The sequence below is a fragment of the Rattus norvegicus genome, chromosome 7 (assembly GCF_036323735.1).
Source record: "Rattus norvegicus strain BN/NHsdMcwi chromosome 7, GRCr8, whole genome shotgun sequence".
NCBI lineage: Eukaryota > Metazoa > Chordata > Mammalia > Rodentia > Muridae > Rattus > Rattus norvegicus.
The window spans coordinates 111,783,716-111,844,402 of record NC_086025.1 but is presented as its reverse complement, the minus strand read 5'-3'; the positions used below and the strand labels follow the sequence as shown (position 1 = coordinate 111,844,402).

Below are 60,687 nucleotides of genomic sequence, written 5' to 3'. Positions count from 1 at the left end.
TCGGAGAACAGATTTGAGTGAAAGCTCCCAGAGTTTGAGGCCAGATTTTCTTCCCAGGCCACTAGATTCAGCCCTTCCTCAGAAGACTCTGGCAAGGTTGGAACAGCCTTCTAAGCAGTGGACCCAACTTTCTCTGAAAGCATCTGTGTTGTCCATCTGCATATAGAAGGCCCCCTGTGGCTAACTTCGCCTGATATCATCCAGAGGCAGGGCTGTGGAGACAGCGCAATCAGTACAGGGTTTGCAGGAATTGCGTTCAGTCCTCAGAACCCACACGAACCCATGGGAAACATGCCGGGGGAGGTGCCGTGTGCTCTGTCTTAGGAAGATGGAGGCAAACCCCTGGGGATCCCTGGCCAAGCCAGACAAGCCTACTTGGTGAGTTCCTGACCAAGGAGAGGCCCTGTCTCTAAAACAAGGTGGATTGTGTTTGAGGAACAACAGCAGGGGTTGTCCTCTGATCTCAACATGCATGCCAATCCATACACATAAATCACGTGCGTGCGTATACACACAAATACAAAGAGCCCAGAAACCAGATGTAAACTCCAGGGTTATAGGCAGGTGACAGTTTGCCATGGTCCCTGGGGACAGGGTCTCTGAGGCCCCAGCATCACTTGAAGGCAACGATGTTTCTCCCAGGCTGGGAGACCTCCCTGGCCCCAAGCAACCCCTCCCTGTTCTTTCATTCATTTGTTGTTGTGCAGGAATCCCTGGCCCTTCATCACACAGAGACATTCTCACAACCACAAAGGTTTTGTGCTTGATGTTTTATTTCCCAACAGTGAAACAAGCTAGGTGGGCCCCAGCTTAGCACCATGTAAGCTGTTCTACTGTCTGGCCTCCCTCCCTCCCCTGGGTACCCTCTTACTGTCTGCCACCTCTCGGCTACCTCCACTGAGTGCCCAGGAGTCACTGAAACTCCTGGTCTCTGGGATATCACCTTAAACACCACCTGAGTTGTCTGAGGAAGGACTCTTGGCAAAGCAGGGTCAGAGTGACCAGGCTGGCACTAGGATGGTTCGGTGTCACCCAAGCTGCACTGTGTCCTTCACAGGGTCTTCCCCCGGCCCTGAGAGATGACGTGCTCCGGTTGGGCACGCATGTACCACTCCACCCAGGAGCCATCGTAGACAGGCACATCGGGTTTGCCACAGAGGAAGGCCCCCAGGACCACGTGGCAGGCTGTGACACCGGAGCCGCATGTGGCTACCAAGGGCTTGGACAGGTCCACCTTCTTCTCCTGGAACAGGCGTTGGATCTCCTCTGGGCTCTTCTCCAGACCTTCACTGGTCAGGAATTCAGTGAATGGGATGTTTACTGAGCCAGGGATGTGTCCAGGTTCGATGCCTGCACAGGGGGGAACACATGGAAGGGTAGCAGGAGCAGTGTTTAGTGTTGCTGGAGTTTGTGGTATCAAGTCTCCCACCACAGCAGAATGCCAAGTGTGCGTCCAATGTCTTATCTTAAAGCCACCAGAGCTAGGCACCACACCCACACAGATGGCCAGCCTAGGGCTAAGGAACACCCAAAGTCACTGTGCCCAGTTAATTGCTGGCTAGAGTTTGAACCCAAGAACTAGACTCTACCAGCTACACAACACCCTGGGCTTCCTGACTATGATCCTTGAGGGGCAGCAAAGTGATACATGTGACCTCTGTTCAATTAGGACTCAGGACACTTGGGGGCCTAGAGATGGCAGACGGGCACTAACCAGATAATTGCCAGTGTGACAAAAATACCCTAGGGCTACAGTGTGAAAATAGAAAGAGCTGACATGGCTGTAACACTTGCTTTGTGCAGGACAGTGCCTAGACCCTCTCAGCAGTGTTTTCTCCTTTAATACCACCCGAAATCTATGGGAAGGAAATGTCTGTCACCTTCACCCCAGGGAAATAAGGCACAAAGACTAGCATGCTCGAGCTAGCAGTGGGTGGGGAGAGATGTAGCCACCCCAGAGCCTGTGTTGCCAAGGAGCAGGCCTTAGTGCCTGTGGAGGGGCGGGGGGTCTTCTCCCAGGCTGAAGCCAGCCAATCAGAGGTCCTGACAGTGTGACTGAGAGCATCACAGACAGGAAGAACCCAGGAGCCTTGGAATGATGCACAAAGCGTCATGGTCACCAAGGTTCAGAAAATGGTGAGGCAGAGGGGCAGAAAAACCTCAATGTACCTGGAAGGAGGTTTTGAACTTCTGGTCATAGGGGACATTAGACTTTATTCTTAAAAGAATTTAGTCTCGATCTGAGGATATGGCTCAGCTAGTAGAGTGCTTGCCTAATATGCACGAAGCCTTGGGTTTCACCCTCAGTGCTTCAAAAAAAAATTTTTTTTTCCCTGGTGATGTCTGCCTTTCAGCCCAGCACTTGGTAGGTGAAGGCAAGTGGAGGAGCAGAAGTTTAAAGTCATCCTGAGTGGCATAGTGACATAGTGTGTTTGAAGCCAACTGGGGCTACACGAGACTCTGTCCAAAAAACCAAAAGAACCACCAAACCCAGACAGTATTGCTGATGCCAAGAAGTGCATGCTGACAGGAGCCTGATATAGCTGTCTCCTGAGAGGCTTTGCCAGAGCAAGACAAATACAGAGGCGAATGCTAGCAGCAAACCATTGAACTGAGAACCAGGTCCCCCAGTGGAGGAGTTAGAGAAAGGATTGAAGGAGGTGAAGGGGTTTGCAACCCCATAAATACAACAATACCAACCAATCAGAGCTCCCAGGGACTAAACCACTACCCCTTCCAACCTCCCCGCCCTGACATTCCTCTACACTGGGACATCGAGCCTTGGTAGGCTCCCATTGATGCCCAATAAGGCCATCCTCTGCTACCATGGACAGACCCATGGTTCCAGCTGCATATGTAGAGGAATGTCAGGGCGGGGAGGTTGGAAGGGGTGGGTGGGAGGGTAGGGGAACACCCTCATAGAAGCAGGGGGAGGGGGATGGGGTGGGAGGTTATGGATGGGAAAACAGGAAAGGGGATAACATTGGAAATATAAATAAGAATACCCAATAAAAAGGGGGGAGACCTAGCAAGGCCAGAAATGTGTGGATAAGGGGACTGTCACTTTACCCATTGCTTGGAAGCCCCAAGGGCTCCAATGTACATTTTGTTTCTAGCTTTCTTCCAGCCAGAGGTTACTAAAGCCCCATTTTCACAGGAGGGCTAAGACTCACATCAGAATGAAACCACACAGCTGTCAGTCAAATCTGGGCTGTCTAGATCCCAAAATGAGTGTGTGAGAGCCCTCTGCCTTGGTTTCCCTGTCTTTGTGGGAGTTGCTGGTCTCTCTCCTCAGAGGATGGCAGGAGACAGAGCTCCTGAGCTCCGAGAGGATCCAGTGTGTTAGTCATCCCCAATGAAGTGGATCTCCTAAAAGTCACCCCATGCAGCCCTTCTCAAAGCAGGGAGAAGAGCGAGCTATTGATCCAGGGTCCTCAAAGCAAAACACGAACCCTGATCTGCTGGACTGAAGGAGCAATTTACAGGTGTACTTGGCCAAGTCAGGGACTGTGGAGGAGAAATGGTGAAGCTTTAAACTAGCATGGCTTCCAGCCTGGCAGCCTGGAGCACGTTAACTCTTACCCCTGCTTTCATCCCACACAGGCCGGGGTCACCATCCAGAGGAGTGAGCTGACCTGCCAGGCACTACACAATGCAAAACAGAGATAGGGCTCTGAGCAGAAGCCTGTACCAGTAGAGAGGGCATGACAGAGCTTCCAGGGCCATGGCTGGTTCCTGTACCCTGGCAGGCTGTAGAGAAATGGTTGCTCACTGTGGTTAAGTATGCAGGGAGTCTGAATGCAGAGAGGTCCCTTCCTGAGGTCTCTGGCAAGGCAGCCATTCCAGGACTATTCTCCTCACCTACACAATGGCAGCGCAGGCATTGCTCCATATTTTCAGGAGAATTGGTGCCTGGACCCTCCACGATACCAAATCACATGAAATGGTGTCCCGTCATGTAATCTACACACACCCTCCTGACATTGAACATGTCGTTGGATCTGCCCCAACTCCTTTCTCTCCCTTTTGCATTTTGAGACAGGATCTCACTCTCTAGTTCAGGCTACCTGGGAATTACTACATATAGCCCAGGCTGGCCTCGAACTGGTGATCTACCTGTCTCGGCCTCCAAATGCTGGGATTACAGCCACACCCATCTCTAGATCTCTTTCGATGCTCACTATAGCTGTAAATGCTATGTAGTTACACTGTGTCATTCAGGAGTAATGGCAGGGAAAGGAAGGGCAAACCCTCAGTACAGAAAAAAAAGAAAACTTTTCTGAGGTTGTTTAAACACTGGAATGTGGTATCTGTGGGTGCTGAAGGCTGGTTGCACCTAGCTCCTGAGAGGTTCGGCTCACCCCACCATGGCCATAGCTCTGCCTGCTTTGTGAGATTCCTTCCCGCATTACACAAGACTTTGCCCGGAGAAGCCCGGGCCATAGCAGCCGGCTTGGCTCTCACCTGGGGCACCAACCATGTTGAGCCACCCATCCTAACACCCTCTCAGAATCTCTTAAATATTACTCAGGCGGCAGTTGCAAGCGTCGGGCACCCTATCAACTCAGGATCTGCAGGCTAGACCAGATGGACCAAGCTTGGGTCCTTCCTAAACTTGGTGGGGGCTGCCTTCTGCTATTTTGGGGTGGCTGTACAGAAGCTCGGTATTACAGTTAGTGGATTGTCGAGCTCTGGGTGCCCTGGAGATACTTAGGCAACCTCAGCTCAGAATTCTAAAACGGCGAGGTAGTATTGCGGCCTCCATTACAAGAAGGAAGCGGAGGCTTAGAGTAAAGTAGCCAGCAACTAGCCCTTCTCCCTTGCTCTGCATGGGTGAAATGCTAGCACAAGGCTAGGCAGTGTCCGGAGCACACACCAGCCTGTCCCCACATCCCCATCTGCCTGTTTCCCCAGCGCGTTACCATCTCGGGGTTCTGGCTGTGTGCCTTGGAAACGGCCAGCTGCGCGGGCGTCCACTACCTGGAAGCGCCGGGCATCCAAGTTCTCCAGGATATCCTCGTGGGTCTTGATGAAGGAGGGATCGAGCTGCGCGCAGAACTCCGCAGGTTCCGAGGGGCTTTTGCCAGAGCTAATTGGCAGGTTCTGGCTCAGCCAATAGCGGAAGCCGCCGTCCAGCAACGACACAGAGTGGTGGCCGAAGGCACGGAACATCCACCAGACCCTCGGAGCGGAATAGAGGCCCTGGTCGCTGCCGTCGTAGATCACGACGTGTGTAGCGGCACTCACGCCCAAGCTGCCCGCGTAGTCGGCGAAATGCGTGGCACTAGGCAGCATGTGGTCGTAGGGCGATGTGTGGTCGCTGCAACGATCGATGTCAAAGAAGGCGGCGCCCGGGATGTGGCGCTCCTCAAACTCGCGTCGCGCATCGCGGCCCAGCTTGGGTAGGTACCAGGACGCATCCAGTAACTTCAGCGGCTGAGAGGCGCGAGGGGATTTCAGAGCCTCCGCCACCCACTGAGCAGATACCAGAGCTCGGAAAAGCTGTGGGGCAGCCATGGCCTAGGGGACGCTCGGATTGCAGGGCTGCAAGACAGGAAAGATACCAGAATGAGAGACTAGCCTGTCTCAGGGATTGCGGTTAGGGCATGTGTGCTAACCGGCGTAGGTGGAGCCTGCGCACTGGTAGAGCAGAGTCCAGGAATACAAACAGGGCCTGGGGTGAAGCCAGGTCCTGCCTTTATCACCTAGGAAGCCCCCCTGCCAGGCTTTGAACAATGAGCAGCTTCACTTGACATTATGGCCATGAGAGAGAGGGTGGTGCAAGTCCCTCACTCTAGTCCTTACCCAGCAAAGTAGGGTAGGGCCAGGGCCAGGCTCAATTAGCCCTTAGGTAAAGCAAATAAGACCAAAGTTTCAGCCCTTCTCTAAGATGCAGTCCAGCTTCATAGCCAATCAGATCCACTCATTCATGGAGCCGGTCTAGGAGTCCAATGGGAACAATAACCAGAATTCACCCTTCGCCCAGTGCCATTTAATCCTCGTGTATTACAACAGCTGACAAAGCAGCCTCTCCCCAGCCTGCTGAAGGAACACCCTTAAGGTTTGGTGCCGTCACCTTTTTCTCAAAGCCACTGAGGCCCCTTGATACACTTGCAATTACCTGAGTTGGGAGCTGTACCTCCTATAATACCAGTACTCAAGAGACTGAGGTAGGAGGAACAGAGGTCAGGGCCAGCCTACTCTACATAGGAAGTTCCAGCCCAGCCCAGACTACTCAGCAAAAGGAGATAAAATCAATCAGTCAATCAATCAATCAATCAATCAATCAATCAATCAAACAAACAAACAAAAAACTCAGAACAACAAAAGACCTAAACAAACAACAGAAACCAAGGTACTAAGTGGGGGTAGGCTAGGATCACTGGCCTAGGCCCTGTGTGGGGTGGGTTTGGGGAGGTGGTACACATTGAGAACCCTTGACTGTGGTTGGCCCCCAGAGCAGCTCAAGCAACAATCAAGTGAGGAATTCTGGAGTTTAGTTTGAACACCATGGCTTCTACCTCAGCTTGCACAGGAGAGAGAAGGCAGAAGGACTTTGTGAGGGAAGCAGAAGCACACTTCTGCAACCTAGGGATAAGAAAAAGGGTAAGCCAGGCACTGGTGGTACACACCTTTTATCCCAGCTCTAGAGCCCTGTGAGTTCGAGGCTAGCCTGGTTTCTTTTCCTGCTCAGCTTCCAGGGGGTGAGGTGGTGGTAAGTTACAAGTATATACCACATGCCTAACTCCAAAACCTACCTCTTAATGAGATTAAAAATATGAATATAGAAGGGCCACCATCTACCCTATAACAGCTTCTTTGAATGATCTTTTAGGGAAGTTGAGTGCAAACCCGTTATTTCTTCCTTTACTCTCCAAATGGCTCTTGAATCTACAGCTGGCCTATCTTAGACTTCTAGGGGGTGGGATTTCAGAGGTCTGAGGTCACTACCTCCCAGCTTGATTGACAGTTATCAAGAAAAAGCCCTAGACAGCGGAAAGAGGGTCAGAGAGGCTAGGCTATGGGTATCCACAAGGGGCAGAAACGAAAAAGACAAGGCTTCTTTGTGCTTGGAGGGCTAGGATCCCAGGGAGAGTGGCTCCCTGGAGGTTCATCAGGACACATAGGATGGGACGAGGCCATCCTAAGCTAGTGTGAGCCTATATGCCCCACTCATGCAGGGGGTGGGCAGGCACCGAAGAGCATCTCCTCACTGGGACCCTCCTGGTTCATTCTTTTCCCTACTGTTAATCTCAAAGTTCAGTGTACGCTGGGAAAATGCTAAGCAGTGTTTGAATGTTTGCAACACATCATGACAGTTTTTCAGGGCAGAATTGATGTTCAAAAAACGGGGAGGGGAGGGGTGTCCAGGAGAAAAGCATTCCAGGGGACCAGAGTAGACTAGAGAGGTGGTGTACCGCTGGTTTGCAAGAGCCACGCTCTATTTCCAGATATTTTGCTTATTGGCATTTATATAAATTTACAATGAAGTGGCAAAAATTGAAGCCCAAGACTATCCATCACCATCACCATCACCACCACCACCACCACCACCACCACCATCATCATCAGGCTTCAAGGACCAACAGCTCCCACCACTTTGGGCTTCAGGTGAGAAATTAGTCCCTTCTCCACTACGTGCCCTGGCACCTCCTGGCTCTACTTGTTTCTCCTGTTGGGAGAAGTTTCAGCTCAATCCCGCAGGGTCGTTTAAGGCACTCGGCAAGGAGAGCCTGATAAAGGTTAGTTTCATTTCATTCCAGTGCGTTCTGCTACTTTCTCCTCTTGGGGCACGCTGGGTCTTCTCACCACAGCCCCTCTAAATTGCTTTGTTTATTCTCTCGGGCCCTGCTACTTTCTCAGGAGGTCATTCCAAACTTCTTCCGGCCACTACTATCCACCTGTCTCTTATCCCACCCCAACCCATAGGCGGTCACAAGTAGCCATGGACAGCCCCCCGTAAGGCAAATTAGGGGCGCCCTGGAAACTCTTCTCTCATAGACTGCATCCCCTCCTCCACTCCCTCCACTCCCGCGTGGTGCCTCGCTACGCACCCTCTCTCATAGAAAAGCAAATAGGACGCATTGGGCAGTAGGTACCAGGGTTTCGCGCTCCCCACTCCCCAGCTCCGCCATGTCACCCCCTCCCCGCGCCCTCAGAGGTCCCCTCCTTCCGCCACCAACCTGCGGCCAGCCGAAGGGAGGAGACTTGGGCACAGCCCACTGCCTGGGCCACTCCGAGCCCTTGCACCTTCCATTCCCCGGACTGCGGGGGAGGGCACGCGCCATGAAGCCGGGTTGTACTCTGCCTCAGTGTCACCTCGAGCCTCCAATAGCACCTGTTGGGTATGAGAAATATTATACCAGGAGGGGCAAACAGGATTCACGTGCGAAGCCGCAGAAGCTGTTTGGAGTCCCGACTGTCTTTGAGAGAGGTGTCTCTCCTCATCCCTATGGGAGGCGGTACAATGGTGCAGTCCACTTGGGAACACTCCCAGCTGCTGGTTTGAACCCACCAGCTTCTCCAGAGCGCAAGGGCAAGTGCCAGCGCCGCTTTTGGGGCGATTGAGTGCAGCGAACCTCCCAGGATGGGTCCTCTGGCTGGGTTCTGGTGGCGAAAGCAGGGCAGGGTGCCTGGAGTTCTTTCACCGGAATAGGGCATTCTAGAAGCCAGAGAACTAAGGCTGCAGGAAACGAAAGCAGAAGGGATGGAGAGTGGTCAGTGCTCCCGGGACAGGCGACTCGAAGCCCAAGGGCCATCTTCTCATTCTAGGGCTTGTGTTTGTTTTTCCCATTCTTGCAGACAGTGTCCTGAGCCAGCCCCTCCCACCAGTGGCTGCTATAGGAATGCTCCTAAACTCTTGGCCACGCCCACCTGCCCTCTTAGGCACCAGAAAGGGAGGGCGCCAAGGCAGTGGGAGGGGGTGGGGCAGGCTTTCCCTAGGGAATGTGCCAACCTCTCCCACTGTGAGACTGGCTCTGAATGTAGTTACCATTGCACGCTGGGAAACTGTAGTGGGGACAACAGCCCCGCCTCCCGGTCTCCACCCACCGCACTCAGTCCTCACAGGCCTGTTCTCTTTCCCGGTTCCCACCCGCGCCAGGTGACACGCAGAGCTGACACTATGGTTCATCAGGTGCTCTATCGAGCGCTGGTCTCCACCAAGTGGCTGGCGGAATCCATTCGGTCCGGCAAGGTGGGGCCAAGCCTTCGGGTGCTGGACGCGTCATGGTACTCACCAGGGACCCGCCAGGCACGCAAAGAGTACCAGGAGCGACACGTGCCTGGCGCGTCCTTCTTTGATATAGAGGAGTGCCGGGACACGACTTCGCCTTACGAGATGATGCTGCCCAGTGAGGCCCACTTTGGGGACTACGTGGGCAACCTGGGCATAAGCAACGACACACACGTCGTGGTATACGATGGAGACGACCTGGGCAGCTTCTATGCACCCAGAGTATGGTGGATGTTTCGTGTGTTTGGCCACCGCACAGTATCAGTGCTCAATGGTGGTTTCCGGAACTGGCTGAAGGAGGGCCACCCGGTGACATCTGAACCCTCGCGGCCAGAGCCAGCCGTTTTCAAAGCCACACTGAACCGCTCCCTGCTCAAGACCTATGAGCAGGTCCTGGAGAACCTCCAGTCTAAAAGGTTCCAGCTGGTGGATTCTCGGGCCCAGGGACGGTACCTGGGCACACAACCGGAGCCCGATGCAGTAGGTAGGTGTTTCTGTTCCCCCTGGGAGAACTGTACAACAGAAAGATGGGGAATTAAAACAGCTGGGACCCTCAGTCCCTCCAGGTAGACTTGCCTTTCCATCTGTAAAATGGGTGTGGACAGCTAACTTTAAAGGCTTTTGTAGCACACACCAGGGCCCTGTGTGCCATAGGTGGGTGCTAAGAAGCTGCCCCCATTAGGTGACTGCTGGCCTGTCTACGGTCCACTTCCAGTCACCAGCTCTCCCACGTGCTGTTGATGTACGTGGGAGATGTTGATGTACCAAAAGATGTTCTACCGACAAGCGGTCATTTGAATGGCTGTATAGAGGTCTACAAATATCTTCACACCCTTTAGGGCCGGGAAACCCTTTCAAACACCAACAAGGTTCTTCCCTGAGCTCTTTTGTGACCCTGACTAGTGTCTGTGAAAGGCAGCTCAGTTCCTAACCTCAACAAGTTGTTGCAGCCTGTCTATGGAGCCCTTACAGCAGCTGTCAGCTTGTGCCAGGGATATTGATGGGGGGAAATACCTAACTTAGATGAAACACCAGAAGATTGTTACTTGGTCAGTTAAGTGACAGAATCTGGATTTGATCCCAGTACCATTTTGTTTTAAACCAGGGTTCTCAATCCAGATACAAACCCATTCAGCCCCACCACCACTTCCTAGGCTTCAGGGGAGCCTCCTGTGCCAGGCATTCCCAGAAAGATGGCCCTTGGGTCCCCTTTTGTATGTGTGGGGAAGCCTGAAGGAGTCTGTACAGCTTAGGAGTGAGGAAAAAAAAATCTCAGGACACGAAATGCTGCCTTCTAGAGGCACCTGACTAGAGGCAACCCCACGTTTTGCTTTTCCAGAGTACAGGGCTGGTGGTGGCTCACCTCACACCTTTCTCTATCTTTTTAATCAGTAAGTGCTCCTTCCCTACACGATTTAACTCCAGGATAACATTTTACCTAACTTGTTGCAAAATGTCTCTTCCTTTCTGCCAGCTGATGTGCGCAACCCTGTTTTCACAGTCTTAATACTAAATTGTTATCCCACTGGACAGAGGGGGGCCTAGGCAGAGGCAGGAGCAGATCAAGGCCACACATAGAGTTAGCAGAGGTTGGCACCGCTCCAGTCTCACTCTCTCCAGGCCTTTGATTTCCCCCGCCTGCTTGGCTCTGGGAAGGTCAGGAGAGAAAGATGCACACTCATTAGGCGCTTTCCAGAGACTCTGGACATGGGATACCTGCAGCCCCTCCTGCTCTTGGCTCAAAGCCCTTTTGCTTCTTGGAACGAAAACTGGGGGGAAGGGAGAGCAAAGCTGGCCATTGAGCTTTGTCAGCAGGCTGAAAAGCAAACCAAGAAATGAGTGACAACGGGGCCCAGACATAGCCTCCCAGCACTTTACAAATGAGGAAAACTGAGGCTTGGAGAGGGGACACAGGCTGCCTGCGTTCTAAAGTCCTTCTCTTTTCTACAACTCTTCCTACCTCTTCTGATTGCCCGGGAGTGTCAGAGAGCCTGGGTTTTCATTCCAGCTCAGCCACTTGTTCGTGGTGGGTTCAGCCCAACCGCTTGACTTTGCGTTTCCTGGTTGTTCATAAACAAGCAGAGATCCCCAGCCCTGTCACAGCACATGGCTTTTGTTCCAGGGGCTCTTTGGAGGGGAAGGCACTGAGCAAAGTCCAGGGCCATCTAGACAGGCAGGGGATGGGCTACGTGCCCCATTCTGTAAGAGGATTTGCTGGACACAAATGCACACCACCAAGGTCAAGGTCTGTTCTGTGGGATGGATTCGGGGAGGTTCCTCTGGGTTCAGCAGAACAGATATACGGCATGGGGGATGGGGAGGCCTTGACTGAGTGTTCCTGAAGGTACTGAATATGGCAGAAATGAAAAACAGATCCTCAGAGACCCCATGGCTACTTCTTGCCTTCTGGGGGCAATTGCCTGCCCATCAGGCCTTTGTGTGCCTTCCAGAGTCCTGAGTAAGCATGCAAATAAAAGAATATTCAGGTGCAGCTGTGTGTAACCACCGGAAGGAACACTAGAAAGACAGTGGTAACCTATATTCGTCAGGCCTGAGTCTGGGCACCTAGAGCAAGTAGGAAGAATCATAGAGAGGAACCTTAGAGTTCAGGGGTCTCTAAGGGCTTTGCCAGTAATAGGCTGGTTGCCTTCTCCAAGCCTCAGTTTTCTCATCTATAAAGTGGGAATTCTGTATTTGGGCCTGGTGGCACTCAATTCTCAGTTGTTGAACCTGGATACCTGTGACCAGGTTATTTCACCTAGGGGTGGGTGAGGATGAGAACGGAGGAGATTGCTGGTCTGTGCTGAGTACTTTGACTTGTAGACCCCTGGATGTAGTTGCTTCTGGAATCTTCAGTGGTCTTGTGGAGGGACTGGCCTTACTGTACTCAGGGCTGCAGGCCCTGAAGTGAGGCTTGCCTAAAGCTGCTGTGGAGGGTGGAGTAAGGCAGAACAAACATGAGTACTAGGGGAGGAGAGGTCACCACTCCACATTGTTGCTATGTGAGAGCAAGGAATACTTCTGCCTATGGCCCTGCCTCTTGGGCCACAGCCAAGGTGACTTCTGGATTGGATTCCCTATCTTTGGGATGAAAGCCAGAATGGTCCAAACAGATTTTCTTGGCCTCCAACAACCATGCCCTTCTGTGGCCTAAGGGATCTTAACATGCTGTCTTAGTCAGGGTTCTCTAGACTAAGTAAGGGTAGTCTCTATATAGTAAGGGAATTGGTTGATGACTTACCTGTAGTCAACTCCCCAACAATGATCAGCAGCAGCTGTGAATGAAAGTCCAAGGACCTAGCAGTGACTCAGTACCACAAAGCAGGCAGGCAGGCAAAGGAGAGAATCTTCCTTCTTCCAATGTCCTTATGTAGGTCTCCAGCAGAAGGTGTGGCCCAGATTAAAGGTGTGCACCACCACACCTGGATCTGGGACTTGTTTTGTCCCAGATGACCATGAACTCAGAGATCTCCTTGCCTTAGTCTTGGGGGTTCATAGCCACTTTGCTTCAAGATCTCCACACCAAGATCCAGGTCAGAAACTTGCATCTCCCAGCCTCAAGATCAGGATCGCAGGTGAGCCTTCCAGTTCTGGATTGTAGTTCATTCCAGATAGAGTCAAGTTGACAACCAGGAATAGCCACTCCACATGCCTACTGACTTGAATGAACCTCCTCACAGACCTGGAACACAAACTCCTAGACTTGCAGGTCACTGAGGAACACAAGAAGTCATTTCAGTAATACCTTGCCTCAGCCTTATTTTCCAGGGGAGCTCAGAGTGACTAAAAAACACAGGCTTTGGAGTCGGACTTGATTTTCAATGCCTCTGCTATGTGTCCCTAGGGAAGTTATTAAATCTCTCTTAGCCTGGGATCCCCATTAGAGCTGGGAGGAAAGTCTCTTAGTTTTGTGAGGAATGAGAGAGATATAGTTATCTAGAGAACCCACTTTTGGGGTGCTGGCTGCAGAGGGGAGGAATGTGGTAGGAAGTTTGCTTCTAGCTGCAAGTACTTCCTCTGGTTGGCAGTGTTCCAGAGTTCTCTGGCCTGGGCCCATGGGTTCCCTGGCTCTCCCTCTGCACAAAGGCTGTGGCTTCTGTTCCTGTAAAGTCCCCAGGCAGAGGCTGGGGAGGTTGCTCAGTGAGAAAACTGCTTGCCTTGTGACCATGAGGACCTGAGTTAGATTCTCCAAACCAATTTACTAACTCATGCCAGGACCCCAGCACTGGGGAGGCAGACACAGACAGACCTCTGGGTCTCACTGCAGCCAGCCTTATTAAAACAGCAAGTTCTTGGTGCATGAGCCAGTGAGGAGTATGAGTCTAGATGGTCCTCTGACCTCCATGTCCACATCTATACAGATGTGCTCCTCACCCACCCACCCACCCACCCACCCACAAACAAACAGATGGGCCCTGAGCCTTTCTAGCAGAGTGGCCATTGCTACCTCCTCGGGCTGGCGTCAAGGCTTCCAGCATCTCTAGCTTCATCCTTACTCAGACAAGGTCCCCTTTGATAGACTCCAGACAACAGTATAGTTGGTATGTCACCGACAAGAAGAAAGCAGCAGTCAGAGGTCCGGTGCAAATGATCTCTCCCCACAGTGCCTGCAGGAAGCTGCTGTATCCTGACAGTTAATCTCCACAGGTCAAGTGCTCCCCACTGGCACGGTAACACAAAGCTGGTTTCAGGCCACAGCAGGAAGACGTGTCTAGATGTCACTGTCTTTTGCAAGCAGGGACATGTGTTTAGTCAGAGGACTCTGCTTGTGCTAATGATTCTAGAATCTTCTTTGGGATGAGGGGGTTCCCATGTTGCAGCATTGACCCAAAGAGTATCCCCTGTAAGCCTGTTCCTCCCCTTCTCACCATGCCAACCATGCTGTTTCTGTCTTTCCCTGTGGCCCAAGTTTAATGGGTTGGTGGGGATTTGGGGAACCTGAAGAGCCAGAGGCAGTTCTGTCATGGGCCTCACTCTTAGTGCGGTCTGTGGAGGGGTGCAGGTGCCCAAGGAAGAGAGAAATGGCTAAGCATGCAGGGACTGACAAAGCATGAGTCCTTTGCATGCCACCAGGCAGCCATGGCCCATCTGTGTTGTTTCCTCCTCTATTGGTTTGAGGTTTTTCAAATGAGGTCTCTCTCAATAGCCCAGAGTGACCGTAGCTCACTGCATAGACTAGGTTGGCCCCAAACTACGGATCCTCCTGCCTCAGCCTGCAGCACGCAGGGACTGCAACTGTGAGTTACCACCCACACTGATTTCTCCAGTCTCACTGGGTATGTTCGAGAAAGGACCCTGGCCTGCCTCACCTCTGCTGTGCTCACACTTAAGCTTCAGAGGGTGTGGAGGGAGCAGCACAACCCCTGTTACTAGAAGGACCACAGCACAGGAGCAGACACCATTTGGACTCAATATTATCAATGTTGTTTGTCCTCACCCAGGGGCATTCACTCCCCATGGGGAAACTGAGGGGCAGAGGTGGCTAAAAAAATCAGAGTAGTAAATGGCTGAGGTGGGATTTGAACACGTATCTGATATGAGATCCCCCATCTGTTTTTACAACTATGTGCCATTCTAGAAACATCTAGAATGGGTGTGGTCCTGGGTCAGGCTCTCCTTTGTGTCCTCGGTTGAGCCATTTCATGTCAGCACACCTCTGCATTTTCACTTGGAAAATGAATTTACAGAACTCACAAAGCTAGCCAGCTTCAATACTCATGCAAATGGCTGCCCAGGGAGGCCCTCAAAGTTTCTCTCCACCATGCCCTTGGCAGCAGCGAATTGAATAGCTTCTATGTGAATTCATCCTATCTGCTCTCCCCAGTGATCCCGGGCAGGACACCGGTGTGTACCACTGAGCCCACTTCACAGGTGAGAAAACCTGTGGTGTTGAGGACAGAGGTGATAACCAGAGGTCAAGGAACAAACTCGGAGGGTGCGGTGCACACAGACGTCCTCTTAAGAAGTGACTTAGAACATCCCTCCATCAAGACAGATCTTGGGACAGGGCCTGCAGGCTTGAGTCTTACAGTTTGAGTTGCCAAGAGAGCAAAGACATTACTTTTATTGGTGGTGGTCCCCAGGTCCCCAGGTTCTGACCTCCATGCCTCCTCTCATCTATATTTTCTATTACTGCCCAGGACTGGACTCAGGCCACATCCGTGGCTCTGTCAACGTGCCCTTCATGAACTTCCTGACAGAAGATGGCTTCGAGAAGAGCCCAGAGGAGCTGCGTGCCATATTCCAGGACAAGAAGGTGGACCTCTCCCAGCCCCTTATCGCCACATGCCGCAAAGGGGTCACTGCTTGCCACATTGCCCTGGCTGCCTACCTTTGTGGCAAGCCCGATGTGGCTGTTTACGATGGCTCCTGGTCAGAGTGGTTTCGCAGGGCCCCCCCGGAGACCCGTGTGTCCCAGGGGAAGAGTGGGAAGGCCTGAGTGTGTGCAGCCTCCTCTTCCGCCCACCAGATCCAGCCAGTTCCCTTCAGTCAGGCTTGTATGACCTGCTGAAGGTTCGCCTCTTACGCAATGGAGATTGACAGGATTTTAGAATTCCTCTTGGTGCCTTCCCCCCTCCCTCTACACTGGAATAAAGTGCCTTTTCTCAGTAGTGTGTCTGCCTCCTTGCCCTGGCCCACTCATTACCTTTAGCCACGAAGGCCCCCAGAGGACATCATTGCCATACTCAGTCTTAGCCAAGGCACCTGGCTGCCCTCTCCTGTGTTTCGTGACAGACTTTTCCTAAGACCACACACACAAACACACACACACACACACACACACACACACACACACACACACACACACACTCTCCACTCACCTCAGAAGGGGAACTTATGATAGATCAAAGCAATGGTTACCAGACAGAATTGAAACTATGTTTCAGAATTGAAACATTTCCTCCAGACATAGTTTTTGTTTGTTTGTTTTTTGAGGGGTGGGATGTCTCAACTCAACATCCAACTTGTTGAACCAAGAAGTTTTTATTGTAGTTACTTACTCACGGGGTGGGGGAGGGGTGGGGGTGGGGGATGGGGCCCAGGGCATGGGTGAGGGGTCACTTAAAAGGAATAACTCAGAAGCAGGTGCATCACTCCAGCTCACCCCAACATGCGTGACAATTTACAGGAGCTGCATCCCTAGAGCTCCGTACAGCTTCCAGACAACTCCACAGGCTAAGACAGTCTGTAGCTCCCCTGGTCCCAGGTTCCTCCTCTGGCACTTTTGATTCCTTGTTAGACTGCTGTGGAGGGGGCTCAGGAATCTTTCAAATTTTTGTTCTTTCAGATTTGTGATCTCTATTTACCTCTTGAGACACCTCCCCCCCCCCCCCGCCCTGTGACACTCCTAGAGGAAATGTTTAAAGTCTGTCACGTAACTAGTCAGGGATGCTCTGCCATAGAGGAAGCTGAGATGAACCTGAGAGGACATAGGAAGAAAGATGAGAAAGGCAGAGAGAGAAGTGGAGACTAGCCCAGTCCTGAGCCTTCGACTGGCTGGCTGCCCCATGCCCAGTGAGTCTCAAGGAAGAGCGAAAGTGGCCACCCAAAGAAGCATCATATGCCCTCACACCTGCTCAGAAATGGGCAAAGGGGAGGTGCCTTGGCCTTGACTCCCTTGCTGCCTCTGAATAGACCCTCTGGGGATGGTGGAAGGTGGGGCAGCTCCATGGAGGGGGTCTGCAAGCAAGGCAGCAGCAACAGGAAGCCACCAAAGGTAAAGACTCCATGAAGCAGCAGATGGGTCATTGCTTGACGTGTTTTGAGTTTTCCGAAAACAAGTTTTGAGGCTGTGGGGTGAAATCCAGTCCCGTTTTCTAGAGATTCTGGGTCTCTCTTGTCCAGCCTTCCAGAGTGAAAGGGGGATCTGGAGGGATAAGATTGTTAGGGAGGAAGCCCAACTAAGTGCTGGGGCATAAGGGGTTCATGAGCTGCTGAGGAGGAGCTCTGAGGCTGCAGGCCAGGCCTCATCTCTGTTGCCTTTCCCCTCCTCACACCTGCTTCCCCCATCTTAGAACCTGGATGGACCCAGGCATCCTTGGGGCTGAAGGGCAGGTAGCCTTCTCCTGCTGTTCCCACCTCTATTGTTCCCTCAGCACAATCTCAAAGCACCTGTCCTGAGTCTGGGAGGTGAACAGAAAGAAGTCCTGAAGTAGGTTCTGAAGGCGTCTGGGGAAAGGAGGCTGCTCAGAAGGGAAGACAGTGCAAAGGCCCTGAGGCCACAGTGCACATCTGGAGCCGTGAGCACTTTAGCAGAATGCGAGGACTCCTGGCAGAGGAAAGGAAGCATGTTAGGAAGGGCTTTGCAGGTCTAGAGGGCAACTTTGGCTTTTACTCTGGTTACGATGGAATGGTACGATGGGAAACTCTGAACATGGAGGTGACGTCATCTGGCACAGGTTTGGCAGGGACCCATGGCTATGGTCCCTATGGGGGTGAAAGAAATCTTCATGGAGATTTGACTCATAGGGTCCCATGTGGCCTTCTATGGTATGTGCCTTCCCGTTCCCTTAGGAGGAGGACGGGATGTGTGACTTGTTAATAGCAAACAAAACAGGGCAAAGAGGATGGGAAATCACTCCCAGGACCACACATAACCAGACTGATGAAGTGTGTGGGGACTCACACAGTGAGGGGCTGAGAAGCTAGTGAGACCCTAAAGCCCTTATAATCCAGTAGAACACAAAGAGGTGTCCCATTAACAGCCGTGTGTACCTGCAGGCATATTTGTCCCCAAGGGAGTCTTAAGATAAGCCCCATTGGTCGTAGTTGGCACCTCCTTCGTCACCTTCTGAGATGCTGGGTAGCTCTGAGATGCCTGCTCCCACAACTGTGGGTTAGCAGTAATACAGAATACACTGAGAAGTTTGTGGGTGGGGCCAGTTCTATCCCACCGTAAGATCCCCTGAAGAGTGTGGTACAAGCTGCTCACCTGTTGAGGTGACACACGACGCTCGTCCCAGCACACTGGAGGCTGAGGCAAGACTGTCATGACTTTAAGGCCAGCCCGGGCCTCCTAACTAAAAGAAAATGTTTATCTAACAAATATCAGGCCCCACGGATCCAGATTTAGCCGAGCCTCTCTCTCTTCTGAGAAGCTGGGAGATGCCCACCTGTGCCCGCTGGGCAGCAAAGCTAGTACTGTTCACACCCATGGTTCCGTCTCCACACCACCATGTAGAAATGGCAACTTTATTGAGCTCATCTGCAGCCAGCCCTGTAGTTTAAGGTGGAGAGGACCCTCCGTCACACCCATGATTTTACTTTATTCCCTGATTTCCAACTGAGGATTCATTACCCTGAACTACAATTGTGCTCTTAAAAACCAGTGAGCTCCTATGCATACGTCAGGATCTGGCTCAAGTGGCCCTTCTGGGAGCTCTGCCCCATTTCCCTAGACAGTTACTCAGGTTGTTTACTATTGCCTTGTACTTTCCAGAGCGTCCATTATGTTTGATCTGAGCCCTGTGAACCAGCCTCATGCATAGCCTGACCTCTGGCTGCTCAACGGTTATTTCTGAGAGGTTATATCAGAGAGTAGCACATGAAAATCTCTCCTGTCCCCTTTTCGGTGTCTCCTGTCTTGCCCCCTCACCCTGGTGGGATGAGCCTATCAGCCTCTGAGGTAACAAAAGCCAGTACATAGTGTCACCATGGCAACCCCAATGAGCAGTTGGAAGACGGCTCACCAGTGACCCACTGGTCCTCTTGGGTAGCAGTGCTACTCTGTCTGACCCTCCAGAGTGGTTCACCTGGGGAGGTGAGGCAGAGAGACCTGTGAGGAGGGTGGGGCTCCATCACCACCTGAGGGTTCATTTTACTTCTCCCCACTCAGAGCTGCTTGTGAGTGGCCGGTGCCCAGGCTGAAGCTGCGTACACCTCTCAGGATTTTGCTCTCCAGGTCAGTGATGGTCTGTGAGTCCACCTTCTGTGTGAGTCAGCGAAGGTTGCTCTAACTGGCTGTACCTCTGGGGAAAAGGGCATCTCTAGGGGCAGAGTGGTTTGCGACTGGCCATGGGGGACAGGTAGGATTAGAAAGCTAATTTGAAAGCACTGATGCGCCCTGTCTTTGAGTTATTCCTTCTAAGTAACTCCCCCCACGCCATGAGTAACTCCAATAAAAACTTTTTTTTCTTTTTTTTGGAGCTGGGGACCGAACCCAGGGCCTTGTGCTTGCTAGGCAAGTGCTCTACCACTGAGCTAAATCCCCAACCCCCAATAAAAACTTCTTGGGGCTACCACATGCTAGACATTCACTTTTCTATTTAGTCCCACTCCTAATCCTACTTCTTTGACCCCCATCTTCTCCATCACGACAGAGGGGAAGTTCATGGGGACCTCGAACATCTCTGTAGGTCCTTGTGAAGACACACTAATCTGTTGGTTTAAAGGAGTTGTGTCTTACTTAATGTTCTATTGCTGTAAGGAGACACCAAGACCATGGCAACTTTTTTTTTTCTTTTTTTTTTTCGGAGCTGGGGACCGAACCAAGGACTTTCGCTTGCTAGTCAAGCGCTCTACCACTGAGCTAAATCCCCAACCCCGACCATGGCAACCCTTATAAAGGAAAGCATTTAATTGGGGCTGGCTTACAGTCCAGAGGTTGAGCCATTATCATCGTGGTAGAAAGCATGGTGGTGTGCGAGCAGACAGGGTGTGGGAGAGTAGCTGAGTGTTCTACATTTGGATCAGCAGGCAGCAGGAGGAAAGAGATTGAACCTGCCTTGGGCTTCTGAGGCCGCAAAACCCACCTCCATGACACATTTCCTCCCATACGGCCTCACTTCCTAATCCCTGTCAAGTAGCACCACTTCCTAATGAACAAGAATTCAAATACATGAGCCTATGGGGGCCATTCCTATTCAACCCATCATCACCAAGTGCTAATGTGAGTTGTAGAAGTCAGCTCTTGCTGGGTAACAAGTCACCCCAGATTTTAGCAGGTGACAATGTTGGTGTCTATGGCCTTACAGTGGGTTAGGAATATAGCCACAGTTGTGGTGGGTCCTGTTTCAGCGTCTCATGGTGTGAGTTAGGACTCAAGGATTTCCCCACAAGGCTTCTTAATAGAAGAATGAGCTCCTCAGAAGCTGCTGGACAGAAGCTACCTCTTTAAGGTGCCTCTGTATGTGGCCACTGGCCTCCATCAGAGCCAGGGAGGCTAGAAGAGTCTGAGAGAGCATGAGAACAAAGACAGAGCCTGTTCTTTACAACATGGAGATGGCATTCTTGAGTCCCACCATAAACTGCTGATTTGAACAAACTACTAGGCCTTCCTGCCTCAAGGGGAGTAGATTACTCTGTGACATAGAGATTCCCTGGGAGCCTTTCAGCTGGTCCCAGAAACACATGTCCCTCTCCCATGGATCACACATGCACCCACTGGAGGTCTCTGTCATCTAACCCGATGAGGGGTGATGGTAAGGGAGAACTGGGGGATCGTTGAATTAGGTCTAGGCATGGGTGAGGCTCTGGTGTGGCTTCTTACTACCAGCGACCTTCCTGAAGCCACCAGCTGCCAGGAAGTATCAGGCCTTCCTAATGCTGCGATCCTTTACTACAGCTCCTCATGTTGTGGTGAACCTCAGCCATAAGATTATTTTTGTTGCTACTTCATAACTAATTTTGCTACTATAATATGTTATATTATATTAGATATATTCATTATATATATTCATGTGTGCGATATATGAGTGTAAAATATGTTAACTTCTGATATACAGGATGGTCTTAGGTGACTCCCCCCCCCCCATGAAAGTGTCAGTCAACCAGCAAAGGGGTCACAACCTACAGGTTGAAAACCACTGCCTTAAAGAGTCAGTCTTTCATGTGGCTAAACATAATGTTCTGGTCTCCTTTTTTTCCCATGATGTTAACAAGTTGTATGCCTTACTGTTGACCTTTGCCTGAAAGTTCTATGAGCCTTTTCTTGTGTGTGTGTGTGTGTGTGTGTGTGTGTGTGTGTGTGTGTGCATTTGCATGTGTGTATGTGCATTTGCATGTGTGTCTGTGTGCATTTTCATGTATATGTATGTGTGTGTGCATTTGCACGTGTGTATGTGCATTTGCATGTGTGTCTGTGTGCATTTTCATGTATATGCATGTGTGTATGCATATGTGTGCACCTAGTGTGGATGCCAGAGATCAACCTCCAGGTGTCTCTCCTCAGGTGCCATCCACCCTGCTTTTTCCTCACTGGGTGGTAGCACACCAATGAGGCTAGCTGGCCAGGGAGCCTCAAGGGTCTTCCTAGCTCCACCTCTCAACTCTGGGATTACAATTGTGCACCACCACTCCTGGCATTTTACATGGGTGCTGAGTGCTCTTACACAGCAAGCACGTTATTAACTGAGCTGTCCCCCTAGCCCCCAGAACCACCTCCTAGTTGTGCAGCTTTTGGCATATGAAAAGGTTAAGAACATTTTTATTTAAAAGATATTTTATTGTATTTTATTTGTTGTGTGCACATACATATAGACACATGTGCATATATGTGTGCACTAAGATACACATGTGGAAGAGAAAAAAAAACTTGTGGGAGCCAGTTCACTTCTTCTGCAACGTGGGATTGAACTCAGGTCATCAAGTTTTTTGGCAAGCACCTTTACCTGCTGAGCCATCTTGCTGGCCCAAGTATGAGAATTTTCAAAGCCTTGAAACCTGGCTCCTTTACGTGTAATGATCCTCCCCAAAAGCAGCCAGAAGGACACAGCTCGCACAGAGCCCAGGTGTGGCTGGCTTCTCAATCACACTGCTCAGATTGCAGTTTACCGTCTTCCTTCCACGTCACTGCAGGCAATAGCACTTCTGCATTTTTACCACGGAATGCCAAGGGATGCCTGCCTTTAAATCCTTCTGACGGTGCCCCGCTGCCCAATGTGCCCTTGACAGCAGCAGCCATTTCTTGATTCCTGCTCATCTGGGTCTCAAGATGAACAGGGGCCTTTTCCTTCCAAGCATCCCAATCTCTACCTAGGGGTACCCACCTCTTGTCCAGAACCTCTCCCTAATCTCATTTATTTGACCTGGCAATAGCTCATTCTTGGTACCAAAATGTATCTGGTGTGATATTGCCATGCGACACATGGTCAGAAAGCAGTTTTCAAAGGTTCCAAGTTGGTTTTTTTTAAAAAAGTGTTTTCAGAGGTTCCAAGCTAGGGTCTCAGTTTCTGTGGCTTATAGAGACTCTAGTTCAGAAGGTCCCGTGTGGAAGAATTTGTGCTCAAAAGATATGTTGAGGAGAAAATGTGGTTTTATTGAGTGGTGGGCATAGCCTGCTACATGGTGAGTCAGGTCCCATGGATGTAGTGTTACATGGGTCCTAAGCTGGAGGATCCACTTTCAAGTTCTTCCAGGCACTGAGCTCACTTGGTTCTTTGAGGACACTGTGACCTGGGGCCTGTGCTCCTCACGAACTGCCAGCTAAGAGGCTGCCCTGCTTCCTTCTACATGACATCTGTGTGGGACAGCTTCACGCATGGCAGCAGGTCAGAGTAAGCCCACTGAAGAGAGCCAGGGAGAACACCAGTCAGACAAATGCTGTGAATCTAATCCCAGAAGTGATAGAACCACTTTCATTACATCATTTTAATCAAGAAACAAGTCACTGGGTCCAGTCCACACTTGAGCATTGATCAGCCTGTGAACATTTGTGGGTGGGTCCATCGGGAGTCATATCAGAAAAGGCGCAGTGGTCAAATGATAATTTCTACTTAGTGGCGCTGAGGATTGACCCAGGGCCTCATGCATTCTAGGCACGTGTTCTCCAACTGAGCCTTGGCCCCAGGTAATTAGTCAAAATTAATAGGGCATTTGGACTAATAATGTTTCAAGGGAATAAAATTGGTCTGGTTCCTACCTGATTTGAGCTTATCAGCAATTCAACTTGCTGGGTGACCTTAGACACAGCCTCCCCCCACCACTTGGCCTCAGTCCTCAGAGACCCCTTTGATGGTTACTTTTGTCAACTTGACACAATCTCACTGACAGATTTTTTAGTTCAGGTTGGCCTTTGGATGTGTCTGTGGGAGATTGTCTTGATTATGTTAATTGAGGTGGAAGACCCAGCCCACTGTGGGCGGCAACATTCCCTGGGCTTAGGTTCTGGACTGTACAACAGTAGAGAAAGTGAGCCAAGGAGTAAGCACAAGTCCATTTACTTTTCCCTGCTCTTAACTGTGGGTGGGGGTGTGAGTAGCTTTTAAGTTCTGGCCATCTTCATCTTCCCTGCTTGGATGGACTGTAATGTGGAATTGTGAGCCAAAAGAAACCCTCTCTCCTAATTGCTTTTGACAGGGTGTTTTGTCACAGCAACAAAAATGAAATTAGGACATTCTTCTGGCTCAGACTTGCTGCTTCTTTCTGTCCCTCCCTTATTTCAAGGATGCTTATATGTCAGAACAGGCTTTATTGCAGGGACATCACTACATTTGTAGAAACTGGGGGAAAATGTCACATGTGCTTTAAATAAGGGAATATAAATGAGGAAAAGATTCCTTAGGAGAAAGGGACACAGCTACAAAAGCTGCAGGGGCATTGGAGGATGCAGAACAGATGCTCTTGGGTCCTGGGTCCCTTTCCAGGCTCTCCTTCCTTCTTCAATGAACAACCCATGGGTAAAATGGGCTTGGGGTGAGGCTCAACCAGTCTTTCATGAAGCCCTAGGTTTCATGCTCTCCTGGTCCCATGCTGCTATGTTCTAGCTGTCCTATGCAGGGACCATGTGGAAGGAACCAAGGCAGCTTAGGAGCACAGACCCTCCATCCAAGCATCCGTGAAGAGCCTCATTGGGATGTTAACATATCAGCTGATGCTTCTGATGACAACTTTCTATTTGAAGAAATAAAGCCAGGGCCTCCTGGGGCTGCTGGGAGAGAGGAGGAAGAGATGGGAGGAGATTAGGAAGAAAATCGAGAATCTCAGTGACATGGCGATGTGAGAAAGGTCACGGAAGCCCAGATTGTGCCCTGGGCTAGCCAGAAGCATCTGGTGAAGTGGTGCTGGGGTCTGGGGTGTACTAGATGATAAGTTAACAGTGCAGCTGCAGCACAGGAAGCCTGGCCAGGGCTGGCTGGATCTCCAGGGCCTCCCTGATCAGTTCTAAGATGTCATGCTTTATGGAAACTGTCACCTGAGACCACTCAGAATGTGCTGCTTTGTCTGCAGGGTCAAGCTCAGACATTACGGGTCCCAGAGCCAGAGTCAATGGAGCTGAGCCGCCGAGAAGGTAGGACAAGGATGTGTACACTACCTGAACAGACTGGCTTCTTGGAGTGGGGGTTAGGGTGCTCACCTCATCTTTCCCTCAGTCTTGCCGAGGTCTCTAGATGGCATGGGCTGACCTGCCCAGGTTACTCTGAGCACAGAAGTGGAGGGAGCTGCTGAGCCTTTCGTCTGCCAGATCTGGAAGCTCTAACTTAATGCAGTCCTGGTCTCTGGTTAAGCTTGAGTTGTTGGAGAGACCTCTGTGCACCTAAAGTGCAGGGCTATGGGAATATAGGGCAGGGTTGGTTCATTAGGGCTGATGGAGCCCCATCTGGATTGGCCTATGGGTTGGGGTTGGTGTCAGAGCGGGTGTGCATCTGTGCTCTGGGTACTGGGTACAAGAGATGGCAGACCTGGAAGGGGAAAGGAGTCTTAGGTGTGACTGAGTCAGGTCAGCTCTGGGAATGTTCCCCAGGGCAAATGAGGATGGCAAGTACAGTAGGGAGCATCAGGGTATCCTGCTACAAGCTTCCCAGTGACCGGAGTCACCCCAAGAGCTATTTTAAGCCCTCGGTTTCTAAGCCTGTCCTGGGAATTCTGACTCAAGAATCTGTTTTAGTGAGTGTGAGGGGCATTTTGATAAAAAAGGCCAAAGCCAGAAAACAAGGTTCATGGTCCTTCCATGTTCACATTAGTAAACAAAGTGGGGCTTACTTAATTTGCTCACTTGGCTGGGAAATGGATGATCAGAGATACAATGAGATTTTAGAAGGCCAGATGAATCCATCCATCCACCCATCCTCCCATCCATCATCCCATCCATCCACCCACCCATCCACCCACCCACCCAGCCATCTATCCATCATCCCATCCATCTATCCACCTATCCACCCAACCAACAGCTCATCTATCCACCCAACCACCCATCCATCCATCCATCCATCCATCCATCCTCCATCCACCCACCCATCCATCCATCATCCCATCCATCTATCCACCTATCCACCCAACCAACAGCTCATCCATCCATCCACCCACCCACTCATCCACCCACTCATCCACCCACTCATCCATCCATCCATCCATCCACGCACCCACCCACCCACCCATCCACCCACCCATCTATCCACCCATTCCATCCATCTATCCATCCACCCACCTACCCAACCATCCATCTCATCCCATCCCATCCACACAATATCAGACCCCAAGGAATAACACCACCACCCTCAACATTTCTGGGTGCCCAAAGGACAAAGGTAATGATCTTTGCTCTATGAGCCCAAGAACCCAGGACATACCCAGGCCAGAGGTGCTACCAACCCTGAAGGCTGGCAGAAGACTAGGGTGCTATTGTTACTTCATAATAGCTCAACAGATGAGGCAGCCAGGAGGGCAGGCTGGGGACATGGCATCACTAAACCTTGGGTCAGGAAGGAGTGTGAGTTTGCTCCTGCACAGACATTGTCTTCCTAGGGGGAGGTGACACTTCCACTGACCAGGCAGGTGCTGTGTATTCTGTTCTTCCTACCTTGGCTTATATTCTAGAAGCCCTACTTGGCTCCGGAAGCCCCACTGCTTGACTGTCTGCTGCTTTGGGCAGAACTTAGGAGAGGAGGGCCATCTGGTTCCAGGAGACAATCTCTCCCTTTGGATTTGTGGATGGAAGCAGATGGGGACAAAGAGTGGGGTTAGAGAGGCAGGCAGAAGTGGGGAGAAATGGAAAGAGATCCCACTTTTCTCTGCACCCTCTCCCTGGTGAAGCACCCACACCACTTCCAGTGGAGCCGGGGGTTCTGGCACTACCCCTCATGATCCCTGAGGCAGGGGCTTTCAACAGGGCAAGAAAGTCACAGCTGTGAAGCCCGATGCTTGCACCAGCCTGTTTTAAAACCTGACTGGTGGCCACCAAGCAGTGGGGCAGCAGCCGGCGTCTGTGAAGTAGGAAGGGACATTCCCTCCATACCAATGGTGTGGGTTGGACTCTGAGGTGCAAGGGTGTATTTTAAGCAAGTTAGAATGCAGCATGAAGTTGGATTTCATTTACACCCAAAAGCAAAACACGCTGTTGTAGACTGGAAGAGTCTTCTGGAATATTTAGGGGCAAGCTGATCAAACTGGCTCCTGGGGCTGAGAATGGGGTTAGACTGTGAGGACCACGAGGGACTCTCATGCACAGCACATGTACTGGAATACACACCGCCATATTGCTTAGAGAAAACACTCTTGGTTAGCCAAATCCAGGGTCATCAGTGCAGCCTACAGTCAGCAGAGAGAAGGCTGATGTCTTGGCTTGCATGAGGTGTTGTTACTCTTTGGGGTCTGATATTGTGCAGCCATCTGTCTTCTCCTTTACTGAGGGACTCAAAAGTTCTGGGGATTGTGGGGTGTGGCAGAAGGCTGGAAACTGGCCTCCTTCATGGACCTCACCTGTGCGATCCTCTTCCCTTATCTACTGGGCGGAAGGAGGCATTGTGGAGCTTACGGCTGAGGTAGAAAGGGGACATCCAGGGCTGTGAAAATGGACTGTGTATAGTGTTGAGCAGAGAACTGGCCTAGCCAGATGGGGTTGGTGACAGGAGGTGTGCGTGTGCGTGTGTAAGAAATCTGATTTGACTTTCAAAACAGAAGGGTGGTGGATGGTGGAAAGAGGACTCTCCTGTCAAGAGCCATAGTTGTTCTTCCAGAAGACCCACCAGGTTCGATTCCCAGTAACCTCATGGTGGCTCACAACTGTCTGTGACTCCAGTCTCTGGGAATCCAACGCTCTCTTCTGACCTCTGTGGGCACTTGGTGCCTGGACTTAGGTGCAGGGAGACCACCCTTATACATAAAAATAAAAATAAAGTTTAAAAAATATAAAAATTTATAAAAAGAAAGGGATAGCCTCAACAGGTAGTAGACCAGCTTGGGTGACCCTGAGAGGTGAAGTGCCTCAGGGTGATCAGGGACTGAGGCATCCGTCCCTTATCTGAACCAGGGATGACAGGAGTGGAGGGACATAAGCTGAGGGCAGAGTTTTGGGGTGATACAAATGGGAATGGGAAAGGAAGCCCCGAGATCCAGGAAGGTGGCTGGAAGGGAAGGCAGAAGACATGGGAATGGGGAGCAAAGAGCCCATTCTGGCACTTTGCCAATCTGAAATCTGGCCAAGCCAAGAGCCACCCCTGCCACCCCTATGCCTGCTGGATTCATCTTAGGGTTTGTTGCGGCTCAAAGTGAGCAAGGAAGCTGATCCAAGTGTGCTAGGGGACATTAAAGCTCAGAGAGGCTGGATCACTTGCTCAAGGCCATGCAGTTGGCCTAATGAAGGCTGAACAAGCCTGGGTCACAGCCCCTTTGGTCACAGCCTTATGGGGACAACAACTGAGCTGTGGAGGTCTGCCCACTGACATCCCTTTGTCCCCCCTGCTTTCTTGCCTTGCCTTGGGGTCTTGTGACTTCTGTACTGACCTGTTGTCTGGCTCTGGTTCTCTGGTTTTTGTCTACTTCCCTCCCATCGGTCCAGCTGTCACCTCCCCTCATCTGCTCCTCACCCCCATCTTGAACCTCCCACCTCTCACCATCCATCTTACCCCCCTGCCCAGGTACAACCACTTTGACAAGGACCCACCCGAACAACATGGAGGGCCAGCAGGACATGGACTCCTGCAGAGCTGCCCGTAGCTCCTTGGACAGCTCCAAATTTAAGGACCATCCAAGACTCTCCCAGAGCCCTTTAGGCGGCCCTCTGGGCCAGAGCCACCTGGAGACCCCACCTCTGCCACCAACTCCTATCTGCAGGACTTCTCTGGCTATGAACTCACATCCTGAGGACCTGAAGAAGGGAGCATCCAGATCCAGCTCCAGAGATGCCAGGGAGACCTTCCGAGAGGCATGTCTTGGGCCGGAAGGCCAGGACTCCAGGTCCTCAGAGCAGAGGACACTGCCTCTGGGCAAGAAGGACACCGCCATTCCTGAAAACATCCGCCACAAATTTGGGAGCAAGATGGTGGACCAACTGATCTCTGAGGATCAGGTGACAAAGCTAGGGACTCGGGAGACTACACGTGAAGGAAGGTTGTCTTAGAAACGTTTAATTAGGACTCAAAACCCATTCGTACAAAGGGCCTTATACTGTTAGAAAGTGGTGTCTGTTGAGACCTGTTAGTTTCAAGGCTCTTGGGTCTGCCTTCTACCCATGTTTTACAACTAGGAAAACAGGAGCCTAGAGGTTTCCAAGCCCTGCCCAAGTCAAGAGCAGCTCTATGGTCAGAACTGATCTCATACTCAGGTTTCCTGCCCCACAGGCCCAGACTTGACCTTGTGGGTCTCAGTTTCCTTCTTGGTATGAGAAAGAAGTTGGTCTCAGTGTAAACTAAAAAGTTTGCTTTGTGGGATACCTTAGTATTAGGGCAGCAAGTTGGGGCTCTGGGGTTCATCAACCATATTAAACTGGGGAAGTCTGGCCTCTTGAAGTTCCGTTTCCTTATTTCTACAATGGTGGGGACAGGCTCGGTTTACAAAGAGCCTCTTTCTGATGTGTACACAGTAAGAGCTCAACGTGTATAGGATCATTGCTGTCTCTCTTTTGCCTACCGGGAGGAGAGACTGGATGGGGGAGGTGTAGAACTTGCCCTTCGGGGGGGGGTGGTGGTGGTGGTGGTGGTGGTGCAGCCTGCGGAGAGGAAGGCAGGGTAGGAGGAGAAGTCACTCATTTACCTTGCTGGTCTCTTGTCTCTTCCTTGCCTCCAGGCTCTGCAGGCCATTGGTGAAATCTTTGAGGGCCAGAAGAGGTCAAGCTCATGGCCTAGCAGGACCGAGAGCCCTATGCAAGTCTCCTCCATTTTCTCAGACTACTATGACCTGGGCTACAACATGCGGTCCAACTTGTTTCAAGGTCAGATTAAAAGGCAAGGCTGGGGCTGTAAGCCTGCTTGGTCCCTAGGACATTGGGGATCAGAGGTCTTTGGGGTGTTTGGATCTTAAGGCCCAAAGGCACAGCCCTACAGACATCCACAATATAAGCACCCAAGGTACCCTCCATGCTGCAGTGTCCTTTGAGAATACCAGGATCTAGTCCCTGGCACCTGATTTTGCTATGCAGGTGACAGTGAGGCCCTCCCACACTGGACACCTATGGTTTTCTAGTCTGCAAGCGGGAGGCCCAGGGACTCCAGACCTGACACCTTTGCTGACAGTGACAATAGCAGGTTTCTTGGGTTCAAAGGTCAGCTTGGTCACTCATTAGTGGCTGGGGACGACTATGAACAGGAGCCCTCACGTTCCTGGACCTCTGTCTCTTACTTGTCCACGAGCAGGGCTCCAGGACAGGAGGGTGACAGGCCATTTGTTTCTTTCTTCCCTAGAGCCTGATGGTGACATCGCCTGGGGAGAAGGTGGGATAGAGGGGTGCCCATTTCTAGAAGGATAACTTGGCCTTGTCCAGTCCTGTTTGGCTCATGGGTGCCATGTGCTTCGTGTCACAGCTGGGCTTGCAGGCAAGAGCTTAAGACCTCTCAGTCATGTGATGAGAAGCAGGGCTCACAATGGCGGTCCCTAGTGGGTAACAGGATTCCCAGGTCTTTTCTGCATGACAGGGGTTGAGGTACACATCGAGTGTGCAGGGGCTCCTCTCTGCACCCTCTTCAGCTCAGCCTCCCTGACCAGAGTCCACTTTAACTGGCCCTCCTCCCTCTAGCTGTCTTCAGTGCTCCCAGGGTCTGTCTGGCAAGACCTCTTTTCCCTGGCTTGGGTCCCTGTCACCTAAGGAACCAGACGCACAGTGGAAGCCTTTCTGGGTCTTTCTTTGAGCCTAAAGAAGAGGTGTCACTGGCTTGGGGCAGGGGCAGGGGGAGCTAGATCAAACTCTCCTTTGCAGCCTGGGATTCACCTTCCTCTGTTCCACATTGGTCACCGAAGAGTTCTTAGCTACAACACTATAAAATCTGTGTATGGTTATAAAATAATACTGCTCTTAGGAAGCCATAGCCCCTCACCCAGCCTCGGCAGTGGAAGTGTGCCAAGGGAGAGCAGGAACCAGTCTCTGCCAACTCCCAAGGCTCACAAGGGTTCATTGTTGGATTTTCCTGAACTGACTGGCTTGTAAATGGTATCTTAAAACTAGGCAGGAGTAGCCTGTACTGGGAGACTGGCACCAGAACGAGGGCTTTGGCCTGCAGCATGTGACTGTCAGTGTCCCTGTCAAGGTCCACCTCCTGGGATTCACCTTGGCACTCGCTGATGGGAGTAGGGGAGGTGTGGCTGCGTCTAGGCAGGGGAGAGAAGTCAGACAAGAAGAGCAATCTGGGTCATCGATCCTAGAAAGTCTTTTTCCGGGGTAGAGTAGGAGACTAAGGTAGTGTGGGAGATGGGGGAGTAGATTTCTTCAATCTGCATGAAGGATTGTTCCAATCCAGTATGGAGAAGGACACGGGGGATGGAAGACCGGGTAGGGTAGACACAGGGACAGCAGTTAAGGAAAGTGTTTGTTAGCCTTCTGTTATTGCCAGAGAAATGCCCAAGCTAATCAACTTATAAGAAGGCTAACTAGATGCGGAGGTACATGTCTACAATCCCAGCACTCAGGCAGCAGAGGCAGGAGGATTACTGTGATCTTGAGGACAGCCTGGGCTACCTAGTGAGTTCCAGGTTAGCCTTGGTGATAAGAATAAAGTCCTTTTTCGGACAAACCAAATCAAAACCCTAAATAGAGGGAAGTGTTACTGGGGCCTGTGGTTTTGAAGGTAACCTAGGTGACTATCAATTGGCCTCTTGTCCTTCTGGGGTTTTAGTGAGGCAGAATGTCAGAGCAGGGAGTGTGTGATGGAGGGAGGCCATTCATCTCATGACTCAGAAGCAAAACAGAGAAAGAAGGCAACGTCTTATTATCTCCTCCTCTGCACCCTGTGACCTGAAATCTCTCGGTTGACCCTACTTGGTTTCAACCATCTTCCAACAGTACCATGGGAGGACTAAGCATTTGACATGGGGCCTTTGGGAGACCTTTCAGGCCCACCCTAGAGCATTTGATCTAAGGTGTTGAGCTGGTGCACTGCACACCTGGATGGCACCGTGTACCATGTGTCAGGCAGCTCAGGAGGGCTGGGACCCCACGGCCTTAGGCACAGTTGTCCAGGCATTTGTGTGAGGTGGAGTAGTTGACCAGACAGGGCAAGCTGAAGAATTGACTTAGGTGTGAGAGCAGGATTAGGGCTGATTTCAAAGCAGTGCACCAGAGTAGCCTGCAGAACAGGTTCCTGGTTGTGGATCCAGAACCTTCCAGAAGGAGCGAAGTGGAGTGCAGGCTATGCTGAGTCATGGGTGTAATCCTGTCTGCTTTCCCAGGCTTGCTTTAAGCCCTTAATCCAATTCAAGTCTACTTCCGTCTGCAACGAGACGGATTCTTCTCTAATTCCTTTGTGTGGAATATTTCTCTGTCCAAGAGCCCCATCTTCCCCAGGGGCCCGCAGGTGTCCATCCTCAGGTGTCCGTCCTCAGGTGTCCACGTACAAGAGGTGCTCAGGTGACTCCTTTCATCCATATCATATTCCACTGTGGCCACTGAGCTATTGTAAGGTGTTTGGGAACATACGCCATTCTGCCCCCCAAACCACCACTAAGGTTCATGACATCTTGCCAAGGTGGTCCTTTGGCCTCCGAGTATAAACAGACACAGGTACAAACCTGCCCCCCATGCATACTGACACACACACAAACACACGTAGACAGACAGACAGACAGACAGACAGACAGACAGACAGACAGACACTGAACTGGAAATCATGCAGCTACCACAGATGGAGAATCCAGAGCAAGGGAAAGTACCTGAGTCTGGGTCTGACTTTGACTTGAACTGGCAGGAGCTTCGGCCCCTAGGGCCAGCATTCCTAAGGTGAGGTGAGGGGTGTGTGTGTGCGCGCGCGCGCGCGTGTGTGCTGCCCTAAAGCACTGCAGTCACTGCTGCAGTGGGCTGAAGTGTGGCAGGGGTTGGAAACCAAGCACTGTGGTATGTCCTGCTGTCAACCTGATGCCCTCATCCTTGTTGGTGTTTGGGGATGTTTTTGGTGCTTCTTCAGTTGGTTCCTGTCTCCCCTACCCTCTGAAAGCCTGGGGGTAAGGCTCACCGGTGCCTTGGGGTTGCACCTCTCTCTACTGCCTGTGGTTGGTTTATAGAAACGTAGGGGTCCCTGCACAAGGGGTACACTTGTCCCATGTGTGCTGTGATACATCAGCCCAGGCGGAAGCCTTTTGTCCTGTTGTGGTTTCCACCAGACTCTGAGGCAGTGCAAAAGCTCCTGAAGGAAACTCCAATCCCATCTAATTAGATTTATTCTGAGAGGCGAGAGGCAAGAGGCGAGAGGTGGGCAAGTCTCTGCCTTGGGGAATCCAAACAGCTAAAGTAATCCTTTTAAAGGATGCTGGCCATCACCACCCAAGCCCCAACTCTGACCATTTTATAGCCTTACCTAGGGCACGCTTTCAAGTTCTGTCCAGAGCCTTGTGCTGCAGCTGGCTTTGATCCTTGGCTGTCATCACGGCTGAGGGCTTCAGACCAAAACACTAATTCATCCTGTTCCATAAACCCTATAAACTACAGACACCAAACTCGCAAATTTGCCCTTCTGAGCAATTTCTAGTTTGGTGGCATCATCCTCAGAGAATGCAGCCTGCTGAACTGCAGGTCCTGGGATGTTGGTGGGACCTGTTTCACATCCCAGCTCATGGCTGCTCTGGCAGATGTCCTCGTGAGCTTGCAAATCCTCTTTCAGCTCAAGACTCTGCGTTTGCTTAATAGGAGAGGCCTGTTAATGGCTTCTGCACAAACCCTGCCAGTCTTCATTAACACTCTTTGCTTGATCTATTAATTAGTGAATGATAAACCGCTAAATCCTTCCCACAGTAGCAGGCTCATCAATTACTCTCTTGATCTTGGTGTATCTATTCAGATGCTTGCAATGAAGCAAGCTTAGAACCATTCTCTCTCTCTCTCTCTCTCTCTCTCTCTCTCTCTCTCTCTCTCTCTCTCTCTGATTTTTTTCTTTTCTTTTTTTCGGAGCTGGGGACCGAACCCAGGGCCTTGCGCTTGCTAGGCAAGCGCTCTACCACTGAGCTAAATCCCCAACCCCTCTCTCTGATTTTAAGTGTGTATGAGGGTATGTGTGGGGACAGCATGCCTGTGAAGGTCAGAAGATAATTTGCAAGAGCCGGATCTGTGCTTCATTAGATAGGTCCCGGGTATTGAACTTAGGGCACAGACTTGGCAGCAAGCACTTTACCTGCTGAGCCATAGTGGCTGCCCCCATTATTTTTATTTTCCCTACTGCTGTTGACTTACAGGCTATTTTGTTTGCTATAATTGCATCCAGCTGGCATTTGGCTGATGTGTCTTTTTCTATCTTCATGTTCATCCTCTCCTTGTGTCTTTTTTTTAAAGTATGCTTTAAATAATACAGGTCTGGAAATTATTTACTCCGACAATCTGTTCTCTGTAACCAGGGAGTGAAGTCAGTTTTTATTTCTGTTGCTGATGTATTTGGGCCGATCCATTCTTTCTTTGTGTTTTCCATTTGCTTTTTAAAAACTTAAATGAGCTTTTACTTATTTTCCCCAGATTTTTTTTTGTCCCTTTCCACAGTTACTCTGCATTTTCTAGTTATTTTTGACACTTTAAAGCACATCGCAGACAAACCCTCAATGGAGGACATAAGGTTCCCTCTGAGCAGTCTCAGGAAAACTAGAAGGCTATCTTCAATCTCTCTCTTCCCTCCCTGGTGTGATGTCCCCCCCAGGACACCCTGTTGTAGTCAAAAGATGTTGCTTCCCTGACCGAGCTCTTCAGCCCCGTGGGTTTACACTCCCTCGGCCTGTGCTCCAACAGTGAAACGGGCACAATAGTCACATCTGCTTCCCAGGAGGTCTGATTGAATGAGCAAGCTTGGGGGAGGTGGGGGGAGCATCTGGAAACATTCTTAGGTCCTGGTAAATCTTCACACACACGGCGGGTGGTGGGGTCAGTGTAGAGCCTAGTGTGGCAGTTGTCTTTGACACGTTGATTGGCCCTGAGGTCCAGAAGATTAGTAAACAGGCCTCTGGGTATGTCTGGGAGGAAGTTCTCAGAGACATCAACTAAGCGTGTGTCTGGGATGGGCATGGGGGTGGGGGTCTACCCTGGATGTGGGTGGCACCTTCCATGTGTCCAGGTTGCCATAGTGAGCTCCTCTCCTCCCACACCCTTGGACACCTTGAACCTAAAGCTCTGGAACCGTGAGCCAAAACCATTCTTTGCTCCCTTTCGTTGTCTGACTCTGGTGTTTTGTCACAGCAACCAGAAATGGATCGACGCAGTGGCTGCTGCCTGAGATCTGAACACCTTGCTGTGACTAAAACTGAGTTTTCGGGAGGAATTTGGGGGAAGTTTGGGGTTTCGAACCAGAGAAATCCCAGAGAACTACAGGCTCACTTAAAGGGGAGCTGAGGGGTCCACACCACCAATGAAAATGTGCACAGTGTGGACGGTTCTAGTCTGCTTAGATGAGAACAAGGGTTCTCTTGGAAATGGGGGCTAAAGGCCACTCATTCTACAGCCTGACAAAGAACGTGTCTTTACTCTGTCCCTGTCCTGAGACTTTGTGGGAAGCCAAGTTTGAAGATGGGCTTCTTCTTCCCAAGGTTGAAAACAGACCTTATCCCCGGTTGTATGTTCAGATTCTGAAGCTAGGAGAGGTTAAACATTGAGGCCACGCTGAACCCTCCCACTCCCCTTGTCATCCACAACTACCCACAGAGCAGACTGATATCAAGATAAAGCATAAGGTGCCTACCTTTTGTGACTTGGGGATTTCTTCATGGTGTCTGACAGGCCCACCCCAAGAGACAAAGAGCCTCATGAAGGCTTCCTACACGCCGGAGGTGATAGAGAAGTCGGTGAGGGATGTGGAACACTGGCACGGGAGGAAGACGGATGACCTGGGTAGGTAGAAACCTGGGGTCAGGGGGGAAACTCTCCTCCACAGGCGGGGTAAGGGGTGCCTGCAAGGTGCAGAGCAGGAGTTGGGGGTCCTCGGGGTGAATCTGAAAAGGCACAGGTCACAGCCACTGGAATCTGTATCCTGGGAAGCTGCTGTCCTCTGTAATGATCCCTCTCTGGTTCCCTGCAGGCCGGTGGCACCGGAAAAATGCTATGAACATGAACTTGCAGAAAGCACTGGAAGAGAAATATGGAGAAAGGAGCAGGTCCAAGGGCAAGTAGTTGAAAGGACATTGGAAGGGACGCTCGAGAATGTTGCCAATAAAGAAATAAAGGCTCCGGTCTGAGCCCTGCCCCTGTGTGATGCTTCTCACCATGCCGGGATTGGGACTCATGCATGAGGCTGGAGGAAGAGCTGAGGAAGAGAGAAGCTCGGAGCAGCCAAAATACTCAGACTGACTCTTCATGCCTTCCTTCACGTCCTCGGGAAGAGTTGGGGGAGCTAATCCAGTGTGTTCTGGTGGCAGGTCCTCTACTGGACACTGCTAGGTTGCACCCAGAATATGGGCCCACAGCAGTTTTAACTGTTTTCTAGATGTCTGTTCCTCCCACATGAACCCACAGACACCAGAGGGTCTATTTCACCCATCTCTCCCAGTCTAGGGGCAGATCTGATGGGTCCCTCCTAGGCACAAAGTGATTGGTTCAGAGTGGCCATGGGGCTCAGGTTGGGCCAGTGAGGTAGATGACAAGAGGTAGATGCTGCCTGAGAAACATCCAAGCTGGGCACAGAGCAGAGCATTCACTGTTCCTAAGATACTGAAGGGGAAGTCAGGAAGCCGCACCGGTCGCCTGGGCAGACATTCTAGAACCAGAGGAACTGTGGGCAGTTCAGCACAGCCTTAGTCTCCCTGGACCAGAAGCCACCACAGCAGGGATGAGTCCCATTGCTGGGTTGATTGTCATAGCTTGACGTGCACCACACCTAGAATGGAACCATAGTTGGGAAGATGGATATTGCAGCTGGGGTAGGTGCCATATCTGGAATGGTTCCACAGTTGGGAAGGAGGACCACAGTTGAGATGAGTGTCGTAGCTGGGATGAGCACTGTAGCTGGAATGGGTACCACCGTTGGGAAGGCTATTGTAATTTGGATGAATGCATCAGCCAGAACAGTTGAGATGATCACCACAGCTTGGATGAGTACCAGTGTGTGCTGAGTACCACGGGTAGGATAGGTACCACGGGTGGGACAATATGACTGGGACCAGCGTCAAAGCTGAAATGGGCGGTCTAGAACCAAGTGGGATGGGTGCCACAGAAGCTCTGTCATCTGTCCATAGGGTCTCTTCATATTTGGACTTCTCCATGGTATAGCGACTGGCACCTAGGAAAGATCCAAGGGAGGCAGACTGAGTGGGCAGTGGTTTAGCAAGTGTTACACTGGGTGGTTATTGTCCCCATGGCCTTGGTCCATGAGCACGTGGTCAAGGCCAGACTGTGAAAGGAGATTCCGCAGACAGTACTGCACGTCAAGGGGCATCTTGAAGACTGCCAAAGTGGAAGCCTGCTGTGGCGATCACTCCACTTTGGATAAACCAAAGCAAAAGGAAGCATCACGGTCACTGGCAGAAGGAGGCGTACTGTGGACCTCCTCTTTCCCAGCCCCGCCTTCCTCCATATGAGGGAAATGTAGAGTCTGCCTAGGAAGGGATGCAGCTCGGGAAAAACAGCCCACCTCACCAAGTTTATCGAGCTGAGGGTGTTCAAGGTGCAAGGCTTGGCTCAGCCTCTTCCTGGCTACCTACTTTCTGCAAGGTCTGTCTGGTGCTGGGAAATCTCGCCCCCATCTCTGTGTAGGAGCTGCTGTGCACTCTTGATACAAGGCACCCGAGAAACTCATTTGGGGTTGCACGAAAGCAGGCCCTGCATCTCTGCAACACAGAGGCAGTTGGGACTGAATGCTTTCTACGCACAGCCTTAGACGCTTCTGATGCCTGTCTTCAGCTGCTATCTCTTCAAGAAAGAGAGGAAACATGTAGAAAGGAAATTGCACAAGGCTGAACTGATAATGCCTGGGACCAAAACCCAGTAAACAACTCCTCCCCTTCCTTCCTCCTCCTTCCCTTCCTCCTCTTCCTCTTCCTCCACCTCCTTCACCTCCTCCTCCTCTCCTTCTCTCTCTCTCTCTCTCTCTTTCTCTCCTCCTTCTCTTCCCATTCTAGCTCCCAAATGATTGACACAAAGCTCTACTAAGTTGATTAACAAGCTCTAAACAGACATCAATCTATTAACAAGCTATTAACAAGCAATTGTGCAGACATTCATCTATTCCAACCCTCTATCTACTTTCCAGCCACAGGCCCCAGTGCAGTTTGAGTCTCTCCCTGGCTTAATCTGTGTGTCCTTAGGGCAAATCCCTCGGCACTCTGCTCATTACGACTCCTCCTGGACCTGCTCTCTCATGGCCACCTCTTCCTCTTCTGCTTTGGGATCCTCTCCCTGGGATCACAAGTCATTCCTTCTCTGCCTGGTCATAGTCCTTTCAGTTCTTTATTAACCTATCAGCGATAAGTGGGGAGCATCCTTTGCACAATATTGATATTTGAGGTAGTTCAACAATCAGGATAATAATAGCGTCTGGACTGTAACCAGATCTCTCTACACAGAAATCAGCAACTTAATATATGGTCCAGTCATTTGAGGCAAGCGCTCTACCAAATGAACTATATCCTCCTTCCCAGAGCTACTGTATCTCCACCAGAGACTCCTACTGCAGCCTCATCAAATGTGTCAAGCACCACAGACACAGCCGTGTTAGGGGCCATAATGGACACCATCGGGCAATGTAGTCCTTGTCCTCAGGGCATCATAGTCTGCAGAGAGTTGCTGGAGAAGCTGATTCTGACTAATGAGCTGTGCACACATGGATGGATAAGCCATGGCACCTGTCTTACGGGCCGAGAGATGCATCTATAAGTGAATACAGTGAGACCCATGTGGGGCCATGGGGGACGTGGGTGCAGCAGGAATGGGGTCAGGTGGGAAGCTTCATACCGGAGGCTATCTCAGAACAACTTTGGGTCACTGAGATGGACCAGAAGGAGCTCCATAGAGGAGAGATAGGGACCGAAGACAGCTTGCACTTGAGGGGCTAGCTTCCCAAAGCACCATACCTGCGACACCCAGTGCTGCCTTCTAGGAGCTTATAATGTGGCTGAAACCTACAGGTCCTCAATAACAGTAAACAACAGGAAAGAAAACGGAAGGTTTGCTCATTATTCTCCTGAGTCATCAGAGGCAGATTAAAACAACCAGTTCACCAGACTGACATAAATTAGAAAGCAAAATAGAAGAGAACACGATGTCTCGTTGCTGAGACTGAAGACCCGACAAAAGTTAAGGGTTTATGTGGCTCACGGTTCCATGCGGGGGGAGGCAGGGGAGGAGGAAGCGAGGCCTGCTGGTCAGCCAATCAGGAAGCAGGAGTTATGACTGTTGGTGCTTAACTCCACTTCTCCCTTTGCTTCAGTCTGGGACCCTAGGCCACAGGATGCTGCCTACGTTAGGCTGTGTCTTCCTGGTTCAGTTAACCTAATCCAGGTACACTCTCACACAGACATGCCCAGAGATCTGTTTCTATGGTGAGGTTTTCCAAACCCTATCCAGTTGACAGGATTAGCCTTCACAGATGAGCAAGAACTAGGGCATGGGTAACAGAATTGAAATTTTATCTTGTCAGCCTCAAAATGCCTTTTCTGTATCGTCAAGATGCCAAGGGAACCCGTCCCTGAATACTCAGCTGCAGTACTGATCCACAAGACCACAGCCCAAATGTCCATCAGCTGGAGAGAGGGGAAGTGGGCAGTGGGAAGGAACGAACCTCCCCTACACACATCACAGAGCCAGGTCACCATGGGCCATGACACCAAATGACAATCTGCAGAATGTGTCCCACAAGAGCAGTGGCTCTGTCTTAAGGGCTGGGACTCTATAATGCAGTTCCTCATGTTGCAGTGACCTCCAACCCTAAAATTATTTCATTGCTACTTTGTAACTAGTTTTGCTACTGTTAAGAACTGCAATGTAATATCTGACAAGCAGGATATGATTTCCCCAAAGAGATCAAGACCCACACAAGTTGAGACCAGCTGTGTAAGAGGGACCACACCAATCATGTGACCTCCAAAGGCTGACCAGGGCTCCTGGGGTGCTTGTAGGAGTAAAGAGGAAGGATTGAGAGCATCCCATGGACCCACCTTCATGCTGCATTTAACTCAGCCCTTTCAGAGCCAATCTTGGGAAAGAGCAGCTGGCAGAGCACCTTCTGATGGGAGGAAGGTGGCTGTTAGCAGTGTCCATGAGCTGATGTAACCTGGGCAAATGATTTCCACTTTGGCCTAAGCGAACAAATGTGACACATTCTATAACTCTATCTCAGTTAAAGACTCCATCTTGCTGTGAAGAAGAGCTTGGCTTAATTAGACATTTTCTCTAGAGAGCCGAGCTGCCATGCCGGCAAACTAAATAAAACATTTACAGCTTTTTTTAACCTAGAGAAGGCTTTGATTTCCCAGAGCTGCTTTTGACAGCACTGTTGGCTGTCTGTGGTAGAATTCAGTGCTTGGTAAGTTCCACGTGCCGGGACCAGGCGTCACGTGGTGTTGATTAGCACAGGGAATCATCTTCATAATTTGTGTCATGGCCATCTACCACAGAAAGAAACCCCTAAGGATGTCCTGAGATAGGAAGGACACTGTTGTCATCATTACTAACCCAGGCCACTTTGTCCCATATTGGTGGGACAGCTTCTCCACCTTCCACCTTCTTGGGGATGGTATGATTGTCTTGTGATCTCTGCTAGATAGACATCACAGGAAGCCACTGTTTGGGGGAAGTCTCTTGTACTAGTCCCAGAAGAGTCACTGGTGCTAAAGTTTCAACCACTAAGCTGGCAGCCATTTGTCTGATGATCTGAGGAGCTAAGAGACCATAAGAGGCGAGAGTCAAATTTCCCACGTAGACATATCCATGAAGTTCCCTCTTGTGGGTTTCCCAGCTCTTGTGGAATGTCAGCCCATACAGTCCATGAGTGCAATGGGAGCAGAGATGTCGAACAGGGGTTTTGGAAGCTCTGTGAGTACACACCGGAGTCCTGCAGTCAGGAGGCAGATCATCTTAGGGTGACTGAAGGCTTATGAAGTTTTGGGGGACTTAGGGTTGGGACATCCAGGATGGGGGGCTAAGGTCATTGGCTGGGGGCTTAGAGTACCTGGACCGCCTCATTAGCATGGAGAAGCCTTTCCGGAATCTCAGTGTGCTGGCTGAACAGGTTCTCTCAGGAGAGAGGAAATTGGTCTTATAAACTAATTGAGGTAGAGATGAGTGTGGGGGCTTAGAACTCCCAGACAAGGTCAGAGAAGGAGAAACTCCGCTAACCAAGGGAGTCTCCATTATGCCCCGAGCCCCAGAAGGCTATCTGGCCTATGGTAGACTTCAACCTTAACTAGCAGAGTTTTCCCACACCCTCTGCCTCAGTCTACTACAGAGGCAATCAGGAATATCTTGATATTAAGTAGATATTTCTTTGCCTCTCACCCTCCCAATTCCCCTTTACAGAAAGGTTTCTTAGGAGGAACACCCTGCTGTTGGCTCTGTTTCTTCTCCCTTCCCACTAAGCTGTTCTGAGTCTTCTGAAGCCAACAGAATACTTTCTCTACTTGATGGAATGAACTGTCATTACAGAATTGACGATAAACCTCTTAAACCTGGATATGGCGGCATCGGTCTATAATCCAAGCACTTGGGGGCAGGAGGATCAGAAGTTCAAAGGCAACCTGAGCTCATCAGACTCTGTCATAAAAAAAAGCAAAACAAAATAAACAAAAAAGAGAAAGAAAATAAATATAAAGGTTTTAAAATTGAATGGGTATAATTTTATCCCTTGACACACAATATATGCTGGAGCTGGGATTCAAGCCAGATGGCTTAACCTGAAACCCATGCCTTGCCCATCAAGCTAGCTCACCCCATTGAGTGCAAACTGTGTTTTTTCTCAGGAATTCAGGCAGGGACAGGGCTTCTAGAATGTGTGTCTAGCCAGAGGGCAGAGGAGGAAGTTCACATGGAGATTTTCTTGTTTGTAGTGAGTTCTTAAATTCTTCCAGATAAGGAAGTGCCAGAGATCTTTCCAAGGTGACGGAGGAGGAGGAGGAAGGGGAGGAGGAGGGAGAGGAAGAGGAGGAGAAAGAGGAGGAGGGGAAAAGGAACAAGAGGAGGAAGAGGAGGAAGAGGAAGGGAGGCAGAGGAAAAGGAAGAGGAGGAAGAAGAGACGGAAGTGGAGGAAGAGGACGGAGAGGAAGGGCATTGTAGATGAATTTGTGAGATTTGGTCAGAACCAGGCAAGGCCACAAGGAAAATTACCCAGAGTAACAATCTCTAGGTCTAGGAGTACAAGTCCTCACAGACTATGGTGAAGTCATTAAGGGAAAAAAAGGATATAGAATAGAAATCTTAAGAAATACTCTAAAAACATATGGGGAATCTGAGGTACACATGCAGAGAGAAATGGATGGCTGAGGTCCAGACACAGAGAGGTAGGAGAGAGGGAGACAGACGTGGAGTTGAATCCAGGTCTCTGGACTTTCTAGGGTGACGTCTGGGAGCTCTCGAAGTTTTCTCTAACTTTGGTGGAGTAGGCAGTGAGGCTCAATCAGGGCTGGCGCTCAGCTGACCTCAGGCTCCTGTGCACAGGAGAGTCAAAGACCTCCCTCACAGGAGGCCCCGGTGTAGCGGCTGAGCAGTGGCTGATTGGAGCAGGTCAAGGAGAAGTACACAGCAGCCGCTGTGTTCTCTACAGGCTATCGCTCTTGAACTCATAAGAAAGGTTTTCAGGAGACGCTGAGGAGAACTGACGAGCATCTGTGGGGTTAGAGATTGCACTCCAGGGTGGCTCTGGACACAGCTTTGCCTTCAGGGGACACATTGTCCACTGCTGGCTGACTGGTCCTTTGCCAGCTGGCTGAGCATGGAGGTAGTAAATCACCAAGGCTGCCCTGGGGACTGGGGTGAGTCAGCAAAACCTACTGAGAGCAGCTAGCAGCTCCGAAGCAGGGTGGGATGTCAGGGATGGCGGCTGAAATTACAGCTTATGCCTCTGAATACCTTCACCAGTCTGCTAAACTCAGAGACTCCTCCTAAGCTCAGAAGCCCCGCCCCTCTAAAGTCTCCAACTGTGAAGAGGTCTGTTCCGTGGGTGGCTGCGAATTCCTCTACCCCTACCCCTACACCACACACATAATGGCGGGCATTATTAAATTCCCCTGAGCCTCTGTCTACCCAGCCATCACTCACAGCCTGTTTTGTCCAAACCTGAAAGAGAAATCAAGCAAACAAGGGGACAAACAGCCCCCCTGCCCCTCCAGATTAGCCTCTGGCAGAGACAACAAGATGGTTTTTGAGACCAGCATCAGAGGACAGGGTCACTTCCAAGTTGACTCTGGAAAGACGGCTTCTATAAAGAGTTTACATAGGAGCCATTCCCAGGAGCTGCACTTGGGAGTGGAGAGGCAGAGGGAAGGAAGATGATAAAATGTATCCTTCAGCAAATAGCCAGCTATGGCTGGCACAGTTTCCTGGGGGTGGCGGGGGGAGGGAGCAGTCAGAGCCTGAAGACCTGTGACCATCCACTAGCAGGGCTGGATGGGAGCTGCTTTCTGGCACCACCTCTGATGCTGACAGCTCTGCTCAGTGTCCTCACGGGGTCAGTGTGGATTGCCCCATGGCGGTGGGGCTCTGTGGAGTGCTCTGCGATATGGAAAGTGAGGGGACATGAACCAAAGAAAAACAGCTGCATGTGAACTCGTGGGGGAAGAACGGATTTTACCCAGTAATCTCTATCAGAGGGCAACATGACAGGATTTCAATGTGTTAATTGGCTTTCTCCCCACCCCCAATTCTAGAACTGGGCAACATTTCATTTTATAAAATAAAATACGTCCGGTGAGCCAACAGAGAATTTCTTCGTAGACAGAAAAGGGCCAGAGAAAGTGACTTTCTTCCCTTGCAGGTATAGAAAGATAGGAAAGCTTAAAAAACCCTGCACTGCTCCCCAGATGACTTTGGGAACCCTTGTTGTGTTCAATATTAAGGCAGAGAGAACCCCATTACCCTGCCTGCTGACCAGCTTCCTTGGAAGTGTGGCTGTTCCCTAATCTTGATGTCTTAGAAGGTCAGAGGAATAACTTGTGTGTTAGTGACTTGCTTGGTCACTTCCTTGGTTAGAGGACTGCTTGGTGTGCTGGTGACTTGTCCTGTGCTGTGACAAAATCCTGGACAACAACTCAAAGGGAAGTGTTTCCCTGGGCTTGCAGTTCCAGTCCATCCTGACCAGGGAGACATAGTCACAGAGCAGGGGGCAGCTGTACAGTGCATCCCAGGCAAGAAATGGTCAGACAGGGAAGATCCACCTTTGTGGGAGGCCACAGTCCAATTGTCTAGAGTGCCAGGTAAGGAAGCAGGGAGAGCTGAGCATGGGTGCTTGGTGTACTGTCTCCTTTTACTCAGGCCAATGGATGGCACCACTCATATTTTGGGTGAGTCTTCACACGTAGATTATCCTAATCTAGACCATCCCTCACAGACATGCCCCTAGGTTTGTTTCCACGTCGATCCTAGGTGCAATCAAGTAGACAAGATAAGTCATCATGCCTAGTGTCATGGGACTTCAGCATGAGTTCATTTTACCTACCAGCTTGATCCATTGAGGCAACACAAACAAACACAAAAACCCACAAAAAACCCACAAAAACTAAAACAAAAACAAGACCCCCCAAACAAACAAACAAACAAAAGCCAAAAGCAAAAACAAAAAACCAATGGCCTCTTGGCCTTTTGATTTAATATTACTGACAAATGGGAGGAAGCGAGTCTCCCTTTGATTGGCTGGGCCTTTGAATGGATGAATAGAGGATGTAAAGGGAGAGAGTGGGACTCCGGGGACAAATGTGTTCAGGCCATCTGTATCTGCTGGCTGCCACGAAGCTGTGGTTCTGTTTTTGTCAGTTTTATTTCAAAGGAATGGCTTTCATTCAGGTCCTTGGGAATGGCTCTGCTGAGTGGCAGTGGATTTCTGCCCAGCTGAGAGGGACAGAGGAAGGAATGTCTGCCACAAGTCTTATCAGACAGGGAAAAGAGGTCCGGGGCCAGTGCCTGGTGTTGGCCAGAATAAGATGCTAATCCTTCAGTATCATGTATCTGCTTTGGACTGGTTAGGGTTAGGGTTAGGGTTAGGGTTAGGGTTAGGGTTAGGGTTAGGGTTAGGGTTAGGGTTAGAGAGTTAGGGCTATTTAGTGGAAATTGGGTTTGCCGGGAATACACTCTTATGCTGCCAGAGGCCGTGCCAGAGTTCCACTTGTCTGAGTGCAGATAATGGTAGTTCTGTGTCTTGCTGTCCCCCAGCTGTCCCAGTCAGAGACAAAGGACCTACATCCCAGAACACTGAAGCTTGTCCTCTCATCACAAGCACTATGTACCACACAAGGACATATATACATGTCACCTAGGCAGCTAAACAGAGGCTTAGTAGCTTATACAAACAGGTGGGCAACACTGTGGCGAGCACACCAACGTGTGTATCTGTACACATCTGCACATTAACACAACAGAAGCATTGCTAGCCTCCACCAAAATACAAGTGTGCAAAACGGGGCAGCCCTACACTACTCCCCCCTTCCTCTTCCTCTTCCTCTTCCTCCGCCCCCTCCTCTCCCTCTTCTTCTTAGACTACTCCAGTGAACTAGTTAAAAGGGGAGCATAAGACATGGGGTTCTATCTTTAACTAACTGTGAGCAATCACTTGAGATAACTCACCAGCTTCGGACCTGCCCTCACTAGGTTTAATGTTCTACCTACAGTTAGGGTTTTGCAATTCTTTGCAATGTTTGAACAAGAGGTCCGAGTTTCCATTTGGCCCTGAGCTCTGCACAGAAGCACCCACACAGCTCATTCTGCTTTGCTCTTTCCTTGTCTGGACCACCAGACTTCAAAGGCTTCAGAGAAGAGCTGCCCCGGGAGGGGCTGACAATGCAGAGTTGAAGTAACGCAGGGTGCCGACCTCTAGGTGGCAGCACCACTCCGATTAAACCTCCGTGGACTGCAGTGAGGAGGAAACTGGCCACTCTGCTATGGGGATGGGGTGGCCCGGGATCCACTACCCTCAACTCCCCGTCCCTGAAAGCTTGAGGTTTACCAAAGCAACTGTCCTTGAGGGAATTACCTGATTCGTTCTTCTACCAATGCATCTTTTAAAATTTTTTAAAAAAGATTTATTTATTTATTCTAAACACATAGCTGTTTTCAGACAAACCAGAAGAGGGCATCGGATCTCATTACAGATGGTTGTGAGCCACCATGTGGTTGTTGGGATTTGAACTCAGGAGTTCTGGAAGAGCAGTCAGTGCTCTTAACCATTGAGCCATCTCTCCAGCTCTTACCACTGCATCTTTAATAGCTTTCTTTTAAAAAATCTAATTACAAGCCATGGATAGTGGTGCCACACCTCTAGTCCTAGCTCTTGAGAGGCAGACAGGCTGATTTCTGTGATTTCAAGGCCAGCCTGGTCTGCATAGAGTGTTCTAGTACATCCAGAACTATGCTGGGAGACCCTGTCTTGAAACAAACAAATCTGAGTACAAAAACAACACATTTTATTATAGAAAACAGAACACATACAGAGAGATGTAGCAATCTTAATACTTAAAGTATTTTTATGTATGTATGTATGTATGTATGTATGTATGTATGTATGTATGTATTTATGTATATATGTGTAGGGGGGTATATTTGTGCATGTGAGTGTTGATGCCTGTGGAGGCTAAAAGAGGGTCAGACCCCTTCCAGCTGGAGTTACGGTCATTTGTGAACTAAATGGGAACGAAATGTGGGTCCTCTACAGGAGCAGGAGGGGTGCTTTACCCTGATGCATTTTAAAATGCCTTTAGCTTTTCCTATCTTTCTTTCCACCACATCTTTGGGTTTTGGTGGGTATCCCCCCAGCTTCAGAGTTCAAGCTAGAAACCAGGAGAAGAGCCCAAGTCCTTGTAACTCTCCCCACACCTCAGGCACTGGAAGGATGTGTTCTGTTGAGTTCTCCATGGGGAAGCAACTGTAAGATAGACCTCATCTCTATCCAGGTTTGAGTGTCCACTAGGAGTGATGAGTTTCCCTTCTGAGATCTCTTCCAGATGGCAGCGGTTTCCCACAGAGGCCTGCCTCATTTCCCAGCGGGCTGCTTCTGATTCAGACAGGCAGGAGGGAAGAAGTAGCCATCTCTTTCAGAAGGCCCAGGCAGCTGGTGTGTGGGCACAGGTGGGTTGATCGTGGATTTAATATCTCTTGGGAGATATTAAAAACCATCCTTGCCCTTCAGAGTGATGATGGTGACAATGTGGCTGGATTGGGGACCATCCAGGAAGCTTCATTTCTGGTGTATCTGGGAGACTGTTCTGTCAGTGGATTGAGTCTGCAGTGATCCACCCTCGTAGGCAGCTACATTCCAATTGGCTGGAGCCCCAGATAGAACAACAAGGGAGAGAACAGACGTCTTTCCCTCTCCTGGAGCAGGGATTTTCTTCCTGCTGCCCCGGGAAACCACAACCTTACCAGAGCCCCTTCAGTCCTGACTGCAGGATTTATAGCAGTAGACCCCCTCGTTCCAGCCTGAGTGTAGATTGAGCGTTACCTAAAGTATTTGAATGTGTATTGAGCCAAGATATGAAATTCTTAGGTTTTCAGCTTGAAGAGAGCCCGCTGAGGCTTTCCAGGGTCCATAATCACATAAATCAATCCTCCAGACACCATTCCCTCTTCTACTTTTCTATTTGCTTATCTCTCTAGAGCTGTGGTCCTCAACCTGTAGGTTGTGACCCCTTTGGGGTCAAATGACCCTTTCATAGGGGTTACTTTAGACCACAGTAAACCACAGATATTTACATTACAATTCATAACAGTAGCAACATTACAGTTATGAAGTAGCAACAAAAATAATTTTATGGCTGGGGGTCACCGCAACACGAGGACCTGTGTTGGAGGGTCACAGTGTTAGGGAAGTTGAGAGCCACTGCTTTAGAGAGCCCTGGCGAAGGAAGATGCCAGTTCTACCACACTGGTGGTAGGTGATTTTCTCCACACTGGTCTTATGGCTCTGGAAATGATACTGGCACCATGGAGTCTAGATTTCTTTTTTATAGTTGAAGACCAAAGTGATTTCACTGCAAGAAGGGACAGAGTTCAAAGGAGTTCCCGGTCCACACTGCCAAATCCATGGTGGGTTCTGGGAACGGAACTCAGTTACTCTTTGAGAACAGTCAGTGCTCTTAACTGCGGGGCTATCTGTCAAGTCCAGGTCTTATGATGTAGCCCAGGCTAGTTTCAAATGTTCAATCCTGCTGCTTTGGCGTTTCTGGAATTACAGGCAAGCAGCACAACCGTTGGCTTTGGGGGAGGGTCTTTCGGTAGACGCACAGGTGTGAAGTTCCAATGATAAGTGTGGGCGGGCTGCACTGCATCTCCTTGTGTCAGCCGTGTCCGAGATCATCTCGTCTAGCGCTGCTGATCCATCTGACACACGGTTTTGAATCACAGTCACCTCCTGTACTATAGAATGCTGGGACTCTCCCTCCTATTTAATCATTTTTGTACCTGACAACCACCCTCTATAGGCCTTGCCCCCTTCCTCGGCTAACCTCCATTCTCGTCTCTTCTGTGAGAGACGTATTGAGCTTCCACACACGACCGTGAGCATGTGGGATGCAGCTTTCTGTGCACATGAAATTTACTTTCTTGGGCCCCAGGTTCAGGATGCTGTCTGATTTGCAGTTAATCACTCATGTTTTATGGCCTCTGAAGTGCCCCACTTCTTCATGGAGTGCGCTGTTGAATCATTTATGTATGTTCACGTAAATTCTGAGCCACCATCAGTTATTATGAATTAGTAATAGAGTCTGAGTGAGATTACTCAAGCATTTCAATCAACTGAATTGTGCAGAGTCCTCGTATGTGGACTAAATAAAGATGCTTATTGGCTTGAATGGCTCATCTTTTCCCTGTGGGTGACGGGAGTTGGTGGTCAGGGAGAGCAGAGGGCAGCCTGGCTTTGAAGCCTGGTTATGGCTGAGCTCCAAACTGCAAGCCTGGTTGGGAGCCCCAGCGGTCTGACCTCCAGCTCAGAATGGACTGCTACCACTGGCCATGTTCAGGTTTTCTTCCTCAAGGAGGACTTTTATGTGTTGTCCCCAGTTTGCAGATTGGAGAGTATGTTGCACACATGGGCAACCCTTTCTCACCTCTTGTCCCTTACTTGGGTATTATTAAATGATACAGGGACTATTTGGTTCTTAAAAGCACTTTCACCAGAGTTAAGTGCCTGGGAGGTAAACCATGGAGACCGTAGGTATGGTGATCAGTGAGCTATTTTACCTTGCCCCCAGATAAGTGTGTTCTGACTATTTCAGTCTGAAAGGGGGACTTACTGGGCTGCAATTGCTCAGCATGGGCAAGGCCCTAGGTTTGGTCTCAAGCACCACAGAAATATACAAATAAATAAACAAATGCAGGCTTAATGGTTTCTGAAAACAATCCTTTCTGTGTTTCAGATGCCATTTCCCTCTCAAGGGTATGTGTCCAAGTCAAGTGGTGCTCTGGGAAGCCGGGCTGCCTGCCCCTCTAAGAAAGCGTCCAAGATATCGAGGAATCAAATTGAGCATTAGACTAAAAATATTAGAAAGACTCTTGCTTAGCCTTTACCTTTTAAATTTAGAAATGTATTTTTATGTATATGGGTGCTTCGCCTGCATGCCTGTCTGTGTACTCCAAATTATCCCGTTTCCTATCACTCCGAAAGGCGGTTCTGTTTCCAGTGCTCACACCAGAAACCTCAGGCTCACTCACATCCTATATCTCTCTTGAATAGCACTTCCTGTCCTCCGGCTCACTGCACTACCCCTAGCTTTGAGGAACACCTAGAACCAATGGGTTTTTCTGAGGGTCAGCCCCAACTGTTCTTCCTTGTTCTCTTTTGATGATGGCCAAGGGGGAAGAGCATCGCTTGGGCTAAGACTTGGTCTTGCAAGGTATTTAAGGTTGCCTTTCCTGTAATAAAACGTTTACCTCTCTTAAGTCTAAGTCAGTTTGTTGTATTAGCTGACCTACCTGTCTGAGTTCCTCTCAGGCCAGAAAACTGCAAGTTTAGCACCTCACAGTAAAGCAGCAGGAGATTAAGTAAAGTAGCTTTTGTTCTATCTCCACAGGAACTGTGAGGCTCTAATTACCAGCCTGCTAGTTGAAGTCTCCAGAACAAAAGGGGACACTTTGAAAAGTGATTTTAATCTTTATTTCTAAGGACTATATCTGAAAAGTTCTTGGAGAAGGTTCTCTAAGAAAAGATCTCAAGAAAAGGTTCTCTCTAAAAAAAGGAATCTTCCCTTTCTTTTTCCTCAGCACTTATATTATGTCTTTCAGAATACATGATCACAAGGTAAAAAGTTCACCACAAGTTTACACATAAAGTCAAATCACAACTGAATTAGAAGTTTACAGTAGAGAATGTTTATGTGCATATCCATTAGGAGTAATTATCTGGCTAAACATTCATTATCTGTCACAAGCTCAACACGTTTATGGAGAGTTAAAGACCATAACTAAAGAGAATGGGACCCCCCGTTGAAGGAATCAGAGAAAGGATTGAAAGAGCTTGAAGGGGCTTGAAACCCCATATGAACCACAATGCCAACTAACCAGAGCTTCCAGGGACTAAGCCACTGCCAAAGACTATACATGGACTGACCCTGGGCTCCAACCTCATAGGTAGCAATGAATAGCCTAGTAAGAGCACCAGTGGAAGGGGAAGCCGTTGGCCTGCCAAGACTGAACCCCCAGTGAACGTGATTGTTGCGGGGAGGGCAGTAATGGGGGTAGGATGGGGAGGGGAACACCCATAGAGAAGGGGAGGGGAGGGGCTAGGGGGATGTTGGCCCAGAGACCAGGAAGGGAATAACAATCGAAATGTAAATAAGAAATACCCAAGTTAATAAAGATGAAAAAAAAAAAAGACCATAACTAAGTTATCATTGAAGTTTTGTATAGATAAACCCAGTCAATATTTTATCTTCTATCCTTGTATCTATAGTAAATAATTTCCCCCTTTTTATGACCTTTAGTTAATTGTTTTACAACCTCTTGGAATGTGCTCTATCTTGTAAATGTCTGCTTTCTATCTCAGAAGCAATTAACTCATGACACTGAAGTTGGCCCAGAGTTCTCGTTGCAGTTTTGACACCAGAAAGGACTTAATATCAGCCCTATTAGAAAATATCTTAATAATTAATAATTCATACATTAATATACTATAAATATATGATATGATATATTAATATACATGATAATTAACATATACATAATTAGCATGAATAAATATATAAATATAATAATACACACACACACATACACACACACACAGGAAAAGCATATTAATGGCAGGAATCTTTCCTAAAATGTAATTGTCTCAACTTTGCCTAAAGCAGCAAAACTGGCATAGATTTACAGCCCATGGTGGAACCATCAGGAAGATCACCTGCTAGTTTTTAGCTTCTCTTAGAAGCTAAACCCTGGCAGGGTTTCATGGTTTGTTTCAGCTGACTGCTTTGGCACAATGTAGGCCACCACATCCCTCTGTATCCTGGTCTTGCCTCCTTGTTGACCTGCTCCTCCTTCTCTCTTGTTGTTTTTTCAGTTTCTCTTCCTCTAGCACCTCCTAGGACTCTGTTCCCATGATGTCTAATTGACTGTGGTGGCATGGGTGGGGCTGGAGAGCTCACCCAAATAGTGCAGGTGTAGGAGAACTGGCGGGCTGACCAGCTCAGCTACCTCTTAGGCCGAGATCCAGGGCTTTGACCTGGACAACCCCAACATCTACCCCATTGTGAACTGGAGGAGTACATGAAGGAGCTGGTTCTGCAGATCCAAAACTACAAGATCTCCATGACACAGGGCAGCAACAGGACATCCAAGAGGAGTCCCAGTGCAGTGGAATATTGATAGAGTAGCAGAAGCCAGAGGCCTCAAACCAGACCAATGAGTCTTTGCAATGAACATTTGTAAGCAAGGAAGGATGGACAAAAGGGTGTACTGTGGGACACACTGTGACACACTACAGATTTTTTTTAATGCAATTTCTCTTTCTTTCTTTCTCTCTTTCTTTCTTTCTTTCTTTCTTTCCTTCTTTCCTTCTTTCTTTCTTTCTTTTGAGGAGGAGGTTGCATGGATAGAAGGTGGGTATGAGGGGATGGGGAGATGGAGGAATTGGGGCGCATGATGTGAAATTCACAAAGAATCAATAAAAAGTAAAAAAAAAAAAAATCAACTCTCCATGTTCTCGGCTTCTTCCATGGGCAATTCAACCGTCTCTTAGCTTTCCTGTCTTGTAAGCAGAAAGCCAGTGTGAGACACCTGGTTAAACTAAATTGCAGATAACAGACGGCTTTGAAGTGCCAGAACATCATATCTCTTTTTTGCTCAAGTATTCTTCATCCCTTCTGGATTTTCTCAGAAGCTTGCCTGTTTCTCAACCTGTGGGACATAACCAGGTTCTCTCCTCTGTACCCTATTCCTATGCCACCCCATGTTTGCTAAAATTATCCCCATATTAATTGCAATATCTCAAAGAGACAGAGACCTGGGATAAGGGAGGTACCTAAGAATCGATGGGGATGTCCTTAGCTTTGACTCGCACTATTGGAGATATGGAGACTGGGGGGGCTACCTCCCATAGCCAGGCAGAAACCATAGTAGAGAAACAGGGACACCAACCCACCCACAAGAATTTCAACCCCAAATTTATCCAGTCTACAAGAAATGCTGGGATTGGGGATGGAGCAGAGACTGAGAGAATGGCCAACCAATAACTGGCCCAACTTGAGACCCATCCCATGGACAAGTTCCAACCTCTGACACTATTAATCTCTGACTCCATTATGCTTGTCCCCTGAGAGGCTCCACCTGCCAGCTGACTCAGACAGATTCAGACACCCGCAGCCAAACAGTGGATGAAGCTTGAGGACTCCTATGGGAGAATAGGAGGATGGATTGCAGCCCCTAAGGGTAGAGGAAGACCAGCAGAACCAACCGACTGTAGGAACCTGGGAAAGAGCCAGCTTTTTTGAGAACAGACACCCTGGGTGGAAGGGAGCACACAGGTGCTGCTTCCTGGCTCAGGCCACCCACCGAGAAGGGGTGGCCATTTACAGAGTTATGCAAACTGGACTTTTTGTAATGTTTACCAAATCCTTCCTTATTCTGGTCTTCTTGATTTATCAAGTCCTGCTGATTGACACAGAGGCAGGGCAAAGCCAGACCCACAAGTGGGTGGTCTGAGAAGAACAAGAAACGATTTGTTCTGATCCCAGGAGCACCCAGCACCTTATCCTGACCCCCTGTTGAGGGAGAACACTAACTGAGGCAGCTTGGAAAACTTCCTCACTGGGACAGTTCCTCTCTGTCCTGGCAAGAGCCAAGTGATCAGGGTAAGGAGCTTCTCAAGTCCCTTCCATCGACCACCTCCACTGCTGTGTGCATGGGCAAGGAGAGCCAGCTGGTGTTACTGACCCCTCAGTCACCTAGGCATGGACACCACTTCCCCAGTAAGGAGACTCAAGAAAGACTGTCATCTGCAAGAGCGTGACATACAGAGCACTGAACACTGAACAAGTCACTTTGGGGGCTCTTGTTGCTATTACCCACAGCAGAGACATCATCTGACACCAGCCGGTCTGAACCATTTTCAATTGACCCAGAGTTTGAAAGTTGAGTGATTTTAGGCATCGTGTGTCTGGGTCAGGATCAGTCGTCAGGATGTGGACAGAGATCTGGGCATTGCACTGTTTCTGTAGAAGTGTTGTGAACCTAGAATAAACTTCTGTGTTTCCAATACAAAAGTGATGTTTTTTCAAGATAGATTTTATTGCCCACCTCAGCTGCCAAATGCCACCATTATTTCTTTCTTTCTTTCTTTCTTTTTTTTTTTTCAGAGCTGAGGACTGAACCCAGGGCCTTGTGCTTGCTAGGCAAGTGCTCTATCACTGAGCTAAATCCCCAACCCCGCCACCATTATTTCTTGATACATCATCTCATCATACTGAATTACCTGGGTAATTCACAATAATCCACCATATTGTTTGTGTGCAGCAAACCTCTGACTTCTTCCTGCAACAGACTTGCTCATTTCCATACCTCGGCCAACATCTTCCAATCATTTTTGCACCTTGATTTACATTTCTCTATACAATATTTTCTACATTTTGGGGCTCCCTTTGCTTAGCGTATTACCTTCCCACTTTACCCATCTTGACAGACATGGCAGGATCTCTTGCTTCAGATCTGAAACAGGTTGCTACTTGAAGCACAGGTTAGCCAGCAATAACTCACCTTTTTTCTCGATCATGAGTGCTGTGGTGACAGGTTTGCATCTCTTATATTTTTAGGCCTAATATCTAAAATTCCTCCTAAACATGTGGGTGTCCTGAGTTGGCATTGCATGGACTTCAACCCTTATCATAAACACAGGTGTTGACTCCTTCATAAACATTTACTGTGACTGGAGTTTTTCTCTTTTTGATTTTTTACACACTTAATGCCTTCAGTACCTTAAAGAGTTGATGGCTTGAATTACAAGTCAGGCACAGCCTTGGTAGGGGTCGAATAGCAATGGCTTCTGTTCCTGGGGCAGGGTCAGCAGGTATGGGCCTCCCCTAGAGCCAGTGCTTGCTGTGGGAATAAGGCTGTTTGTATAATAATGTACATATTTTCACAGTCCTTCTTTGGGGAATGTCCTCCTGGTTAACATTAATAACTCCATGATAATCAGAGAGAGCATGCATCTGGGAGGTGAAGGTGTGGCTAATGTCTTAGGAAAATGATACATGTTGGGTATGACCTTCAGGACAGCCCAGAAAGGCTGTGGGAAAGAACTCTAAAAACATGAGTTCAAAAATGTATAATACCTCATCTATGCAAAATATAAGGTTGCATATGAATTATATGAGAAGCTTCACAAATTTAAAAAGAACAAAAAGCAGCTGTGCTGTGAGCAAGCTTGTCAGAAAAATATTAAGGAAGGAGATAAAGAGATATAGAGAGTGGTGATCTCAGGAGATCCCATACAGCCAAGTTTTTTGTTTACAAAGGCAGACAGATTCCTGAACTCAAGGTCAGCCTTAGACAGGGGGAATTTAGGTCCAGGCCCAAATGGTTAGGGGCCTATCCAGCTAGCTTGTAATCTGTGCTTAAAGGCAGAGAGATCTTTGGATCCTTTTGTAGTGTGTGTGTGTGTGTGTGTGTGTGTGTGTGTGTGTGTGCTTGCTGTCTCATAAGAATCAAGGGGTTTGGGGTCAGGGGATGCTGATTCAAAAGGGAACCTGGAGCAAATGACTGGAGTGATATGTAAAATAAAAGACTGGGTTTATCTGCAAGAGGTGAGCTATCCAGAGAATATTTTAAAAGAGAACTGGAGAGAGAGAGAGAGAGAGAGAGAGAGAGAGAGAGAGAGAGAGCTGTCTGGAGATCTCCAGAACAAGCATAACAGAGAAAAGCAATCTGGAAAGCTGTCTTGAGCAGAACATAGGTCAACAGCTTGGACCCACAATTTGATTTTGAGTTTTTGCTGCTCCCACACACCCCTTCTCTTGCAATTCAACCCCTCTCCAAATTGAGGCTGTCCTTGCCACTTGAAAATGTTCACAGGAGCCAGACTTTGATGCAGAAGAACCTCCTTCCAGTGACTGTCTCACAACCAATTTATGTGTCTCCCCCTGGAACAATAGGCAGGGGCCCTGTTGTGCACATCCTCCAGAGTGATCTCAACAAGCATGAAACTTTTCTTCAGAGGCTACTAGTTAAGGGTGTGCAGCCTGGGGTGGGTGGGATGGAATGTTAATTCATTCATGAGAGGACAGTGTTATGAGGGTCCTGGTTTGTTCATCTAGGGAATATATCTATGGAATGGACAAATAATAATACATTCTACACATAGGTTTAGACAGAAAAATCAAAGTCTGCAGACATAAAAAGAGGCGAGCCACTACTGTGGGGGAACATATGGTGCATCAATAAACTGAAACTTTATTTGAACAAACAAACAGTCCCCATAGGGTCATGGGAGGGACTGCAGACAGAAGATCTTTAATATGCTCTAGAGGGACTCGTTTCCTGCTGCACATGACAATGACCTTTGGTACTGAAACTTCCCTGAAGGTTTGGGCTCCCTGGATACTACTACTGCCATATGACATCATTGATGCTAAGGTGTGGCCCCCTTGATACAAGGCCTGACCTTTGGTCATCATGTTGTTGGCACCCAGGTTACTAGACTTGTGGAAACTGGGACGGGCAGTGTGGGCCTTCTGGGTACTGTGCCTAAAATAGTCATGAATTTGATAGTTCCCCATAGGTAAATGACTTGCCTTGGGCACAGCCCAAGATCCAGCCCTATGGTATTGTGCCTTCTGAGGTCAGTTAGGGGACAGGCCCTGGATCCTTTTCCCATCATGGAGGCAATATGGTGGTCCCTGGTTAGTGTTCCTTTCTAGAAGGTGCCATTTCTTTGGCTTTCCTGGGTGCTGTCCTGCCATGGTGGCACTCTGCAGTCCCAATCCAGGGCACTGCTTTTGCAGTGTGTGGCTGCTTGGACCTCTTAATGAAAATGCACTGAGTCCTCAGAGCACTAACCTCTCAGAGGTCATTGTTTGCATGGCCTCTTGGCTACTGAGATTACCAAGTGGTCAGAAATTGCTCCTAGAAGTGACTTGACCTGTCCTGGGGCAATGTATGTCCTCCACCCTATGAGTTTTGGTCCCACAGTGGAGGGTAGTCTGTGAGTTGACCACCAGGGATTTGACTTGCTCTGAGGTCCACTATGCATTCAACCTTTAAAATATCAAGCATCTCTGTGTGTGGCATTTATTCAGCACTTGCATGTTGGGTCTGTCCTGTGGTATCCCTTTTGTGGTCTACTGGATACTAGGCTTGCTCTAGAAGCAGCATGCAGGAAAACTGGGTCCTGAGACTGCCCAGAGGCCAGTACACTGTTGGGGTCCTCAGATCTGGGCTTGCTTAAAGTCAGAAGATAATCATCTTATGGTCATTGGATTTGCCTGTGGAACTGTATGCAAGGTGTCCACTTATGTACTGGAGATCTCTCTCTCTCTCTCTCTCTCTCTCTCTCTCTCTCTCTCTCTCTCTCTCTCTCTCTCTGTGTGTGTGTGTGTGTGTGTGTGTGTGTGTGTGTGTGTGTGCATGTGTGTACATTCTTTTGGTTTTTCTGGTGTGTAATTTTTCATTTCCTATGTTTCCTTGGGTGTAGTTAACCTGCTTGAACTGGAGTTTTCCTTCTAGTATCTTTTGTAGGGCTGGATTTGTGGATAAATATTGTTTAAATTTGTTTTTCCAAGGAATATTTTGTTTTCTCCATCTCTGGAGATTGAGAGTTTTGCTGGGTATAATAGTCTAGCATGGCATCTATAGTCTCTTAGAGTCTGCAAGACATCTTTCCAGATCTTTCTGATTTTTAGAGTATCCGTTGAGAATTCTGGTGCAATTTAAAGAGATAGCCTACATATGTTACTTTCCCCCTTTGCCATGTAGCTTTAAATATTTTATTTTCTTTTGTTTAGTGGTTTTATTTTTATGTGGTGGGAGGTCTTTCTTTTCTAGTCTAATCTATTTGGTGTTCTGAAAACTTCTTGTACATTTATAGATATCCCTTTAGTTTAGGGGAATCTTCTACAATTCAGTTGAAAATATTTTCTGGTCCTTCAAGATGGGAATTTTCCCCTTCATCCATTCCTGCTATTCTTAGGTTTGGTCTTTTCATAGCATCCCAGACACCTTGTGTGTTTTGTGTGAGGAACTTTTTAGCATTAACACTTTCTCTGAATGATGCATCAACTTCTTTTCTTGTATCTTCTATGCCTGAGATACTCTCCTCCATCTCCTGTATTTTATTGGTTACGCTTGTGTCTGTAGTTTCTGTTTGCAGTACTCAGATTTTCCATCTCTACAACTCCCTCAGGTTGTGTTTTCTTTATTGCTTCTGTGTCCACTTTCAGGATTTGAACAGTTTATTCATTTTCTTTACCCGTTTGTTTGTATCTTCCAGTATTTCTTCAAGGCATTTCTTCATTTTCTCTTTAAAGGTCTCTATCATCTTCAGAAGAGTTTATTTAAGGTCATTGTTTGGTTGTTCAGGGCTTGGACAATCATATTGTAGTAGGGTAGGTGGTCTCTGGTTGTGCTATATTGCTCTGGCTCCTAGTTATCAGGATTAAAGGTTATTATAGTTTTAGGTGCTGATTTATGAGTTTATCTTTGTTAGATGGGTTGGTAGCTTTTTGTTTTTGTTTTTGTTTTTTTTGGTTTTTGTTTTGTTTTGTTTTGTTTTTTCTTTTTGTTTTTTTGTTTGTTTTTTGTTTTTTGTTTTGGCTTATTCTCCCTCTATTCTTCTCTGCTGGCCTGTGTTGCCTGCAGTTCTGGTGACTAGCCAGAGTTCAGATCTGTCTCACTCACCTCTCCTCCCACCTTCATCAGACCTATTGAGCCTGAACCACACAGGTAAGCTTCCCTTCCTCCTCATTCCTGCTCGCTGAGTTCTCTGGCCATGCCAAGCTGCCCTAAGCAGGGACTTCCTCTGTGCCCCTCAGAGTGTAGGAGTGCTTCTTTCTCCTGTGTGAAATTCCTTCAGAATTGACGTCATATTCATGAGCTTCACAGTAATTGGTCATTCCTCTGTCATTTCGATCACAAATGTACTTTCTTTACGAATACACCTAAACAATAATGCTATTAATCCTATTGATAAGCACAGCAACACTGGGAAGCCAAGTCGCATGGAACAGAAACCATTTGTACTCACATAGATCTGTGTTAAAAGAGTTGGCTTGTGACTGGCGTCTATGAATGTTGTCCAATTACACAGAAAATGGGAAAGAAGGAAAGGGTGACTTCGTCATATAAGTCGTGAATCTTTTGACTCTTTGTAGATTAGTTGAAATTTAAATTGTTAGAATTTCCGTTGTTTCTGCTTACGAAATTAGTGAATCCAAAAGTTGCTTGATATCGTCCGAACTGATTAGTAAAGCATGAGAAGATTTCGTATATAAGTTTAATTAGATGGCTGCTCAAAGGCTGAACCGGTATGGACGCCTGCCATGGAGCCTGATTCGTGAGTTCAGTCTCTGGGACTCATTTGTTGGGAGGATGGATGTGGCTCCTCCACGTTGTCTTCTGACCTCCACATGTGACCTGTGGCTGGTACACACCATGTCCCAACATATATACACATTTAAATAAGGACTGAAAGAGTAAGAAAATCTGATTAGAATAACCATTTCTCTTGCTTACTTACTAGCCTTTTCTCTGAACCACTCAATGATTTATCCACATAGACTAATAGAAATATTATTTATAATCTGAAAAGAAAATCAATACACAAACGCAGCCAGCCAAGCTCCTCATTACAAACCGACAAGCGTTCAGAATGATCTTATTTAAAGGGACCAATTAATCTAGCAATGCCATCTACACAGAGAAACCTGGTATCAAATTCTTTCTGGATCAAATTGAACCGATGGTCCTAGGATTTCTCCCACAGGAGAAATCGCTGTGTGGAGTGCTACCAAGTCCTTTGTCATGGAATAAGGCTAAGGGAATGAACAGAAAACGATGAAACGCTCTGGAAGAAGACCAAGCTCCTGACGGTGGTGAGACCAGCTGCTTCCCATGGTGGGGGGACTTTCCAAAATGGCCCTAATGTTGGCGATTTATAGCAATATGCACAGGTCTCAGCATAGTTGACACCTGCAGTATTATTTTCTACTACAGGGGAATGAATGGTGGGCTTCTGAGACAAGGAGATAGGAGCCCACAAGGGACTTCTCTTACAGAGTCACACAGGATATATTGAATTTGTCTGGTAATGCATGATCACAAAGATGTGAAATGTTTGCCTGGGCAAAACATAAAGAACAAAACATGATGTCAGAGTTTACTACTGGTTTGTCACATGAGTATCCTCTACTTAGACTCCCCAACTTCCCAGACTCGCAGAGAGATAGGTGTTAAGCATAAACCACACGGGTTGTGTACCTTTCAGATATTTGGTACTCTTCTTAGTGAATGGTAGGAACATTTTTGACTGCCAGCTTTCTCTCTCCCAGGCCGAGGACACATCGCAACCATCAGACTTTGAAACGAGCTGCTCTTCATGTTCTAAGCATCCATGGACAGAAAGGTAGACTCCTAGAACATGTCTCCATTGCTAGGGAAGAGATTCTAAGACCACGGTCCATGATCTTTTCCTCTTGGTCCTGGCGATGGGGAAAGGATGGAAGTCATCTTCTGGCAAAGCAGGAGCCTTTCCCACAGTAGAATTGCTACGGCAAGGATGGCGTTACCCTTAGGGACTACGGTAATCAGAATAAACTTTAAACTATGGGCATGTTTGCTTTGCTTTGTACTTGTATATACGTTGCTTCTTCTGTTACCAAACAACGGTGGATGTAGCAGTGGAAATAGAGAAACTCAGTAGTAAACCTGGAATGGGAAGGCTAACTCTCTCTGTAAGTATGCATGCCAGGAACGTACAGAAATGAAGCCGGGACGCGTTATGCATGAGAAGCCCAGGAGTCCACGTGTTAGAAGACTGAGTTTCCAACCGTGGACGCCATTGTCTTAGGAACCACAAATGAAGTATGATGCTTGTCCCGCCCTGTGCCAACTCCTATCGACGTTCACGGAAGGCTTCTCTGTGCTCTTGTGTCTACTTTTATAACAATCGATTCTATACAGTTATGTCTTCATTATTCTTTCACACATGTATGGGATACATTTTGGTCATTTTACAACCCCCCCCCATTGTCTCTCATCACCCTTCCAACACCTGCTGAACCTTCTTGATGAGTATCCCTCCTGCTTTCAAAGCTTTGCTTTGTGTGTTTGAGGAACTGTGTTTAAATAGGGTTGCTTATGTGAGTGCGAGTGGAATTTATTTCAGAGAATGTGAAATCACCATTCCAGAAGAACATAGCATTCCTTCTCTTGCCAATTCTTGACTGTCAAAGATTTACAGAAGCTTGACAAGTGACACCTTATCTCCGTAACCATAGGTGGACTAAGGAGTGTAAAATGGCCATGTTATATCGAGAAGTCAGAGCCTCACAGCCATCATTTCTGTCACCTGGCCCTTGCACACTTTCCT

General features: G+C 49.0%; 3 protein-coding genes and 1 long non-coding RNA gene across 14 annotated transcripts; 2 read left to right on the top strand and 2 right to left on the bottom strand.

Annotated features, from left to right (window-relative positions):
• Positions 1–751: 751 nt before the first annotated feature.
• On the bottom strand, positions 752–8,324 carry Mpst (mercaptopyruvate sulfurtransferase). 4 transcript variants are annotated; one of them, NM_138843.2, is made up of 3 exons: positions 8,184–8,210; positions 4,923–5,544; positions 752–1,350 (listed from the first exon to the last, which is right to left on the bottom strand). In NM_138843.2, exons 2-3 carry the CDS (start codon positions 5,515–5,517, stop codon positions 1,052–1,054), a joined length of 894 nt encoding a protein of 297 aa, NP_620198.1. In that variant the 5' UTR covers positions 5,518–5,544; positions 8,184–8,210; the 3' UTR covers positions 752–1,051. The 4 variants fall into 4 exon arrangements, with proteins under 4 accessions (NP_620198.1, XP_038934288.1, XP_063119029.1 ...); XM_039078360.2 differs by having other exon boundaries at positions 756–1,350; positions 4,981–5,544; positions 8,184–8,324; XM_063262959.1 differs by lacking the exon at positions 8,184–8,210 and adding an exon at positions 8,100–8,160 and having other exon boundaries at positions 756–1,350.
• On the top strand, positions 7,423–15,846 carry Tst (thiosulfate sulfurtransferase). Of its 3 annotated transcripts, none has more exons than XM_063263012.1 (3): positions 7,423–7,611; positions 9,104–9,719; positions 15,376–15,846. In XM_063263012.1, exons 1-3 carry the CDS (start codon positions 7,486–7,488, stop codon positions 15,672–15,674), a joined length of 1,041 nt encoding a protein of 346 aa, XP_063119082.1. In that variant the 5' UTR covers positions 7,423–7,485; the 3' UTR covers positions 15,675–15,846. The 3 variants fall into 3 exon arrangements, with proteins under 3 accessions (XP_063119082.1, XP_063119083.1, NP_036940.1); XM_063263013.1 differs by lacking the exon at positions 7,423–7,611 and adding an exon at positions 8,268–8,345; NM_012808.1 differs by lacking the exon at positions 7,423–7,611 and having other exon boundaries at positions 9,094–9,719; positions 15,376–15,843.
• Positions 15,847–16,976: 1,130 nt separating this feature from the next.
• On the bottom strand, positions 16,977–18,859 carry LOC120093821 (uncharacterized). Of its 4 annotated transcripts, none has more exons than XR_010053880.1 (5): positions 18,349–18,859; positions 18,168–18,255; positions 17,951–18,093; positions 17,348–17,504; positions 16,977–17,102 (listed from the first exon to the last, which is right to left on the bottom strand). It is a non-coding gene; the product is annotated as an uncharacterized LOC120093821 (long non-coding RNA). The 4 variants fall into 4 exon arrangements; XR_005487548.2 differs by having other exon boundaries at positions 17,951–18,065; XR_005487546.2 differs by lacking the exon at positions 17,951–18,093 and having other exon boundaries at positions 18,349–18,452; positions 18,730–18,859.
• A 21-nt stretch (positions 18,860–18,880) lies between these two features.
• On the top strand, positions 18,881–35,734 carry Cimip4 (ciliary microtubule inner protein 4). Of its 3 annotated transcripts, XM_039079912.2 has the most exons (7): positions 18,881–18,995; positions 19,071–19,136; positions 24,401–24,461; positions 28,027–28,457; positions 29,174–29,318; positions 35,280–35,390; positions 35,578–35,734. In XM_039079912.2, exons 3-7 carry the CDS (start codon positions 24,440–24,442, stop codon positions 35,667–35,669), a joined length of 801 nt encoding a protein of 266 aa, XP_038935840.1. In that variant the 5' UTR covers positions 18,881–18,995; positions 19,071–19,136; positions 24,401–24,439; the 3' UTR covers positions 35,670–35,734. The 3 variants fall into 3 exon arrangements, with proteins under 3 accessions (XP_038935840.1, NP_001037754.1, XP_038935841.1); NM_001044289.1 differs by having other exon boundaries at positions 18,991–19,136; XM_039079913.2 differs by lacking the exons at positions 18,881–18,995; positions 19,071–19,136; positions 24,401–24,461 and adding an exon at positions 25,868–25,941.
• The last annotated feature ends 24,953 nt before the right edge of the window (positions 35,735–60,687 follow it).

What these genes read in the sequence shown, in the direction of transcription:
- Mpst (NM_138843.2), bottom strand. Translation starts at nt 5,517, where the DNA reads ATGGCTGCCCCACAGCTTTTCCGAGCTCTGGTATCTGCTCAGTGGGTG. An exon ending in ACAGCCAGAACCCCGAGATG is followed by an intron (nt 1,351 to 4,922) that starts GTAACGCGCTGG and finishes CCCCCTGTGCAG; the next exon opens with GCATCGAACCTGGACACATC.
- Tst (XM_063263012.1), top strand. Translation starts at nt 7,486, where the DNA reads ATGAAGTGGCAAAAATTGAAGCCCAAGACTATCCATCACCATCACCAT. An exon ending in CCCACCACTTTGGGCTTCAG is followed by an intron (nt 7,612 to 9,103) that starts GTGAGAAATTAG and finishes CACCCGCGCCAG; the next exon opens with GTGACACGCAGAGCTGACAC. An exon ending in ACCGGAGCCCGATGCAGTAG is followed by an intron (nt 9,720 to 15,375) that starts GTAGGTGTTTCT and finishes ATTACTGCCCAG; the next exon opens with GACTGGACTCAGGCCACATC.
- Cimip4 (XM_039079912.2), top strand. Translation starts at nt 24,440, where the DNA reads ATGGAGCTGAGCCGCCGAGAAG. An exon ending in GGAGCTGAGCCGCCGAGAAG is followed by an intron (nt 24,462 to 28,026) that starts GTAGGACAAGGA and finishes CCCCCTGCCCAG; the next exon opens with GTACAACCACTTTGACAAGG. An exon ending in GAGGAAGACGGATGACCTGG is followed by an intron (nt 35,391 to 35,577) that starts GTAGGTAGAAAC and finishes GGTTCCCTGCAG; the next exon opens with GCCGGTGGCACCGGAAAAAT.